The sequence below is a fragment of the Dasypus novemcinctus genome, chromosome 13 (assembly GCF_030445035.2).
Source record: "Dasypus novemcinctus isolate mDasNov1 chromosome 13, mDasNov1.1.hap2, whole genome shotgun sequence".
NCBI classification, from domain to species: Eukaryota; Metazoa; Chordata; class Mammalia; order Cingulata; family Dasypodidae; genus Dasypus; species Dasypus novemcinctus.
The window spans coordinates 37,114,570-37,178,698 of record NC_080685.1 but is presented as its reverse complement, the minus strand read 5'-3'; the positions used below and the strand labels follow the sequence as shown (position 1 = coordinate 37,178,698).

Sequence of the window (64,129 nt, the reverse complement as noted above, 5' to 3'; positions counted from 1 at the left end):
AGAGCAAGTAAGGAGCAGCAGGGATTTGATCCCAGGGCTACCTGGCTGCCAGCCTGGTAGAGCCAGTACAGTTCCAGACCCCGCATAAGTGGAATTGGAGAGGGAATGGAGGTGAGAAGAGAGTGGTTTCCTCTTCAGGGAACTAGAGATAATAATCCCTACTTCACTGAGTTGCTGTGAGGATTGCATGGAGCCGTATGTGGAAAGCACTTTGCATAGGACCTAGCACATAGCAAGTGCTCAAGAAATGGAAGTGTAAGAGGGGAGGAAGTGGGGTTTATGTGGACACTGACCTGGGACAGAGAGAAGATGCCCAGCAGCAACATGGCTCTCTTGAACATGGCCACTGATGGCCCCAGCAGCCCCGACCTCCACTCCCTGGAATAACTAAGCCAAATACCTACTAGATTGGAGAGGTGCCTCAATTGAGGGGCTAGCTTCCTTACAGCTGTGACTGACCATTGGTTACCATGAAGCTCCATTAGGAATCTTGAGGGGTCTCCTTAATCCACGGTGAGGCAGGTTTAGCTCCTTATCTCTGGACTGGCCTCCATTGACACCTCAACTTTTTTTTCTGTTATTTAGCATTTTGTCCTATTTGAAGCCACAGGTTCATCTCAGATGCAGCCTCTCTCCTGTCTCCTGGCAGGTAGGAAGAAGACCTCCTCTGCATGGCTTTCCCTTTTGGTGCCATCTCGTGCCCCCCATTCTCCATGGCCCTCTGCACTGGTGGTTCCCAACACCCTGTATGTGCAGGACCATTCCTGGGGCCTGGATCACTTTCCTTCCAGATCTGCACATGACTAGCTCCTCTATTTCCATTGGGTCTTTATTCGAATGTCACCTTCGGAGTGAGGCTTTCCTTAACCATTCCACCCACAGCCTGCACTCTATCCTTTTTTTTTTTTTCACCACCTGATACACACTATATTATTTATTTTATCTCCACCCATATAATGTACATTATACAAGGGCAGGGTTTTTGTTGGTTTTTATACATAGAGAATTCTGTCTGGCATGTTGTAAGTGTCAGGTAAATATTTATCAAATGAATGAATGAATGGCTATCACACTGCTCTCATGCTCCTGAATCCCCTGGCCTGGTCACATGGTGTCCAACCAGCCCAGGATCCCAGCAACCCAGCTTGTCAACCAGATCTGAGGGGGAACCTGGCTCATCTGTCGGCTTCCAGTGCTTCTTTATTAATTTCCACAAGGCACAAACCTGAGAAGCTCTGCTCGCTATAGCCAGACTTGGAAAGGCCGGGAGAGATGGTGTGTGTGTTCTGGGTACATGGAAGGTGCATCGAGGATAGGGGGTAAAGAATGGGAGAAGGACAGGTGGAAGGAGGAGCTAACTTGGGTTCAGTTACTCCTTGTCTTCAGCCTTGAAGTAGAAAATCACTGCGGAGGTGGAGAGAAAGTAGCCTTGGCCTTTGGTGGCCAATGGAGTGGAGAGTTGCGGAAGGAAGGCAAGGAGGAGTGGAAGGAGAAAGTAGGTTTCAGAGGCTCCCCTGAGTCTGGCTGAATGCTGGTGGAAAAAAAAAAAAAGGTTTCAGGTGCGTCTGAGTGTGAGTGATAATTCACGGAAGTAGGACTCTGGAGGTGGAGGGCAGGAGGAGATGGATGTGTGACTGTGCGGAGCCAAGCCCTCCTGTGAGTAGTGTTTACCAAGGATTGGGGATTATGGGTGCAGAGGAGAGAGGGGTGTGTTGGGGCAGCGTAAGCACCTGTGTGTCTGTACATGGCTCCGTGGAGAACATGTTCCATTCCTGCCTCTACTGAGGGAGGCTTTGAGAGCTTGGCCAATGGCACAAGGCGCAGGGGAGAGGGAAAGCACTGGATTAGCAGGCCCAGGGGAGAGAACAAGAAAGGGCCTGGGATTAAAACTGTTGACAAGAAGGCGAAAAGGTAAATTAGTAACTGTCTCCTCACAAAGAAATGCATTTTAGTCCCAGTGGCTGGGAAAATAGATTAGAAGAAATGCACTGTAACAGTTGCAACTAGAGAAATTTAGGTAAAACAAAGGAAAATGATCCTATTCAGGAGGAATGTCTTCAATAAAAAGACGAATCTCATCATCTGAAGATGGAAAAGGGACAGCTCTGCCTGGCAGGCTCATGCACACACCCATTTTTTCATTCATGTGTTTATTCATTCAACAACTACTGAGAGTCTACTCCATGCTAGGCCTTATGTGTGGATGTGGAGATTATTAGCAGATGCTCTCTTTGCTCCAAGAGTGCTGGTCCTGAAGGAGCCACAATATTTCAGAACCAATGATACGTGCCTCTGGAGAAATGCACATAGGGCTCTGTGGGAGCATCATTCACCAACCTCCTCAGCCCTGGATGACTCCTCGAGTGGTGGCTGGTGGTAGCAGGGGAGGTAAGGCCATGCATCACAGGGGTCCTCTCCCCTGCTCAGCCCAGGAAAAAGGAGCCCTCACTGGCTCTGTGGGGTGGGGGCTGGGTAAAGAGTCCTGAGTCAGGGTGAGAAGCCAGGATGGGGTGATACTCAGGGCAGAGCCACTCACTGGAAGGGGTCCTTCGAATACCTCCTTGCCATCACTGTTGACAAGACTTGGCTTTTGAACTATTTTTCCATTAGAGAAGTGTGGTTTAGTGTGGGACTGAATCCCAACGATGATGATGATGCTCGCTACCATTTTTCTGCTGGTCACTGTGCTAGGAACTCTACTTGTGTTTTGTATTTGTTCTTACATTATTTCACACACATTATTCACACCTCTTCAGGATGAAGCGTTGCCCTGGTGCTGGGGGATATGGAAGTTAGAAGGATAAATATAGTTCCTGCTTTCCTGGGAGGAGCTAGACAAGCAAACAGGCAATTCTAAATCAGTGTGATCCATGGCAGAACAAAGGGAGTCCAGGTGTTGTGAGGACCCCCGGGGGGGCACTTAACTCAGCCTCGTGGGGAGGGTCATCAATGCAGGTGCCTGGGGGATGGCAGAGTCTGAACCGAGGACTTAAGGATGATTAGAAGCAAGAGAAGGAGGGCAGTGGTTGGCGAAGATGAGGCTGGGGTGTCCTAGGCAGGGGCACAGCATGTGTATGGGCTGCAGGTAAGAATGTGTAGAATGCAAGGACTGTAGGTTGTGTGTTTGCGTAGAGGCCTGAGGCGGGGGTGCTGAGAAATGTGACTGAAAAGGAAAGTCAGGGCAAGATCCTCAAAGGGGCTTCAAAGTCAAGTCAACGGTTTTGGCCATTTCGTTGAGGGTGTGGGGGAGCCGTTGAAGGATTTTAAACAGGGTGTGGAGGGGTGAAAAGACACAAGTTGTGTTTTAGAATGCTTCTGGAGGCTGCAGGAGAGAATGGTTCAGAGTTGAGGGAAGACTGAGGCAGGCAGACTTTAGGAGACTACTGCAGTCAGTAGGCCAGGCTAATGGGAGAGTGGCCTGAATTAAGGCAGGGGCAGTGGGAATGGAAAGAAGGGAATGGGTTTTCCAAGTTGTTTAGAACTTTCTGATGGACCACAAGTGGAATGTGAAGAAAGGGGGTGAGGAAAGATTGCCTTCTAGCCTCAGCAACTGTGTAGCAATGAATTTGGCCTCCAAAGAGAGGACAGCCTTTGTTCCTGCTCCTGGGCGATTACCTCTAAGTCTTTTGGATTTTCCCCATGATTGAAGTGTCCTGGTGGGTCCAGGATCATACCCGATAGTTCATATGTGCTCATGAGATGACAGAAAGTGGCCAGCTATACCAGTAGTCTTAAGTGAGAAGCTGGCCACACCAGAAGGACGAACCATGAGATTAGGGGCTTGGGAATCTGAGTCATGTCCTGTAATGGAGGTGGGCAGGAGATTGGGTTCAACCAGATAGGTGTTGATTCCATAAACTGTGCCTACATAATGAAACCCCAAATAAACTCAGGTGAGTTTCCATGACTGGTAAAGACATTGCTGTGTTCAGAGAGTGATGTGTTCTGATTCCACGTTGAGAGGACACGGAAACTTGCATTTGAGACCCTCCCCACCTTGCCCTATGTGTCTGTCCTTTTGGCTTTTCTTGTTTGTCTCCTTTTATTATAATAAACTATAGTCATAAATATAGTGAATTCAGTGAGTTCTGTGAGTTATTCCAGCAAATTATTGAGCCTGAGGTGGTGGGAAACCCAAAATTTGTAGTCAGCGGATCAGATAGTGCCGGTGACCTGGGCCCATGAACTTGCCACTGGTTCCCGAGGGGCAGTCTTGTAAAGGATGATTCTTAACCTGTGGAGTCAGGCCTCACTTCTTAACTACTAGTTAAGAGTCAGAATTGAATTAAGTTACTGCACTACTTGCCGTTGGTGATGAAGTTTTGGCAGACTTGATAGAAACTAAGCAAATGGTGGTGTCTCACTGAGAGGTAACGCAGGAGAAGGAGCTTGGCAACACGTTAAAGTGTTCTCTTTCATTTTACATCAAGGAAAGTGAGGCTGGGAGCAGAAATAACTTGCTGAACCTCCCAGCTAGCAGCAGAACAGGAGTTTAAACTTATAACAACAGAAATTCAAACTATCTGCTCACCCTCTTACTCCTCTGGGGAGGTTCAGCCTGCAGCTCTAGTGAGCTGAGGTTTTCCTGAGGGTGGGGGCCATGGTGACAACTGAGGAAGGGAGAGGTCAGGCTTGGGGAAGAGGTGCAGGAAGTTTGGCTCTGCTGCAGCCACCCTCCCAAGGCAGAGAAAGTTCTGGCAGCCCCAGAAGGGAACTGCTGGAGAGTCCAAGACCCCAGCTGCTGGGTCCTACTCCCTGGGGTTTCTGTCCTCAGGTTTTCTGACCTTTTTGAACCCCCCTCAGAATGCCCAACTACTAGTTCTACCATAAAAACTGCCACAGCCACATGGAGCTGCATGTGCTTATCCATTATTCAGGGAGCCTTGTCACACCTTGGTAAAGCTTTAGTACAGGGGTTCTTAACAAGGGGTCTGGGAGCTTGAATTGAAATTTGAAAAAACATTATTCTTGGAGGAACATGTGTGTGGGTATGATATATTTATTAAGTAGTACACAGCACAATGTGGACTTAGTAAGGGGTCCGTGATTTTCACTTGACTGGCAAAGGGGTCGTGGTACAAAAAAAATTAAGAACCCCTGCTTTATTATTATTATATATCCTTCAGAGAGAAAAGAAAACTAAGACTTAGAGACTTTTAAGTCCCAGGGCTCTTAAGAGGAGAAAGCACACCTTATGTCTATTTAGTTTTCAGAACAGATAGTGCCTGGCACAGACGGAGCTCAGTCAAAGTTCATGGTTTTGAATTAGTTCTGCATGTCCTAGATTCCGATCTCAGGACTCCTGGCCATCCTCTGGCTGTTGAAAATATCCAAATTCATGGCCATAGTGTTGGCGTGGATTCCAGTGAGCACAGAACGGTCTAGGGTGCCCAGGTCTCATGCTCCATCTTCCCCCAACCCTTCCACATGAAGTCCCAATTCTTGGAACATTTCCTGTTCTCTAAGTGGGGGCTTCAGACTGCCAGCATTGGAATCACCTGGGATCGTTGTTAGAAATGCAGATTCCATAAGACCTATGAGACCCACAGACTGAGATCTGTGGTAATGGAGGTGGTAGGAGGTGGTGTCTTGAATCTTTGCATTTTCAACAGGCTTTCCCTATACTTCTCAGGCAGCACTGCCTTATGAGGTTCAGAGGGAAGTTTCTCCAACAAGAAACTTGAGGTCTAGGCCGGCCCTGGCAGGAGGCCTTCTCTGGGGAAGCGAGTGCCGCTGAATAGGAGTTGTCCCTACCCCCCACCCTGCAGTGTTTGGGGACTGTGGCTGTGTTGCCAGGGGAACCAGGCTGTGTAACTTCCTGGCTTAGGCGGTTTTCCCCTCCTTGGCCTTATCTCGGCATCCGCCACCCAGTACAGGGCCAGTGCTGGTCACGTAGGAGGGGAAGCTGGAGCCAAGGGCATGGAGGTGTGTCCAAGGCAACCGCTGGCCCAAGCACTTGGGCTAGAAGCTGCAGATTCCTTAATTTTTTCCTAAGTGCTGGGAGGATAAACGCCACATGGGGAGGAGGAAGCCGTGGCCAGCTAAAGGCTCTTCTCCATCATCCCTGGAGTGATTCAGCTCTTCTTTCATTCTTCCCCTGCGGCCCCCACCCGGAGGGGGGTTTCCTCACAGATATTGCTGTGCCCTTCTGCTCAGCTTCTGCCCTGTGCCCTTTCTTCCTTCCCTCCTGCCCCTGACCCAGTGCCTCAGGGGTGACCCCGACAGCCTCCAGCTGCACCCACCCTCACTGCCCCCTGCACCCCATCTCTAGTCCACCCCAACTCTTTTTTTCTGAAGGACTCCCTGCTCTCTGCCCCATTGTGGTCCTGTTGCTTGCTGTGTAGCACGAAGGCCTGACAGGGTTCAAAAATGCCAAAGAGGAAAAGAGTCTTTGACAAAGAGGGAAGGCAGCTGAGTTGAGTAAAATAATTCATGCATTTAAGTCTTTATTTATATTTTAAACAAAATAGTTTTAGGAAGAATTTAAGACAGTTTTGAGAGTTCAAGTATTTCAGGAAGCAGGGGGATGGGGAGATAGCCTAGCAAGCGTCCCTGCGAGTTAAAAGGATTGATGATCCGATTCCTAATTGTTTATAGTACATGGGGAACGTATCCCCAGCCCCTGGGAGAAAGAAAAGGGGAGAAAACAGCCAGGCACTGTGCAATTGATTTTCATGCCTGTCCTTATCTTCACAAACCCTCTCTTTAGGGCTGTTACCCCATCTCACAGATGAAGAAATGAAGCCCACAGGGTCAGGCAAGTTACCCAGGGCCTCTTGGCTGTAAGTGCTGAACCAGGGTTCAAACTCTGCTAGTCTGGCTCCAAAAGCAGTCACTGGTTTCCTTCTTCACCATGCTGCCCCCAGGGAACGCAGATCAGGAAGAGCTTCTTCCTGGCTCTCCAAGATGGACTTACTGGCTAGGAACTAGGCCTAGAGCAGGGATTCTTAACCCTTTTTGTTCCACGAACCCCTTTGCCAGCCAGGTGAAATGAATACTACTGTACTTTATTTATTGCATACATTCATAAGTGAAGGAAATGCTAGATTTCAGTTAGGGATGGGGAAAATAAAGATAATAAGTTGATTTTTTTCAATTCAAGCACACAGACCCCCTGAAATCTTTCCAGGGACCCCTTTGGACCCCTGGTTAAGAACCCCTGGCCTGGAGGAAATGGTCATTTATTGGGAACTGAATGAACACCCTGGAATTCCCTTCACTGGTGGTCAGTCGCCCCTCAAATGGTAGCAGAAGCTGTTCAGGGCAATGGGGACAAAGGTGCTGGGGCCCCTACTCTGGAGAACTCCCAGGAAGGGTGTGGAGAAGGAGCTCAGAGAAAACGTGAGAGAAATATACTGTCACTAACAAAGCGTTACAGGTGCTTAACTCAAGCTCTGCCACAGGAATGTGGACACCCCATCTCTTTCACCCATTCTAAGAAGCAAGGTGGCCCTGTTACCCCATCCCACCTCCGACCCTCTCTTCCACACCCCAGCTGCCATCCTCCACAGCTCTGATTCCTGTGCTCTGTGGAACAGTTTCCTAAGTGCATTTCTGAGGGGAGGGCGACAGCGTACTGGCCTCCATTCTCCGGCTTACACAGGAGTCATGCTCAAGTGAGCGGCAGACGTTGTCATTGTAACCAAATGGCCCCTCTGGGCCTTGTCTCCCAGGCTCCTTCCGCTTAAACGTGCTTATTCACCAGTGAGTCAGAATTCCTATCTCTCCTGGCCCAGCCAGTGTGGGGAGCACCACAAGGGCCAGAGGAGTGGGGGTCAGTGCCTGACTGACCAGGCACCCAGGAAGGCTCCAAGGCCCAGTGGGGATGCAGGGGAGACTCTGGGACTGAGTCCAGCCCAGGATTGCTGAACTCTCCCACCGGCGCCTTGGCTCCCGGGTCCTCTCCTGGCTCTGGGTTCCGGGCCTGGCTGGCAACCCAGGGCTTATTCCCAGACTTCTCCGGGAGTGGTGACTTGGTAGGAAGGGCCAGGCAGTGGAGGTGGGGTTAGAGGCTGGGCACGGGCTCAAGACCTGCCCTCTTCCTCAGGCATCTTTAGCCTCTGAAACCTTCCTCTCTGTGTCTTGGCTTGCTGGGCAGCGAGAACGGGTTGAAAGTGCACAGAGGAAGGAGAGTGAAATGAGGGCTTGGGGATCAAGGTAGAAGGAAGAAGACTTCAAAGATGCACAGTAGTAGAAATGAGAGGAGGAAAAGGAAGGGCATATGGAAGAAGGTGGAAAAGAACGGGGAGGTGAGAGTAAGGGCACCACAGCCCCATCCGATATGGCTTCGCTTTGGAGCCAAGTTTTTCAGAGAAGGAAAAGGTTGCCTCCCTACTTATCAGGGTGGAAATGGGTTTTGTGAGGTCAGAAGCTTACACGATGTTGGAGACCCCATTTAAGAATAACAATACAAAATTAGTAACACAAAATTAGCTACAAAAGTAATATTTATTAGAAAAATAAATCACAACATATTACAAATTTTAAAAACTGACAATACCAAAACAAAACACAGCACAACAAAATATAGAAGAGTAACATATTATTTGTATGAACCATCTGCCCAAAACAATTCTAAAATTGATTTTTAACCCTACCTTTTTTGACTGTGTATTCTTGCATTGCCTCTTCATATGATAATGATTTTATAATACTATTTTCTATAGAGAGAACAGAAAGATAATTCAGTTTTTCCTCTGGCATGGATTGAGCAAAAAAATTTTTTTAAGACTTATTTTTTATTATTTATTTCTCTCCCCTCCTCCCCCCTGTTGTCTGCTTTTTGTGTCCATTTCCTGCGTGTTCTTCTGTATCCACCTGCATTCTTGGTAGCACTTGGAATCTGTGTCTCTTTTTGTTGTGTCATCTTGCTGTGTCAGCTCTCCATGTGTGGCACCACTCCTGGGTGGGCTATGCTTTTACGCATGGGGCGGCTCAATGTGGGGCACACTCTTTGTGCGTGGGGCTCCCCTAAATGGGGGATACCCCTGTGTGGCACAGCATTCCTTGCGTGCGGCAGTGCCGTGTGTGGGCCAGCTCGCCACACAGGCCAGGAGGCCCTGGGTTTGAACCCTGGACATCCCATATGGTAGGCAGACGCTCTATCAGTTGAGCCACATTCACTTCCCATGAGCAAAACTTTTATTATTATTATTGATAGCTTAGAATACTTATTTCATTTCACAGCTTGTTATTGGTAAAACCATGTCAACTTTTATGATTTGTCAAACTTGAGAAAATCTGTACTCAATTTCTTTCTTGTATGAATTATGGGATTTCATGGCATTGTTCAGTAACTAATCTTAGTTGTTCTTTGAATTGATGGCATTCATTAACCAGTTTGTCACATGTCCTTTATTAAGGCAGTCTGTGTCAGTTAATATTTAAGCCAAATCAATAAGAAATTTAATATTTTCCAATGTATCCATATTACTCTCTTCTCATTAATTGGATTATCAAACAGTACAAATGCATATTTATTCTATTCAAAACTAATCTATTTTTTTCATTGAATTACTTTTTAGTATAATTTAAAATTTTTGTTACAATTTGCTTCTCAATGTCAAAATAACTTCTATTGATTTTATGGCTCACCTTTATTGCTTTTGTTTTATAATACATTAATTTTTTCATAACACATTAATCTCATTTTTCACTATTCTTTAAACATAAATTAATTTAAAAGTGACAAAAGAAGGTATCCTAATACATATCCAAATCAGAAGTCTGTTAGTACTCACATGCTTTATCAAACCTTCAAAGAGGCTTTCCAAATTTGTTTGTATTTGAAATTCTTTTCTCAGCACTTCAAAATACATTAGAGTCCTCATGTATCCGTTGTTCTTATGTTGTAAGATCTGGTGGGCCGAATAAGAGCCTCACCTGAAGGAAGGTCTACCTCCTAATCCCTAGAGCCCGTAAATATTTACCTTACAGGGTAAAAGAGATTTTGCAAATGTGATTAAATCGAGGACCTTGAGATAGAGAGCTTATCCTGTATTGGCTGAGTTGGTCCAATCTGATCACATGGTTCCTTAAAATTGAAGAACCTTCCCAAAGAAATGGATTTTTCCTAGAGCCTCCTGCAAGGAACCTGCTCTGCTGACACCTTGATTTTAGTCAGAGAGGCAGGATGGGTTGAGAATAACACACAGACTTTGAGTTTGGACAATTACCTCTCTGGGCCTCAGTTTCTTCTTTGGTTGAGGGATAATAACTAAATACTCCATAGAGACGGGGCTGTGCTGATTGGCTGAAAAGCTGGTGGAAAGCATCTGATCTACAGTGGGCTGGATACTCTGTATTCCTTTTCCTCTGGGCTGCCGGGAAGGGGGATTATGAGGCCATGGCTGGGAAAAGAAGGGTGTCAGGGACAGAAAAGCCCCTTCCCTCACTCCCAAGCCACCCCAGGACTGAGCTTCCCCTCTTTAGGTCTGACCCCGTATAGTAGCTGCTCTGCACTGCCTCCCCTTCCCCCGCCTTAGTCGACCTTTAATTCTTTGTCCTTGGGCTTGGGGCTTGGAAGGCACAATCTTGTCCGCTTGAGGAAGCCAAAGGAGATAAGGGCTGGGAAATTGGAGGAAGGAATGTGAAGCTCTCCGGATTAAGTCCTTTTAAAATCAGCAGGTGGTGGCCAAGTCCCCTTTCCTCCATTCTCCTAGGTCTTGTCCACAGCCCTGGAAGGTGCTAGCTCTGCAGCCAACCCTCCTTCAGCACAGAGTTTCTCTCAGGACGTGGTGACTGGTTTTGGTTCTCCGGCACTTGTGCTGAAGTTGAAGTGAGCTTCAGTGGATTGGGGGAGAGGTTGGGAGTGGGAAAGCAGCTCACAGAATCCCACAGCCACAGCATCATTTTGACCCAAGAGTTCAGGTGATATGCCCTAGAGGAAGAAGTATTTGCTTGGTAGGGTGGGAAGGCTTTGTAAGGCTTGGGGCAGGCAAACTGGTTTAATTTTACTCCTGTAGGTTGGAGGCAGAAAGGCCAAAACAAAATTGGGAAAACCATAAAACTCCTAAAAATCCCTTCCAGTACAGTAAATACAACAAGCTGGGAAGCTGGTTGAAAGGCAGCTTCTCTCAAGCCATTTCTGTAGATTTTGGTTTCATAGTTTAATATAGGGTTTACATTTTAATTTTTTAGAATTACCTTCATTCTGAAAGGAGGTCTGAAGCAACCATCTTAAGGAAATGATCCTGAGACTACAATCGCCATCGTCGTGGCTGGAAGTTCTTTCTTTGGCCTAACCAAAACTCCTCTGTTTTCCAATTTTCCTGAAAATTGTTTCCTCTCGTCCTGGTTGGGTCTCTGCAGACTTAAACTCTCATCAGGTTTGTCTTGGCATCTGATGGGCACTGGGGCAACGGTAACCACGGTAACGTCGGCGGGGTGTCTGAGGAAAACCTTGACCCTGAACCTGGAGAGGTCGCCGGAGTCAGGCCCACAGGGCCCATTCTAGGCTCTGTGGGATTTGTATCCAGACCCCAAAGCTCAGTCGTAGTTTTAAGAGCGGGGCGCGCCGGGGCGGGCCAGTGGATCAGAGCCCGGGTTCCAGCTCCAGCGCGGGCCGCAATGATTAACCGCAGGGGTTCGCGTTCCTGAAGCCAGCTGCTGGAGCGGCCGCCCGCCCGGCGGGGGCGGGGCCGCGAAACGCGGGCTCTTGGTTGCTGTGGTAACGCGTAAACACCCAAAGCTTTGGTGGCGGTGCGGGCGCCGGAGGAGGCGGAGGCGGGAAGACAGGGCGTGTGGTCGAGATGGTGAGGTCTGGGTGGCGGAGGAGAACCTCGAACAGGGGCCTCCTACGGCCTGAATTGGGTCTAGGGTCTGAGCAGGGAAGGCGCGCGGCCGAGGGAGGGCAGACGTTGGATCTAGGTCTGAGGGTCACGAAGGCCCAGGAGCCCGGAGGACACTCCTAGAAGAGGCAAGGGAAATCCTGAGGTGGGGAGGAGGGGGTTCAAAAGAGGAATTAGGGGTCGGGTGGTTGGGGATTGGAACTGAGGAGTGGCGCGGAGCTCCAGCTCAGGAGTTGGAGAGAAAGGCCCGCCCCAACCCTCTCTGTCACTCCCCTCCCTCCCAGGCTGGGGAATGTGGTGGGAAAAAACACTGGTGAGAGGCCAGATAGCGGAGGGTCACCCGATGCCCCCGAACCTCAGTTTTCTCTTCTATTAGCTGAGTCTTGAGTTACGAGGTAGATACTCACTAAACACTTGCCAGTGAATGATTGAATGAATTAATTGGGTACCAGCTTTGCAAGGCCAGGAAGAAGGATTGGGATTGAAGTAACAGGCAGGTCCCCGGTTCCATGGAATGGGAAGGGTGATTAGGTCCTGAGGGTGCAAAGGGCAGTAAGGCCTGGAAGGAGCTAGGGAGGGATGATGGGGAGAGGGGTGGAGAATCGCTATTGAAGACTTGGGTTAGCGTATAACTTCAGAGTTTCTGGGGCACACTATCTGGCAGAGGAAGCTACTTAGGTGTACTTCTGGACATACTTCAGGCCTTGAGGTTGCACTGCTTTCCTGGGACTCAGTCGTTCAAATTCAGAGTTCTTAAGTGGGGATTTCAGACATGCTAATTATGAAATAAGTCTCCAACAAAAAGTTGATCCCAGAGTTTGAGGACTCCCTGCAGTGTTGTCGTAGGGGTCCCCTTTGGCTTATGCATTTTATCTGAGTTAGCATCCTCACCTCCCCCAACTGCTGTCCAAGTGCACTGGTGTGTGGATGGTAGTGAGGGCCTAGCATGGGGCCTGGCACCTCAGGGCAGATAATACATTCTACCTCCTTTTTGTTTGTGTTTTAAAAGTGTTATATTCCTAAACCCTTGTTAATCAGCGCGTTCCTGCTGGGCTAGACTTGTGGGTTGCAGAGATTCCCCACCAGGGGCCATTCTGGACTGGGCTTGGGCTGGCTGAGCCCCACTGAAATCCCGCTGACAGGATTGGGCATGTGGGCACCTTTGAGAAGCAGTGGGTCAAGTTAGTGGTCTCTGCTCCTCTGGCAGGTCAGGGATGTGTGTGTGTGCATGCAAGTGTGCTGTTACTCACTAGTTTTTGAGAGTGTTTGGAAGAGAGGTTGTGTCAGGGAAGGCTCACAACTAGGCATACTTCCAGGACTCTTACAAAAACAGTGAGTGACAGCATCCTCCAGAAGGAGGTTGGGGACCTCAGGACTGACTAGGAGGTCATCTTAAGATGGCCTCCACGGATGACCGACCTAGTCCCAGGAAAGGAAAGAAGTGAATGTGAATGGATCCCTCGGGGTGAAAGGCACTGTGTCTGGTGCATGGGAATCCCTGCCTTCTAGGTAACCACAGCCCACAAAAAGAGAAGTCAAACCAGGCCAAGGGTGTGACCTGAAGTTGCCAGCCTGCAGTGGCCCTGGATGCAAAAGAGGAGCTAGACCCCAAGGTGGAGAGAGCGTCAAGGGAAAGACAAGTCTTTGTTCAGTTGACAGGTGGTGTAGTTATGTCAGGGAAACTTACAATCACCTATTCCAGCCCGGTTCTCCCTTTGTCTTGCTGGATTTGAGCAAAATATCCTTGATGCCTGGATCTATGATACTGTGTTTTTTTTAAGGGTTGAGCTTTTTTTCTGTTTTCAGAGTCAGAATATCAGGCCCACTGGCTTTTTGTTTTGTTTTTTTTAAATAAAAATAGTTTTATTATTTTTTTCTGGTCATAAAAATAATTACTTATTATAGAAAATATTTTAATTCGATTAACACCTGAAATTACATTAAACATTTTCATGAAAGTTCTTTCAGTACTGCATTCTGGGTGCATACCCTCCCTATGAACATTTTCTCAGGAACACTTCATGTGTTTTGTGTAGCCTGCTTTCTTTAAACCTTAATAGGTTATGGAGAGCATTCAGTATCAATGACTGTAAGTTGAAAGTCATCATCTGCTTGACCAGCTGAACTTTCTGCTACAGAGACCCCCACAGGGTCCCTATTTGTGGCTCAGTTCTTGTGCTCCTGGGATGGAATGGTTTATGACAAGAGAGTCAGCTGGGTCACCAAGATGAAAACATCAGAGCAGGGATGGCATCTTTATCTGTCCCCAGTCGCCGTCTTCCCTAATCCCTCTTGCCTTTGCAGCTATAACTCCCAGTTTTTACTTGCTTGTCTTCCTTCCCTGCAACAGCTGTCTCCCCCCAAGGCTCACTTCTCTCTATGCTCAGCTTCTTGGGGATATTTATTTGGTCATGCAAGAAATAAAACCAACCCTCTATCTCCAGAAAGAACCCCTTAGTTCCTGTTTCTGACCCAGAGGGTGCTAATGTTCCATTTCTGCTTGGTTCTTTTTTTCCCCCTGATTTGCCCAGTGATCCCCCAGCCCCCCCACCATCCTCCTTGTTACTCTTGGCAAAACTGGTTATTATTACCCTAGTGAAAAAGTCTGTGGCTTTAAAGTCAGCATTTCCCAAATAAGTTTTCTCAGCCACATAACTCTGGACTCAGCTCTTCCCTCTGCCCTGCCCAGTGTCCCTTTTCTGTGGTCATCTGCTTTCCTTTCGCTGTTCTGACTTCTAGGCTCAGGCAGGCGAGTATCTCTTGTTGTGACTTCCTCTTGACCTTGGCACCAAGGGCACGGGAAAGAGGAGCTGCAGTCCCAGTCCTGGAAGAACCTGCAGTCTGGTGGAACACAAGGGAAAACCCGTAGGAGCCCTTGAAAAGAAACAGGAAAACAAGTGCAAAACAATAATAAACCTTCCAGCTGTACTTCAGAGCTCTTTTACATACATTATTTTCCTCAGTGCAAACCAAGTACATGATTTGCAAAATGTGGAGTGGGGCAGTGACCTGGAGTTGGGCAGGTGGATTCACAAAAGGCCTCCATCTGCAGCCCCTGAGAGGTCATCTTGCTGAGTTTCACTCATTTCTTCTTCATTGAGTGCTTTCTGAGTTGCTACTAGGTGCTAGGCACTGTGCCTTTTCCCTTAACTCCACACAGAACTCACACTGTTTCTCACGCTCCATTGCCCTCCACCTTTTCAGTTATTCCCAAAGCTTAGCCTCAATCCCATCGACTGCAGTTTCTATTCATTTCCTTTTATTCTATTTTCGGTAGAAAGGGGGACAGTTGCTCACCACCCATCAAATAATAACCCTTGGGAGTCAGTTATTAGGCATTGTCAGGGCTGCTAAATTTATTTTTTACTAAGTCCAAGCTTTTCTGCTCTGCTGTGCTCTGCTCCCCCTCTAAGTCTTTTGCTGGCTGTGCCAGGCAATGGGGAAAGGGCACACACAGCAGTGCTGATGAAATGGACAGAGCCAGCTGGGGAATAATCGCCCAATTTACTGTGAAAACTTGTTACAGGTGGAACAGGTGCTGGAGTACCTGGTTGGGATAATAGATCACTAAGAGATGTTTCAAAACATTGCCCAGTGTTCAGTGACATGGAATGCATGGTTCATTTCCCTGACCACCTGTCCCCATGATGGCTGCTGATTTCTAGGCTTTGGGGACATCCAATATGTCTAGCCCACTCCCCTAAGATAGCTGAGCCTAAAGAACTGTGGGAGATGAATTCCCCCAAAGTGATTTTTGAGTCAGCTTTACAGCTGAAGTTGTCCAGTAGTCCTTGCAGAAACTACCTCTTAGAGATATACTTCTACTCTTGGAGCTGCACTGAAGTTGGACTGACCTTTGGGAATGGAGGTTGTATTTGTGAGGCTTCTTGGTTATTAGCAACAGAACCTGAAACTCCAATTTAAATAGAAGGGACTTTACTAAGAGGATTTTGGACTGCTCACAGACTATGGATCAAGGCTGGAAAACCAAGCTTGGAAAATGAGCAGGAACAAAGGAAGGCTCTTCAGCTGGAACCAAGGCCAAAATCACAGCCTACAATTGGCCTGGCAAGGACCCTTGATGCACAGCTGCACCACCAACACTACCAGCTGCCTGTACCTTGTCCTTGTTGCCCAGACACTGCAGACACCACGTATGGCTGCCTCTGCTGCAATTGCCAGAAAGGTTTTTTTTGTTCTTACCTTTTGCATCATTAGTTTCCTAATCATTGTCAGAGTTGGGTGACCTGATTGACTAAACTTAGGTCCCTTACTTAGGCTGGGAAGGCAAATATATAGTGTTTTTAGCTTCTGTGGTCATGGACGAACAAACCTAAGACTATACTGGATGGATAAGAAAATAACTAAGGTCTACAAAAGGGATCATGGGAGTAAAAGAGCCACAGAGTGAATATTATGATTGTAGCTGCTAATCATTCAAAACATCCACCCACTCATGTTTGTTGTGCACCAAGCACAGGCCAAGCAGTGGGCAAGGTGCTTTTCCATCCTTGAATAATCTGGTTCCACCGTAACCTTGTGAGATTGCGGAGACAGGAAGGTGACCAAATGGGAGTGAAATCTGTGAAGGGGGCTTGGAGCCCAGGCTGAGAAGTTTGGAGACAAAAAAGACATACACATTTCTTGGTAGGCAAGTCCAAATTGTCACAATTTGGGGAACAGGGACTGGGCAGAAAATGAGGCGAAGGCATTGCCTCTTGCCTGCCATCCTCTTTCCTTCTTGCCATGTGACTGACCGGGCCTTCCTCAGTGTCAGGGACTACAGAAATTCTCTTCCTTGCAGAGCTGGTGCCCCTACCCAAAGACCCCTCTGCTTCTGTGGGATGCCCTCCTCCTGCTGCTGCCCTTTGACCCCTGTGTTTTAGGGTTTACCCAGATGCTTTCCCCAAGTGGTTTCTCCACACCTCTGCCTACTCCCTCCCTCCTCCACCCCAGCAGGGGCTGGAGAAGTGTTTCCTCTGTCCAGTGTCCAGATGTCCTTCAGTACTGATGACCCAAAACTTTCTGCCTCTTCCTCCAGCCGTTAAGCACAACTGGTGTCCTGAGCTCCTCTTCTACCACTTCCAACAGGTCAAGGAACAGGACTCGCTATCGGACCAAAGCCATGAGCTCTGAGGTGGATGAGAGCCTCTTCGGAGCTATCAAGGTACCCCTCACCAAGTCCTCCAGGTAGCTGCCACCTGGAGGCAGTGGCCCAGACTAGTGTTGCACAGGATAAAGCTGGCACTGGGCAAGTCATGCCTTTCTCACAGGTAGCTCCCAAAGACAGAGGAAAGTTAAAGATCTGAGCTGCAGCGCTCTGGCATCTAGTGGGGTCTGGGTAGACAACAGCACCTGGCTTCCCCCACCCCTGAAAGCTTCACATCTTCACAGCCTTTAAAATCTGTTCTAGTGTCAAAAGGAAGGCTCGGCACAAAAGGGCAAATATTGCATGATCTCATTTATATGAAGAAAAGTGGAATATATAAATTCATAGAGACAAAAAGTTGATTACAGGATACCAGGGATGGGAAATGGGGAGTAAATGGAAAAAGTTTGGTAATGGATGGTGGTGATGGCAGCACAACAGTGTGAATGTAATTAACGGTGCTGAATTGTATACTTGAAAGTGGGTAAAAATGGGAAATGTTATGTTGTATATATGTACCGCCATATGTGTGTGTTTGTGTATAAGGGAGGCTCAACTGCAGGGAGCTCAATAGCTGCTGAGTGAGAACACCATGATAAAAAATATTGAGGGCCCCTGGACCAATCTTGCAGACACAAAGAATATATTTCCCCCTCCATCCAAGAATAACATCAAAGTAAAACACAAACTCATCCTCCTTTCCCAGTTGCTCAACTGAAATAATTACTTAGTTTTGGGGGAATTTGTAGATATTTATTTGCAAGTGTCACTCAAATTAAGAGGTTGGCAACTCCTTTAGTTTAGACAAGAGGAGCTAGGGAGTTATTTTAAATATTGTAATTTTGGTAGACATAAAGTTCAGAAGAAGAGAGGGAGGGAAAGAAAGAGAATGAGACAGTGAGAGAAGGGCAATGGGAGATTTCAGGAAGAGAGAAAAGAGAGAGAAGAAAGAAATTCCTGTGGTGGCATGAATATTTCTGACAGCTGGATGGGGTTGGGGGAGAGGAGAGGTGATATCTGTTCCTGCTCCTCACCATCTTTGTTACGAACTGAAAGGACTTTCCAGGAGTCTAGGGATATGCACCTTTCTCCATTTAGAAGACTCCCACTCTGCAGCAATTTTCTTGTTGATAAGGTGAAAAAAACACAAAGGAATGCAATTTCACTAACATTTGTTTGGTGTGCGTCAATAGGAAGTTTTCTAGTCAAAGCAAAGATAGATTTGGAAATGGCCAAGTTCTCCAGGAGTAGTCATCATGCTGGCTAGCAAAAGGGAGCAGTCAGCAAATTGCCTGTCCCTGGTCCAGTTTCTTGGACGTTCTTGCTGGGTGAGAGTCAAGGAAGACTCTCAGCTGGCAGCAGGGGGCAGGAGTACCCTGTGGCAGGAGTTGTGCCCGCTTGGAGGCACAGGCTGGGCACCAGGTGGCAGCAGCACTCAGGGGAACCATCTATACCAAGTGAGAGTCCTCCACTGAGGCCCCCCCTCCACGTTCAATTGGGATCACGGTTATGGTATTAGTGACAAATGGAATTTTTGCTGTGTTAAAAAAATTCCTGAAATAAGCCATTTCATAGTTAGCTAACTCCTTCCTTGTCAGAAAATTGGAAAAAATTATATATCTCTCTGTACTCTTCTTGTTGAATTCTAACTCACTTCCTCACTGCACAAGAATGTTAAGGGCAAGTCTTCATTAGGTCATTTAGCCATTTCTAGCTCCCTCAAGAAGGCTTTTGTGTGTGTGTGTGTGTGTGTGTGTGAATCAAAGTAAATTGATCGTTAGAAAGGATTACATTTGACTAATATCACAGGTGGGATTGGTCTGTAACAAATTACATTGCTTCAGACCCATGGGGGGTGGGGTGCTGGAGAGGGAATGAGTTCATCTTTCATAAATCATGGAAGGAGACCAGAAATTTATTTTTCCTTCCTAATGGTTTTAGGGTAGGGATAGATGCACTCTGGTGACCTTCAGCCCCCATTGCACCAGGACTGTCCATCCACACAACTTGTTAGACAGGCCTTGTTCTGAGTAGAGCTGGTCAGTCCAGGACACATCGACCAAGTTCAGGTGAAGAGCACCATGCTGCTTCCTCAGGCTTGGCTACCCCTGGTGCTTCTGCAGTTTGAACCCCAGCCAGCCTCCCCGGTCTACCGGATGGGGTAGAGGCCCCAGGACTGGGGAAGGGACTTGAAGTTAGCACTGACCAGCAGGAAGTGGGGCGGCCAACTTTTTAGTTGCCCTTCTCGACCTCACAGCCCCTGACACAGACCCACAGTGACAGCCCCATCGTGCTGCTCCGAGATAAGCATGCCATTCGGAAAACTCTCACTGCCCTGGGCCTGGACCGCAAGCCGGAGACCATCCAGCTCATCACCCGGGACATGGTCCGGGAGCTCATGTGAGTAGCAAGGCCAAGTTCCCTGGCCCTCCCTTCCTCAGACTGCCCTTCTGCTGAGCATCTTTGCAAGGAGCTGAGGAACCCGCCTAGTTTCATTCTGTTGGTCCAATCCCTACTCCTTGCCTATTTTTGTTTTCCATTTTTGTTTTCTGGTTCTCCTTCTTTCTTCTCCACCTTGGTCTCTCTTCTTCCTCCCTGCCTTATAACTATTATTGCTGTTGCCCTTTGATCCCACTTCTTTCTCTCCTCTTTCTTTTGGCTGGCTGCGGGACTTATGGGCCTGGTAGAGGGCAGGTGTGGCCTTGGGCCTCTCCCCAGGGGCCCCCATCAGTGCTCTTGGTAGAGGAGAATCATCCTGATGAGTCAAACCTTTGTACTGCTTTAAGCATCTGAAGCAAAGGGAAACTGACCAGATGCCTAATTAGCTTCCCAGCTTCTTCCCAGACTCTGAGGCCATAAGAGGAAATTCACGAGGACTCTTTGGGTTCCTTTGGGATTAGCTCAGCATGGCTTTCTGACCGGAGCTGCCCCACGGCTCAGACCCCCTCCTGTGGGGTTGAGGCCTAGCTCAGCAGTGAAATGAGCCAATGCTGACTGCTCAGTGGTTTAGCTCTTGCGCTAATATTGAACTCTCTGTAACTGTTCTCCCCTCTCTGGGTCCACTGGCTAGAAACTTGAATTCCCATGAAATGCTGCCTGTGTCAAGAGCCAGGGAGGCACAGCTAGGATATGGCTCTGGGAGCTGGGCTTGACCAGAGCCCTTGTTGATTGCCAGCTGGTCAGCTTCAGCATCATGTGGCCAGGCACTGTCAGCAGCCTTGCGGTCACCCCTGCGGCCTAAGGAAAGCTTTCTTCTTTGAGGGGTCTGGTATTGAAAATAAGTCTGCCATGAAGTTGCTGGTTATTTTTCAGGGCTGTCGAAAGTAGCATGAACTGCAGTCTCAGATTCAGTTCATTCCTGGTCATCCCAGATCCAAAGGCTATTTTGGGCCACACCATTCCATGAACCACAAGATCTTGGCTAAGCCCCAAATGCACTCAGTCATTCTGCTTGCCTCCTGGAATGGAATCGCCACCCCCCCCAACCACCACCCACACACATGCATGCACACGCACACGCGCGAGCTCAATTAGATGAAGCTTCACTTCCTGTCTCAAACTTTCTGCGTCTTATTGCCATAAACCTGTTAAATTGCCTCACCCAGAAGCAGCGTTATCCCCCCTCAAGTACTCCCTCCCCCATCTTTAATGTATGTCATTTGTTTGTAATCATTATAATTAGCTATTGGTTTGTTAAATGCATTGGGCAGCTACAAAGGAGAGGTCTGTAGACATGGCTCTGACTGTTGTTGATCAGGATTTTAATTAATATTTAGGGTTCAAAGCTTCTCTCTGGGCTGGATGGACAAGGATGTTTAGGTTTCTAGCTGCCATTCATTTCAACCTTGTCTGGCGTCCCTTGCCCTTTTTTGTCATCCTTGAGGAATAATCTATTTTTTAAAATATATTTTTAACTTTATTTTTAAAAGATACATAAATCACACAAAATGTTACATTAAAAAAATATAGGGGATTCCCATATACCCCCTGCCCCCACTTTTCCCACATCAACAACTTCTTTCATTAGTGTAGTACATTCATTGCAATTGATGAACACATTTTGGAGCACTGCTACAAAGCTTGGATTATAGTTTACATTGTAGTTTACACTCTCTTCCAGTTCGTTCAGTGGGTTATGGCAGGATATATAATGCCCTGCATCTGTTCCTGCATTGACATTCAGGACAACTCCAAGTCCTGAAAATGTGCCCATGTTACACCTCTTTTTCTCGCCTTCAGCAACTCCATGACCACTGACTCCACATCAATGATATAATTTCTTCCATTGCTAGAATCACAATAAGTCTATGGTAGAATACCAGTAAGTCTATTCTAGTGCATATTTTAATTCCCCAGTCCTGAGGACTTTGGGATGGTGATGCCCACTCCACCTCTAATTGAGAGGGGGCCTCAATCCCATATGACTGATGGATGGGACTCTCTTGCTTGCAGTGTAGACTCTCTCGGGTCCTTAGTACAGTGGTTTTCCATCCTTACCTCCTTGTTAACTGTCCTTGGTGAGTCCAATGAACTAGAGAATAGGTGTTGCAACTCTGCTGGGGTTCAGGGCACAGGTCGCACATGGATAGCCCAGAAATAATCTATTTTTAACATTCCATTCAACAGCTTTATTCTGTGCCACACGCTGTGCCAGAGACAGGCAACTGGAGTGGTTAAAGCAGTCCCTGTGCTGGAGGGGCTTGTAGTCTAGCAGAGGGAGCAGATGCCGCATGATTGGCTGTGTTTCAGGCAGTAAGAACCAAGTACAATGGCGGCTCAGAGGAGGAAGCTATTTAGTGGGTCTGATGGAGTGGGGTTGACACATGTATGTGAGGTGAAGGTCATGCACAGCTGCATAGAGGTGACATAAGCTGAATGTCATAGAAAAAGTACTGAACGTCTCTTTTTTTAACCTCTTGTGCTACCCCTGGTGGCTGGGGGACCCACAGTGTGGTTGGCAGTCTTTCCTGCCAATGGCTGAGACCATGCCAGAAGATTGGCAATGCTGAGGGGAGAGAAAGAGAAGCAGAGAAGCATGGTGCTGCGAGCTCACCTTCTCTTTCTCTCCCTAACTTTGTCCATTCTTTGTGTCAGTGTTCCCACAGAGGATCCCTCTGGGGAATCCCTCATCATCAGTTCTGAGGAGTTTGAGCGAATCAAGTGGGCATCCCACGTCCTGACCAGTGAAGAACTCCAGGCTAAGGAGCAGGCCTTGAAGATGGAGAAGGAATCCATCATGGTACATGGGTGGTGGAATAGAGATGTGCTGGGGAGAGGTCAGCTGGTTAGGGGAGCCTAAACAAGGAGTGAGCATGCACTTAGGGAAGGAATGTTGCAGGTTGATGACAGAGAGAAATATCTGAGATGTGGGAGCAACTGTTGGGCAAGGGGAGGGGTGAAGTTGAGCAGACGGTGCCATTTGCTGGGTTTCTATGGCATGATGGGCTAAGGCAGACTCATTTTGGGTCACCTGCAGTAGCCAGGCTAACGCCGGGGCATAGAGCACCGGGAATATTCCCTCACTGACCCAACCTGGTCTCCCCTAGGATGCAGTGACAATGCGCAAGAAGATCATGAAACAGAAGGAAATGGTGTGGAAGAACAACAAGAAGCTCAATGACCTGGAGGAGGAGGCCAAAGAGAGGGCACAGAACCTCCTGCAGAGAGCCAACAAGCTGCGGATGGAGCAGGAAGAGGAGCTCAAGGACATGAGCAAGGTGAGTACTTGGCATTTCTTTCCTCCCTCTGTGGACTCACTGCTCCTCACTCCTTCTTTCTGGATTCTTTCCTTCTCTTATTCTCACATTGCACAGCTTTGGCTCCATTTGGAGATGGGGCAAAATGGGGTGAGAAGTGAGGGGCTGGTGGATGAGACTTGTACCTGTCATGGTAGTTGCTGTGATCAGAGTGAGGACCAGTTTTGCCATTTGGAAGCTGGGTGACCATGAGCAAGTCACTTGCCTTATCTGAACCTCAGTTTCTTCATTTGAAAATGAGAATGGAAAACCTACTTAGAATTCTTGGTGGGATTAAATAAGCTAATCCAGGGGAGAGCTTTTGTGAACTGTGGGCTGATAAAAAAATATGGGGGTATTAATTTTTATCCAGGGTAATACTTTTATATTTTTATCCTGCTTATTCAATTCTGGCCACATATGGTGGTCCAGGCAATGGGATTCTTTTTGAAGTGCCCAAAGTGCTTCCTTTAGTCCAAAGCATAAAGAGGCTCATTTGAACTCAATTGAACTCGTTTGCATGTGGTTCATTTCCTGACCAAATGAAAAATGCTGACTCTCCAACCCCTTCATCTTCAAGTTCTGTCTATCAGATTTAAATCTTCTCTATCTATACTTTCATTTATTTTCCAAAGCTTTCACTTAGTTCTTATTGATAGGCCCATGGTTTTTTATCCCCTTTTGTGTCATGTTGGGCTCTTTTCCAGCCTAAAAATCTAGTGGCCTGGCCTCTGCAAAAATGCCTTTGCTTCCCCGAGGAGTAGAGCTGCGGTCTTAACTTGGGGTTCATGGATCCCTAACTAAGGGGAACCATGAACCTCTGAAGTTTTGTGGAAAATTTCTGTGTGTGTATATATACATAAGTGAATTTTGTTGGAGGAGAGGACCCATAGCTTTCATCAGATTCCCAAAGAGTGAGCCATGATCCACAAAAGACAGAGACCAAATGAATGCGCTGAATGATACTATTCTGGGCCTTTCCTCACATCGGTGCTAGCACCTGGTAGGACTCAGTAAATGTTTGAGTTGAACTGGGCTTCTGAGCAGCCATGTCCACCTCCAGCATACTCAGTTATATTCTGGGGAGCAGATATGGCTCAAGTGGTTGAGCACCCGCTTCCCACACTGGAGGTCCTGGGTTTGGTTCCTGGTGCCTCCTAAAAATAAAAAACAAACAACAAGCAAACAAATGAAAAAACCAACTCAGGAGAGCCAATGTGGTTCAGTGGTTGAGCGCTGGCTTCCCACATATGATGTACTGAGGTCCCAGGTTCAATTGCCAGCCCCAGTACCTCAAAAAAAAAAAAAAAAAAAAAGAAAAAAAGTATTCTGCTCCCATTTCTGCCCTCTTGAATTTCCATACTTCCACACAGCACCCATCCCTTGTCTTACCCCCAGATCTAGTGCCACAATTTCATCTCCATCCCCTAGATCATCCTCAATGCCAAGTGCCATGCCATCCGGGATGCCCAAATCCTGGAGAAGCAGCTGATCCAAAAAGAAATGGAAACAGAAGAGAAGCGATTGGATCAGATGATGGAAGTGGAACGGCAGAAATCCATTCAAAGGCAGGAGGAGCTGGACAGGAAGAGGAGGGAAGAAAGAATCCGGTAAGAGGCAGTTCTGGGAGCTCCCTCTCTAAATCATTTCCATGTATCTTTAGGTCCAGGTAGACAGGCAAAGAAGGATGAGCTGAGATGAGAAATGATCATTCCCACCATCTATTATGATCTCAAAGCCTTTATGAAGTGATTCATGAATCACAGACCTTGTGAAAGCTTGAAGGTTACTCTTCGGAGATGATTTCCCAGATCATAACAGGTGCTGCATGAATTGACCCCAGTGCGGCCTCATTTCTCATCACTTCCTGCCACCCACTGTTCTCGGTTCCCCATGCCCCCGACATGGTGGACCCTGTCACAAAAAGTTCATGACTTTTGCTGTTCCTGCTGCTTTGGTTACCCTTCTCTTTCATTTTCCCTCTGGAAAACACTTTCTCTTCCTTTATTCTGTAGCTTTGCTGTCAAGCCCCTGAGAAACCTCCCTCAGCTCATGAGGTTGCCCTGCCACATGGTGTTTATGCTCTTCACCTCTTCTTGCACTGTACTGCAACTCTGCCCATGTGCCTCCTGGCCCTCACTGGGGACAGGGCCTCATCATTTCTGTAGCTCCAGAGCCCAGCACAGTGTGTGGCCTGTAGTGGGTGCTAGAATGAATAAATTCAGTCCCCTCCATTTTGCCGGAAAGGACAAGTCTCAGGGAAGGTAAATTATAGAATCATAGTATTCTAGATTTAGAATACCACTATAACATGTAATGAATTACCTCTATAATTAGGTCCCATATCCCACTGAATGACATTTCTCTCTCCTCAGCTGTATGCTTGTTCTCATGTCCCATTCTTCCCTGTATTTCTAGCCAGATACCTGGTAGATTATACTAGGCTCTTTATAAAAGTTTATTTAGTGACTAAGTGACTTAGTCTAAACAGCTGTAGCGATGGGAAAATCTCTGTCTCACTAGGCAGCTCTAATGATTTGAAATGGACCTTATAGTGAGTCCAAATCTGCTTCCATGTAACTTTTACTCATTAGTCCTATGTATTTCCTCTGGAGTCCTGAGGCCATTCAGGTGCTGTATCTGAATGTAAATTTCATCCTCCTTTCCCTTGATTCCTATCCTAATCCATTCTCCTTTCTCCTATTTACTCATATATCATGGAATCCTAGCTTCTCTGGATACTTCCAGTTCATTGACATCCCCCAGCAACACTTAGGTAATACAGCAACACCATTTCTGGAACCTGGTTTGACTGCTTCTTACTGCCGGGCTGGGTTATTGCCTGAAGTATTGGGTGGAGAGATTTCCTTAGCCTCAGCCACTGTGCACCAGCAGTGGACAGTCTTATCATGTGTGATAAGATATAAAAGAGTTATCAGACAGGGGAGAAGGGATGAGAAGAATAGCTTAATTGGGTGATTGCAGAAGCCCTGGAGGGATTCGAATTCCTGAGCTGCTTAACTCTGTGAAGCTAGCAGGACTCCTACCATTACTCTGGGAAGACTTGGGAGGAGGTAGGATTTCTGTAGCTCTTTACATACTGGAAGGCAGAATATTTATCATCATGTGGGGTGCACTTCAGGGCACACACATGAAAAAAAGGAATTTCAATAAATACTGAGTCCCAGAACCAGGGGCTCAGAAGAGAGAGAGCCAAACCCCCCCGCCAGGATACTCCGAGGAAGGGCTTTGCTGGGTCTGTGCTTATCCCTGTTTAGGGGGTATTCATCAAATTGTTCTCACAAAGCATCCCACCTTAGGGGCTTATTTGGGTGGAGGTTGGACCCTTGGTTTCTAAGACACTGAGGCACTGTTTCCTCCCAGAGGAAGAAGGCACATTGTGGAACAGATGGAAAAGAACCAGGAGGAGCGATCTCTGCTTGCTGAGCAGCGGGAGCAGGAGAAGGAGCAGATGCTGGAATATATGGAACAGCTTCACGAGGAGGATCTAAGGGTAATAGGGCTGGACAAATAATGCTGAGTTCCACCAGCAATGATGACAAAGCCTTCCAGGATTTTGGGGTTCCAGGGTGTGGACCAATTTTGTTCCAGGCAAATACTTGTTCCACAACATAACCACCACCAACTTTTTATTGCCATGTTAAACACTTATTTGTCCATGGTGCCATGCTGGGGGATGAGCGGTGATTTAGAGAGGTACTGTCCCTGCCTCCCAGGGACTTGGAATTGAAGATTGACACATCAATGTGGATGTACACACAAAGGAAATATATGACTGCTTGCTTTCCATAAATAAATATAGGGATGCTTTATGGTCTTCCATCAATTATCTAGGGATCTTATAGATGAGCAGGAGCAGTGTCTTTGTTCCAGACTCCTTGCTGTTACTTAAGTAAAATTAGGTAGAATTCTGATGTTATTCTGTTGAGGAGCCAAAACTATTTTTCCCCTCTTAGCCTAAATAGAATTAGTAGGCATATCCAGTGCAAAAAAAAAACAACAACAAAAAACAGATTATATACCTGCTCAAATTAAATAGACTTAAGCCTCTTCTATTTGCCTTAGCTGTCCTGCTGCAATATACAAATGCTCCTAACATGGCAGTAATTTGGAGCACTTATTCTTTTTCCCCCCAAACTTTTTATTTTGAAATTTTTCATGTGCACACACAAAAAAGTTGAAAGAATTGTACCACACCCATAGGCCCTTCAACCTAGATTTAGCAATTAACAATTTGCTTTAGTTGATTGTGTCTTGTTAAACTATTTGCAAGTAAGTTACAGACATCTTGACACCTTACCATTAAATGCTTTAGCTAGCATCTCTGTAGAAAAAGGACATTCTCATACAAGTCAACAGTATCATCAATAAATAGAATCCAGGGAAACGGACTTTGGCCCAGTGGTTAGGGCGTCCGTCTACCATATGGGAGGTCCGCGGTTCAAACCCCGGGCCTCCTTGACCTGTGTGGAGCTGGCCATGCGCAGTGCTGATGCGCGCAAGGAGTGCCGTGCCACGCAAGGGTGTCCCCCGCGTGGGGCCCCCACGCGCAAGGAGTGCGCCCGTGAGGAAAGCCGCCCAGCGTGAAAAGAAAGTGCAGCCTGCCCAGGAATGGCACCGCCCACACTTCCCGTGCCGCAGACGACAACAGAAGCGGACAAAGAAACAAGACGCAGCAAATAGACACCGAGAACAGATAACCAGGGGAGGGGGGGAAATTAAATAAATAAATAAATCTTAAAAAAAAAAAAAAATAGAATCCAATGATTCTATAATATCATCTAATATTCATTCAGTCCACATTCAGATTTATCCAATTGTTCCAAGCATGTTTTTTAGCTGTTTTTTTTTTTTTTTTCCCAAATCAGGATCCAGCCAAGGGTCACACATTTTATTCGTTTGCCTCTTTAGTCTGTTTTGATCTAGAAGAATTTCCTCATTTGTTTTTATAACACTGATTTTTTTGAGACACCAGGTTAGTTGCCATGAAGAATATGCCATACTCTGCATTTGTCTCTTTCCTCATGTGCCATTTAACGTGTGGAACATGAATAGTTTTCTTTTTCTCCCCCCTCCCCATGTTTGTGGATGATTGCATTGTCATCAGTTTTTGGTGGTGGTGAGTGACAAGGTGGGGGATGCCCTGAGAGTCACACAGGTGGGCAGACTTGTAATTATGCATGCTTCTCTGAGCACCTGTGATGTATGGCATTGTACGATGGTTGCAGAAGAAGATCACTTGGTTAGTTAGGGAAGGAGGGGAGGCACATAGCCTTGTGAATTGCTTGAGAAGGGGACCAATAGGGCCAAAAGACAGAGAGGTTGGGCCAAGCTAATTGTTTCTGGGTTGGGTGAGAAAGGGAAAATGCCAGAAGTAGAGGCATGGGACAAATATTCAGGGAAGGGCATGAGAAACAAGACTGGAAAACCTGACTAGATTGCTGGAAGGAGGAATTGGTGGGCTCACTGAGACTTGGAGAAGGAAGTTCCAAATCTCCATGAGTCAGCACCATTATGTTGATGTTGTGCCATTGTCCTTTTGATGTCCTCCAAATAGGACTCCCTGAATCTCCTGGAGATATTATTAGGCAATTTTAAGATAGAAACCTGTTCTCTCCAGCTTTTGAATTGCCTTATCTCAACTAGTATGAGGTCAGCTTTTCTTCCCTCCCCACCTTGCTAGCAAGATGGAGAAGGGTGGAAGGAGTTTATCTGGGGTTTTTTTGGATGGACTTCAAGATGAGAAACAGGGGAGGTCCTTTGGCTTCTCGGAAATGAAATGGACCTAAACAATAAAATAAATAAATAGGCAAAGAAGTAGGTAAATAAACAGTGATCGGATTGATATGTGTTAGATTAGAGGTCAGCAGCTTCTTTTTTGAGGGTCAGTGGGAATAAACAATGCCTGGGGCACCAATGGCAAGCCTGAAACTGGTGGGAAGAAGTTAGGAGGGGTAAGAAGGAGAGTTGGAGAGGCAAAAGGGGGGGAAACAGAGTGAGCAAAAAGTAAGTTTCCTTGATCAATTAGTATGTCCAGCTGACACCCTGGCTAAGCCTTCACAAGATGGGTAGCATCCTAAGCCCTACATTTATTTTCATCTGATCCCAAATATCCACTAAAGGCTTTTTAGTGCCAAGGACAGAGCATGGGTTGCAAATGGGGTGAGAGATGGAATGCTGACGGTGATGACTGTGACTAATGCACCAGATTACCTTCTTGCCTACTTTTAGAGAGGAATTGCAAAGAGTTTTTTTCTTCTGCTTATCATATGCCGTTTATATTGGCCTTGCCTTCCCTGCCTCATGTAGTAATAGTTTATTGAATATTTGCTGTTTTCCTCACACTGAGCTACACGCAGTTGGGGAAGAGAGAAGTGCGATGCATGTCCTCCAGCCAGGACAGAGTGAACGCCTATGAAAAGAGCAGAGACCTGCAAGAGAGTATATAATCAAATTTCCAATTGGGTGGCACCATCTCAAGAGCAGAGGGAATCCAGAGTGGAGAGATGACTGGGAGTTAGAGGAATCATGTGAAATTTTCAGGGGAGGTTGGAACTTAAAGATAAACAGACAAGGTTTCAAAATTCTGGCTTTGGAATTTATTAGTTTGCCCTGAGCTAATTATGTAAATTCTGTGTCTCGCTTTCCTCACCTGTAGAAAACAGATAACAAGGCCTATCTTTCAGGGTTTTAGGTGTATTTAGGTATTAGAGACAGTATAATGCAAACTGCCCAGTGATTAGAAAATAAGCAATTAGGGCAATATTTATTATTTTAATGATCACTATTGAATGGAGAATAAAGTTTGGGTTTAAATAGGAGAAAGGAATTTAAGGCAGGAAGAAGGCAGTGTGAGTGAAGTCAGAGGGATAAGATTTAGCATATATGGGAGACACTGAGTACAATTTTAAGAACCTCAACTTCCTGAAAGTATAAAGTGGTTAACAGTGTCGGGTGCTGCCAAGAAGTCAAGTTGGATGGAGATCGGAAAGAGGCCAGTTAGCTAGAGAGGTCATTGATGACCCTTGAAAGAATGGCTAAACTGCAGGCAGTACATTTGTCTTTCTGCCTCCCTTTGAGTCTTTCTTTCCCCAAGGGCCATTATCCTTCTATCTTGTCTCCTTCTGCTCTAAGTATCTCTTCTTTTACTGTCAGGACATGGAACGAAGGCACCAGGACAAATTGAAGATGCAAGCTGAGATTAAACGTATCAATGATGAAAACCAGAAGCGGAAAGCAGAGATGCTGGCTCAGGAGAAGCTGGCAGACCAGATGGTGATGGAGTTCACTAAGAAGAAGATGGTAGGGACTTGGTTTCTCATGCTGTGGGACTTCTGCCGGGAATGGAAATATCTGTCACTGGGAGAGTCTGGCCTGAGAACTAAGGAAATTCCAACAGAAAGACAGTCATGTCTTCTTTCTAAAATTCACAACCTTAGTTCAGGGGCCTGGCTTCTTTTTCTCTTTATCTTGGCCAGTCCAATTGCTCATTAACAGAGGGTAGCCTAGAAAGGACACCCAAATTACTGTTTTACTATCCTCATTAACATTTTTGATTAGAAGATGAGATGAGGATCATGTACAGGCAGGGAAGACAATTAAAACTATTGGGGGAAGTGAAGTTTTTGTGGATTCCTCATGACCCGAATAATTATATTCTCAGTAATCATGAGTCAGCTGCCTGTGAATTTCCTATGAAAACTCATATTGGTCATCCTATCTTGGGTGCTAGACTCAGAAAATGAAGCTCTCTCCCATCCCCCACCTAGAACCTATAGGAACAAAACCCCGTGGAGCAGAGAGCAGGACTCACAAACAAGCACAGATGTATATATCTCACAAATGTGTACACTCATTCTGAGGCAAAATCCAGTGATGAAATGATTGGGTTCTATGGGAAATGGAAGGTAGAAGAAGATTGGATGGAGTGGACATGGATTTATGTAGAGAGGAGGAAGCACTCAAGGTGGCGGGAAAGTCATTAAACTCTCCATGTGTCAGTCTTGCCTCCCCTGCTAGTTTTGTTGTTCCATGATATCAGAAACCACTTCATGTGTCTCTGTGCTCCGCTATAGTAGTGAGTCTTAATGAAGCAAGATAAGGGTGTTTGAAAAGGAATATTTGACATACCTATTCATTCCAAATTCTAACCACAGAAAATAAAGCTCAACAATGCCTATATATTGGCTTTGGTTCTCATATTGGATGCCGAGAACAGAGGGGGCAGCTTGACACACAGCTGTGCACAACCAGGCAACTCACTGGGGGGCACAAAAGTCTGGGCAGGTAGAGTAAGGGGGGATGAAGTGTTCTTAGCAGCAAGATCACATTTCCACCCAACCTGTCCCATTGTCTATGACTGCCCAGGAATGGTAGTTGGGAAGGTGGGTTTGGGAAGCTTTTAAAAATGTGCCTGTTCTTTTAGAGAGGTGGTAAAGGGAGCTAGTTTTGATGTTTCACTTCCTAGGTATCTGCTGAATGCCATGTGACTGCCCAAAGCATGGTTGACTGTTTGCCTGGGAACTAATGAGATAACTTCTACCTGCTGTGCTTTACAAGACAGGAAGGGAGCCACAAGTGTTACTTCTAGAAACCTGGCCTAGTAGCCTTGCAATTTGGAAATTGTGTGCAATGTAGTGGAAGGAGCATGAAATCTGGGCTCAGGATAACTGTCTCAAACCCTGTTTGGCAGTTTCCTAGCTATGCAATCTTGGGCAAGACCTCGACCTTTATGAACATGAGTTTCCTCATCTGTATTACCTATCTTATGAGATGTTGTGAGGACCCTCTGAGATAATACTTGATGGAAACAGTGAAGTATTTTACAAATGCTAATTGTTTTTATGTTCTTGCATTTTTGCCTTAGCTTAAAAGGAGTCAGGAAGTGGTGGGGAACTATTCTCCATGGCCTTTTCTTCCCGGCAGGCACGGGAAGCAGAGTTTGAGGCTGAGCAGGAGAGAATCCGGAGGGAGAAAGAGAAGGAAATCACGCGCCTGAGGGCCATGCAGGAAAAGGTCCAGGACTACCAGGCAGAACAGGTACCTACTTAATCTCAGCTTCCCTTTGCCTCTCCCAGTCCCATAACGATTCGGTAGCTTGTAAAATGGCCTCCAGAGATGAGATATAGAAGAGAAGGTGCAAGTTATCTAGACTTCAGTAGTCTGAGAGCTACGGGGTGGGTCTACTCTCATTGTCTATGGCAGCAAGGATTGGGCAAAGCATTACGCACATAAGGTTGAAGAGAAAGCTTTTGGATACTACTTGAAGAACTTTCAACCTTAACTATTGAAATCTGCCACCAGAGGAAACTGTGGCATATCCATCACTAGAAATTTTTAAAACTAGATGCCATCACAGGGCAGCCTGGAGATTTTTGAGGTACAGGAAAAGAATTTGGATGAGTGAGGTTGAAGGACAAGGTGACCCCTCCGGGTATCTTCTGACCTAAAAGGACTATGACAGGATTCCATTTATTCTTTCCTAGAATAACTTACTGCCAGAGAAACTCATGGTGCTTCTCAAGGCAGAATATGTCAATCTGCAAGTAGGTGTCTTCCTAAAGCTAAGGTTCTTAACCAGGGGTCCATGAGCTTGAATTGAAATTAAAAAACACATTATTCTTGTAAGGATGTGTTGGTGCAGATACGATATAGTTATTAAATAATACACAGTATAGTGTGAACATAGTAAGGGGTCCATGGTTTTCACCTGACTGGTAAAGGGGTCCACGGAACAAAAAAGGTTAAGAACCCTTGTCCTAAAGGCAGCTGCTTAGTCCCTGAAGTTATTTTGTAGCCTTGCTAGTCACACCATCCTCTCCTTTCCCAGGATGCCTTGAGGGCCAAACGCAACCAGGAGGTTGCCGATAGGGAGTGGCGCAGAAAGGAAAAGGAAAACGCTCAGAAGAAGATGGAAACTGAGGCCAAGCTGCGAAAGAGTCGCCTGGAACAGGTGGCTTTCAAGGAGCACACTCTTGCTGTTCAGGTGCAACGGGACCGGGATGAGTTCGAGAGGATTCTTCGGTAGGAAGACTGGGGACCTTGGTTTCCTTTCTCTTACACTGCAGCAAGGATGGTCCATATTGGACAGAGAAGAACTTTCTTGCATGTTTACAGACAGATGCACATCCGTCTTGACTGTGCTTATTCTTCCTAGATGGATGGCTGAAATATTTCAGAGCCATTTGAGCTGAGAATTTTATGATTAGACTATTGGAAAATAGCAGCTGGAAGTGTTAAAGGAATTGGGAATTATTGGGATTATTTATCCTGGAGCAGTCCAAATATAAGAGAAGGTGTTGGTATAATATCCCCCTCATCTTCCCCCCCACCCCCATAATTTTGGAATGAAACTGCAATAGGAAACGTTTAGGAGAGACGAAGAGTACTTCAGACACTAAGAGTTGTGAGCAGGTCTTCAAAGGACGTCTTTGCCTTGCATTCAACAAATACATATTAAGCACAAAGGTTTAAGGCTCTGTGCTGGATGCTATGGGAGATATTAGAGATAAAGAAAGCACTGTCTTTGCCCATTTATGCAGGAAGGATGGTAAAGACTCATATATGGATGGGCCTCACCTGCATTTATCCATCTCTCCTTCCTTGCCAGCTTCAGCCTTTCGTTTCTGTTTTTTCTTGGCTCAATAATATTTCCAGCACACAAGTGGAAGCTAAGTGTTCCCATCCCTCACTGGTCCCCACTCCCTCCTGCCCCCACAAGGTAGCTGGGAAACTAGTCAGTGGCCATAGCTGCCATTGGTTTTCCCCTCTGCTCTACCTTCTACCAGCCAGATCTGCCATTACCAAAGCTGGTTCTTGGGATGCTCTGCTGGCCTTAACTCTTTTGACCTTACTGGGAACCACTCCCTTCTTGCTTTGGTTCAGACTCTATAAGGTCCGAATTTTTCAAAAGGAAACAAACCGAACAAAATCTAAATGAGGAGAAGGATTGCAAAAGTACTTAAATTATGCTTCAGACAAAGATTGGCTGGTCTGGCCCAGCTCTCTTGGTCTACACACTCTAGTTCCTCCTTCTTGGCACTGCCTCAGTTTTTTTGTTTTTTTTTTTTAAGATTTATTTTATTTATTTCTCCTCCACCACTGTTCCCCCCGTTGTCTGTTCTCTGTGTCCATTCGATGGGTGTTCTTCTGTGTCTGCTTGTATTCTCATTAAGTGGCTCTAGGAACTGATCCTGGGACCTTCTGGAGTGAGAGAAAGGCGATTACTCTCTCGTGCCACCTCAACTTCCTGTTCTGCTATGTCTTCTAATTTTCTCTCCTCTGTGTCTCTTGTGTCATCTTGCTGTGCCAGCTCTCTGCATCTGCTGGCACTCCTGCACCAGGGTGGTATTCCTGCATGGGCCAGCTTGCTGAGGGGTCCAGCTTGCCCTCACCAGGAGGCCCTGGGCATCAAACCCTGGACCTCCTATATGGTAGACAGGAGCCCAATTGGTTAAGCCACATCTGTTTCCCTGCCTCAGTTTTAGTTGCTTGACAGACCAGGCTACCCAGTCCGCTAGCCAGAGACAGAGCAGAGCTGTAGGAATAGCCGTCCTTGCCAGAACTGGATTCCTGATCTTGTTGACCCTTAGCCTATTCCCACAGGGTCCCTTGGCTGTCACTTTTCCTTCCCTGAAGGGTCATGGTATAGTTTCCAGACACTTGGTAAAGAAGGCAACTTCCTTAATGGCCCTGAAGATTCTGCCCCTGGACTCTGGGCTATTTTTCAGATCTCTCCCCTCCTTTCCCAAGCATCTACATCCTTGGACATCTGTCGGTGTTGCCTTATTAGGCACTAACAAATATCGATGAAGTGGAATTAAAGTCCTGCTTCCACCACTGACCCATCTGTCTCTTCTTTGTTTTGTTCGTTGGAAGCATACACATTACCAAGTTATTAAACACAGACCAGCCCTTTGGAGAAATTCAACTTCACATGTTGTTCTAAGTTAGCATCTAGATGTAATGTATCCAGGGCCACGTAACCACCGCGGTGGGTGTCTTCCCTCCAGAAGCATCTGTCACAGCCAGCAATCCAGCTTTTCCTACTTCAAAAGCATGTCCTGCTGTATAGCCTATATATGGACTTCCTGCTTCTGAAAAGAAGCCCATTGACTAAGAAGAGATAGCCAACCTGTCCTACCCAGTTGTTCTTAGAAATGCCTGGGAGCTTAAAAAATTCCCATGCCCAGGCTCCACCTCCACCTATTCTGATTTAATTGGTCTGGTGTGAGTATTCTGATATGATTAGCGTACTCAGTATTGTAATATGATTCTAATATGCATCCAGGCTCCATGGTCACTGTCCTGATCCCGTAGGATGACCAGGCTTCTTCCTCATTCAGAATTACAACCACGTGCCACTCCAATGGCTCTCTAGTGACACACACAGGTCTCTCATTGCCCTCTTTACCCCTCTACCAAGAAGAATGTGAAATAGAAAACTGGTCTACTTATAGGAAAAAGACAAGGAGGAGAGTCTTCATGCTATCCTGGATGTGGCTGAGGAGAGAAGATTTGGAGTCTGACTACAGTGGGACAGGGAAGCCCTCTTCTGAGAAACTGGGAAGGTTCTATAGAGGATGTGGAATGTTAGGAGATGGTTGAATGATGGAAAAAAAGTAGCTGGGTGTTCAGAGGACATCCCCTGTAGGAGGTTCTTGGAAGATGGCTAGAGGGAAACGATTAATCAATCAGTGTGTTCAGTAATGTTGTTGGGGTATAAATGACCCCAGGAGCGAAGGGCAGGTGAGAGATCCCTGCCTAAGATGATTTTACATTTGGCTCCGTTTTTCATTACTTTAGGAAGGGAATTAGATATTAACTCAAGATGGCCCATGACTATTTCCTCTGTGATGTCAGGTCCAGCTTCTTCCCTCTTCCAGCAATCAAGGAGAGCTAGTATTGCAGATTTTATCTCTTTTCAAATTTATATCTTTGCTGGTTTTGTTAATGTTTTTGTTTTTGTTAGTGGGGAAAGGAAGGAAGGAAGGAAGGAAAGGAGGGAAGGAGGGAGGAAGGAAGGAAGCCCAGAGTAAATCTTAGAACAGTTGGAGAGGAGTTGTGTGTTGCTACAAGAGAGGAGAGTAGAAACAGTGGCTCCTAGTGGGTGAAATCCCAGGTGCAGAACCAACTACGCAATTGACCAGGCCTAGAGCAAAATGGAAATGGGAGGGAGGAAGACTTGTTTAAAAAGTATTGAGAATTTCAAACTGGTGACCACAGAGCATTAAACCAAGCCCTGGGCACAGGGGCCTTGTGACTGTGCACCCACCCATGAAGCCAGCAGTGGCTGAGTGCGAGGGGGCGCGCCCGTGGTGACAGCTGAGAAGGGCGCGCAGTTGTGGGACGAATCTCTGAGCCATAGCAGAGGAGGGCAGGCGCACAGTGGGCTGTGGTCTCTGGAGCATGTCCAGTGGAGGAGCCCACCAAGGAGGAGGCTCCCCCTGCCTTCCCCCCACACAGCCAGCTCAGTCTAGCCCTTTCGCGTTCCTGTGTCCTTCCCACAGGGCCCAGAGAGAGCAGATTGAGAAGGAGAAGCAGGAGGAGGAGAAAAGGGCCAGCGGGCGCTTACAGCACGCCAACGAGCTCCGGCGCCAGGTGCGCGAGAATCAGCAGAAGGAGGTGCAGGACCGGATCGCTGTCTTTGAGGAAGGCCGGCGCCTCAAAGAGGAGGCCCAGAAGCGGCGTGAGCGCATCGATGACATCAAGAAGAAAAAGTTGGAAGAGCTGAGGTGCGCTGGAACCCCTTCCTCCTCCTGCTTCTCTCCGCTTCTCTCCCCTTCTCCGAGGCTGGCAAGTGTGGCTGGAAGGGACGGTGACCAAGGTGCTCAGGGAGGAGGGCCAGGGCTCACCGGGGGTTGTTGCCTGCTGAGGGACTCCCGCAGAAAGTTCTGAGATGGGGTCTCCCGGCCTTCCTGACTTTCTGGGAGCCTCTTGGTGGGCTGCTGGGGCCTTGATGTGAATGTGTTTTGGGGGGTGGACTGTGGGAGCAGCACTCCTTCCTGGTCCGACACCAGCTCTCATACCTGCCCTGTGTTTTGCCTGCAGAGCCACCGGCCTTCCTGAGAAGTACTGCATTGAAGCAGAGCGCAAAGCTAACATCCTGCCGGCCACCTCTGTGAAATGAGGGGGAGCCTCTGAGCCCTTGGGGATGCCTTTGGGGGACAGATTCTGCCCAGTCTCTGGGTGTCTATGTTTGCTGCTAACCTAGTCATCTCATAGTTACGTATTAAATCTATTATACTTCTCTAAGGAACAGTGCAGCTTTCTCGCGGGCGCAAGTCCCCTACTGGCTACTGATGTAGAGCAAAACCCGGAATGGGAGACCTGGGCAGGGGCAGCGTGATGCTCAGGGGCCGGGAGTGGTGCTGGGGCACCCTTCTGGGAGGAGGCACGTCCATGATCATCCCCCGTAAGCCTGGTGTTCCTTTGCATGGTGTCTCCTGGCATTTCAGTGATCCCTCGGGATGCTGTCATCATGTCCACTTCCAGCACTGTCTCTGCCCCCACCCTGTTCAGAGGCATTTCAGGCCACTAGGGCAGTGAGTAGATTTGCTCTCAGGGAAGGGCTGGGGCAAGGGCTGGGCTGGGTGGAGCTGGGGAGGAAGGTACCAGGGCTGGACCCAGACAGGCCTCTTATTCAGACCTCGTCTCTGCAGAGGGTGAGGTTTGAACCTATGGAGGGCGTATGCCTCCTGTCCCAGGCCTCTTCTGCTAGAGCCCTTTCAACTCCAGGCCACACCACAACATAGACAGCCACCTCATCCCTTGATCAGGGCATGCCCAAGGTCCATTCACCTCGCCCAAACCCAGCTTTCCCCTCACCCCCAACACATATCATTCAAATAGCTGGGTTCTCCTCTGTCTACCTTGTTCCAGTAAGTGTGGCTCTCCGAAGCTATTTTTATTTGTTTAGCTTTCTTCACTTTGCCCCGGACTATTCTATTCTTTATTCATTCTTTCACTCATTCAAATATTTATTAAGTGTCTTCCATGTGCCCAGTACTTTCTAGGCACTTAGTGAATACAGAAGACCGGGCTCCTCTCTCAAGGAAGCTTCTCATTTGTGCCAACCTGCCCCTGCTTTCTTCAGCTGCTCCCGTCCAAACTACTTGTACCTTCAGCTTAGAACCCTGACTATCCAGCTACCAGGGATGAAGCCACCTCCCAGCTTTTGTGTCTTGCAGGGAAAGGGTTTCCATCCAGCTGTCATCACTACACTCTCTCCCTTTCCCAAACCCTCTCCACCCACCGACTTGGTGTTCCATTTCTCAAATGCAGAGCCTGGTTTTGTCTCTCTAGATGGGTCCTACAGAGACCAAGGACAGCTGCTGGGTGTGTGCTGAGTATTTACATTGCCAAGTTACTAGGGCCTCAGGCAAGAGTCCTCTTTTCATAGGGCCCAGAAGAGTCGGCAAGCTGCTTCCTGAGCTTCCTCCTCCTGTGTGCAGCCGTGGCTTCTCCAGGCACCTCTCTGCCTTCCCCACCAGTGAAGCCCGCTGTCCTGCCCAAGACGGGTGGGTGGCTCCTCCAGTTGCATGGGGAGGAGGCTGTCTCACCTTCCCTGGTCAGTATCCCTAACTGCCACCCACCTGACCTCCTGCTCCCTAGGGTCTCAGTACTCACCTCCTGGAAGACCTAGCACCCCGGCTGGGATGAGGGACAAGACTCAGCAGTGCCGCTGAGGAGCCTGGCCCCTGCCGCAGCTGGCACACTGGCTGAGCATGGTTCCTCCTGCAGGGACCAAGGAGTGAGCCTTTACTTACTTCAGGGGCCGCTGTTTTCCAGGAAAGCTGGAAAGAGCCTTGGTCACCTGGAGTTTATCCAGTTCCGTATCAAAACCCTTCATTTTTCCTTGACCTGGAGTGCAGGAAAAAGGGGGTTCCATGACCACTCTTGATTTCTGAGCCTACAGAGAGAAAAATGGGCTAAATTCATAGGTTGAAAGCAAAGCTAACATTTGGTCAGAAATGCTGCTGGTGCAAATGTGTTGGTGGGGCCTGGCAGATCCCAAGGCCAAAAGTAAGACCGTCTAACAGGCTTGGACATGGCTATGTGAATAGATGTCTGGCTCGGCAGAGGGAGTGTACAGCCACGTCTGAGCGGGTGAAAATGGTCTGGGAGCAAATCCCAGAGTTCTGTCCGCAGTGTTGCTGTGCCTGTCCTGTTCATTGCCCTCCACCCACACCCTGTGGATTTTCCATTTCCAAATTGGTCCATGATACTCCCCTCCATCCCACTCATCACAGGAGAAATGTGGAGGAGGGTTTGATTTCTGTCCCCAGGATTCCTGAGACGTCCTGGTTAGGCTTCCATGGGTTCCACGACTGGCCTGACTCATCTGCAGGGACCCCGTTCCTAGAAATGGGGCCCTCCTGAGAGCTGGGCAGGCAGCTGGAGTCTGAAGCTAGCTCGATTAGCTGGGCATCTTTTATCCCTCCACTCCTTTTAGGAAGGGAAGTGGGGATAATTACAGGGAAATGTTCCCTGGCTTTAAGTGGGGCTGGTGGGTTCAGAATATATGGAGTGGGGGTGGGGCTTGGTGACAAAGAAGAGAGAAAATCCATATTCCTTTTTTCTTTTTTAAAAAAGATTTATTGTTTTGTTTCTCTCTCCCCTTCCCTGCCTCCCCCGGCCCCCCCCCCCCCCCCCCCCCCGCCATTGTCTGCTCTCTGTGTCCATTTGCTGCATGTTCTTGTGTCTGCTTGTATTCTAATCAGCGGCACTGGGAATCTGTGTCTCTTTTTGTTGTGTCATCTTGCTGTGCCAGCTCTCCGTATGTGCGGCGCCATTCCTGGGCAGGCTGCACTTTCTTTTGCGCTGGGCGGCTCTCCTTACAGGGCGCACTCCTTGCCCGTGGGGCTCCCCTATGTGGGGGACACCCCTGTGTGGCACGGCACTCCTTGCACACAGCAGCACTGTGCATGGGCCAGCTCCACACGGGTCAAGGAGGCCCGGGGTTTGAACCTTGGACATCCCATGTGGTAGATGGACGCCCCATCCATTGGGCCAAATCTGCTTCCCTCCATATTCTTTTGAGGACTTTAATGGGTCCCTGGGCTGAGGAATAATCAGCCTCAGTCCTGCTGCTAGACGTGGACTTTGGGTGGGCAGCACTTTCTGCAAGGATGACTCATGCTCAGAGGTGGAAAAGAGCTCTGAATCCCCCTTCCAAGCCACTGAATCAATTCAGGAGTGGCTGGGAGGCTACAAAGGAACAGAGCTGTACTGGGGAAATCTGAAAATATGTAAGAAGTACTATTTGATGCATAAAGATCTTAGAAGCCTGCAAAAAAATAGTGTCTAAGCTATTACTTTGCTGTGTGGTAACCTGATTTCTTTACATCTAAACATGATTTTATGTATAAAGGAACATATTAGCCCTGAGGACTTCCCAGTCCTCTTTCTTCTGTCCCTTTGGTCTTTCAGTCCTGCAATGTCAGACTGGTCTGGTCACTGGAAAAGCCAGTGGTTGACTCCACCCTGGAGCACTGAATCAGATCTGCAGCCAGCTGCCTCTCAGGCATGTGTCCCCCAGGCTCCTGGCTCCATTGCCTACCTGCCCACATGTGCCTACTGTCCTGCTGCCCACGCCACACTGCTATGACTTGGAGGCAGTCTCAGAGCCTCTGCACCTGCTGCAGAAGCAGCCTCAGTTGGGCATGACTCAGCAGCCTGTCTTGGTGGCCAAGCCAGGCTGACCCTGACTCAATGGGGTTTTGGGATGTCCTCTACCACTCTTGAAAGCCTCAGTCTCCCATCTGTGACTCGGGCCACAGCAGGCATTAATTGGGCTCAGTAAAAACACTTTGATTAAGCTTGGATGAAAGGGGCTTAGAGAGTTCAAAGCCAGGCAAGGCCTTTGGGGTGAGGAAGGGTGGCAGCTGTTTAGGTGGCTGTGGAAGGGAGACGCTGGCGTCTCAGACAAGAAGGCTGGGTGAGGAGGGCATAAGGGTTCGGGAACTGAGAGTTAAGTTTTCCCACTCTCGTCACGCCCAACTACTCTGTCTGCAAAGAGTGGGAGCCCTGGTGGGGGTTGGGTGAGTAGTCTCCTCCCCACTCTAAGGTGCTGTCCATGGGAACCTGCCTCCTCTTCTTTCCTCTCCCTGCCATACTCTGAGGGATAGCCCAGGAAACCATGCCAGGGTGACCTGGAGGATCTCATTTCAAACAACACAGATATCTTGGGCTTCAGAAAAGGCCACATTGTTTTTGGCTTGCCTGGGTTTAAGTAGCTCAGACTCTGTCCTCAGCTCCCATAGCTCATAGCCTTCCCAGATGTGATCTTTTCTTCCTGTCCCCTTGGGAGAGGGGATAGCTACACATCATGCCCTTTGTTGACTTCAAGTCTGCGACAGGGATAGGGGTGAGATTTTGGGTGATTTTTCTCTGGAGACTCCAGGAAAGGGGAGTCAGGAGGGTGTGTAGGAGCAGAAGGCAGGAAGAAACTGCCCAGAACTGATGAACTTTCCCACATGCTCCTGGGGAAACATTACCCCTGGGCTAGTGGGGTAAGCACCAAATCCTGGAATCTCAAGGCTAGAAGGGACCTCAGAGAACCTTGGGTGCTTGTATCTCCTTTACAAACTCTGGCCAAATGGTTGGACAGCCTGAGCTTGCATACTCCAAGAGACAAGGAGCTCATTACCTCTTAAGGCAATCCAAACCATCCCAGGGCAGTTTAACTTAATATTGAGCCACCATGTATCTCTTGTCCAGGCTGTTTTTTACAGGCCTTTTTATATCTTCTACCCTAGATGCTGTGCAGGTTGACTTTGTGTTTGGATATGCCTGCAGTTCTGGAAACACGGAGCTCTTCCCAGCATTGCAGGGAGAGGCTGCTGGAGGGAGGAAGCTGAGAGGAAGTGGGCAGACTTCCACTTTATCCCGTGGGGTGGGCCTCTTGCTCTCCTGCCAGTTAACACTTCCGCTGGCCTGGCCAGCCCTGGCAGAGCTGCCTTGCTTCTGAGCCCCACCCACTCCGGCGCCACCTTCCCCTCTCCTTCCCTATCCCAGTGTCCAGGCAACAGGAAACAAACATGGAGAGCAGAGTGAGGGCTGGTCAAGGCGAGCTTAATGGGGAAGACTGAACCATGACACATACCCGACTTAGCTCTGGCATCTGCCAGCTCCCATACAGCTTCCTTGGGCAACTGCCAGGAAGGAAAGGAAAGCCTGGAGTCACCATGGGACCAAGGGGACCTCAGTTCCCACTGTGGATATGTGACAGGAGAACCCAGATAGTGGAATCAAAGGTAAATTTTATTTCTACAAACTGAAAAGCCAAAGTCCCATATGGATTAATTCAACACATATTCTCTTTACACAGGAACATACAAATGGTTCAGGGTAATCAATCTTAGCTACCAAATCCATCTTGAGATCCTAGCTAGGATCCTGGTGCGGTCCTCTGCTGGTGCAGGTAGAAGGAACGTTCCCGACTTCACTCTTCTCCATCTGTCTCTGGCAGGACCCTGGTTTATTTCCCTAAAACTGGACTATTCTCCCAGCCACCTCTCTCCACCCCCAATCCTCCCCTGGCATAATCTTAGTTATCTATCAGATCTCTGTTTAAAGCATCACTTCCAGGAGGTGAGGGGCCTTGCCATGTATCTCCATAGCTTACCACGCTGTGGGTAACTGCCTGTCTTATAGAGTGTGAGATGTGTGTAATCATCTTGCGCTCTATAAGGGCCTAGAATGAGTCCTATTCATCACAGTTTCCCCAGGGCCTAGCACGAGGGCCAGCCCAAAGCAGACCCGGTTGGGTTTGTGGGGTCTGTAGCATGGATGAAGGCTGACCTGCCAGATATGGTTGATCTTGGTGAGGTGAAGATATCTTTTACCTCTAGGGTCTTCTAATTCTTCCTGAAGTTTGTCATCAAGAATTATTTATTTATTTATTTATTTATTTATTTATTTATTTATTTCTCTCCCCTCCCCCTCACCCCGCCCCGGTTGTCTGTTCTCTGTGTCTATTTGCTGTGTCTTCTTTGTCCGCTTCTGTTGTTGTCAGCGGCATGGGGATCTGTGTTTCTTTTTGTTGCGTCATCTTGTTGTGTCAGCTCTCTGTGTGTGTGGCACTATTCTTGGTCAGGCTGCACTTTCTTTCGCACTGGGCAGCTCTCCTTACGGGGCGCACTCCTTGCGTGTGGGGCTCCCCTACGCGGGGGCACCCCTGCATGGCAAGGCACTCCTTGCGTGCATCAGCACTGTGCGTAGGCCAGCTGCACACAGGTCAAGGAGGCCCGGGGTTTGAACCACAGACCTCCCATGTGGTAGACAGATGCCCTAACCACTGAGCCAAGTCTGCTTCCCATGTCATCAAGAATTTACACATTCGTTTTAAGCCAACTTCTCCTTCTTCCTCTGGTTCCCTTGATAACATATCAATTGGCAGTCATTCAAGCACCCGAGGTTCTCTGAAGCCTCATCGATCCTACTGGCCCCCCTCAGAAGGAAGGCACCCTAGGTTATGTCCCTCTCTCCCACCCAGTGTGACCTGTTGCTGACTTGGATTCATAAGAGCAAGCAGCACCAAATTAGTCCCCAGAACTACCTTACCCACCACTGTATCAGCAAAGCACATAGCAAAGGGGAGTCCAGGAAAGGGGAGTCAGGAGACTGTGTGGGAGTAGGAGGCAGGAAAGACTACCCAGGGCTCAGGAGCTTTTCCACATGCCCCTGGGGAAAGACTCTCTGTCCCTGAGCTATGGGATGAGCACCAAATCTTAGAATCTCAAGGCCAGAGGGACCTATCTACACCTAGGTCTAATCCTTCCTTGCCAGACTTCAGTGTTCTCCCGTCAGGAAGAAGCACTCCTCATATCCCCCTTCCCATCTAACCATGGCCTAACCCGACAGTCTTTCAACCCCGGACTTCCTCTGCAAGCGGGGTGGAAAGACAGCAGCTGCAGCCGCTCCTTGGCCCTTTGTGTTTGCTTCCATGGTACCTCTGTTTGCTCTCTTTCAGAATAAGTATGAAGTTGTCTGTCCCCCTGGTCATTCATGATTCCTGCTCCTAAATGCTTTCCTCAGAGGTTTCACCGTAGGGTAAATCCCTGGGCTGCTGCTCACCTTCCTCAGTGTTGGGGGGACTCTAGTCAAATGGTTGGACAACCTGAGCTTGCATACCCTAAGATACAAGGAGCTTACTACCTCATAAACCAATTTAAACCATCTCAGAGTAGCCTTGGGAGAGGGCGCTGAGGATCTACTGATTGTGTGGGGAGGGGGTTTGGAAAGGGCCAAGCGGCATCCTGGAGCCCTGGAGGGAGAGACAGGGAACTAGGACCTGACTTCATGGAGGATGGTGGGGGACCCTGGACAGGTTAGGGCAGGGCTGAGGGGGCTTGTGTGGAGTTGCTGTAAAGGGTACTTTGGAGGAAGAGTAGGGAAGGCCAAGGCCTCTACCTATTATACTTCAGGGTTGGGAAGCAGACATGGTTCAACTGATAGAGTGTCCGTCTACCATACGGAGGGTCCAGGGTTCGGGTCCAGGGTTCAGGTCCGGGGCTCGATCCCCAGGGCCTCCTGATCCATGTGGTGAGCTGGCCTATGCGCAGTGCTGCCACGTGCAAGAAGTGCCGTGACACACAGGGGCGTCCCTGAGTAGAGGTGCCCCACGCGCAAGGTGTGTATCCCGCAAAGAGAACCGTGAAGATGACGCAACAAAAAGAGACACAGATTCCCAGGCCACCAGATAATGCAAGCAGATGCAGAAGAACATACAGCGAATGGATACAGAGAGCAGACATGGGGAGGAGGGGGAGAGAAAAAATAAATCTAAAAAAAAAATATTTGGGGTTGAGGCTGCACCTCATCTCAGAAGTAGCTTCTGGGCTTCTCTGGGTCCTTGTCCACCTCTTCTCTCCTGTTCTATGTCTCTGTACATTTCTTTCTAGGTCTCTATCTTTGATTTTCTGTCTTAGAATAGTAGCAAATACCACCCAAACTGGAGGTGTGCTTAAAAGAGGGGCCACTCTCCCCTGGAGAGCTACAGATTTCTCAGGAACAGCAACAGGGTCCTTCTGGAAACCTGTGTGTTGGGCCAGTCCTACTCCATCACCTGGCTCCTCTGCCTCCACTGTTTCTCTCTCAACCTCTGGTTGGACCATTTGGATATCGTGGATGTTTCTCTCTGTCCTAGTTCTATCTCAGCCCCTTTACAAATCAGTACCTTTCCCAATCTCTTTTTCTCCCTGGGGGAACAGAGGATACCCCAGTTGACTCCTGGATCTATCAGAACCTTTATGGGACCTGAAAAGGAAAAGGGTGAGGAACTAGGGTGGAGACTGGGTGGGGAAAAGGGCAGGTAGGAGTCAGGGTAGGGAACCACCCAGGAGTGAGGCCCCTTGCCCTGCTGAGGATAGAAGCCAGAGAGACACAGGGGCTGTGGGCCTGTCTCCCAGGGAGGGACAGTGGGCTGATACCCCAGCACCCTCACCCCATCACAGCCCTCCAAAAATCCCTGCAGGGCTCGGGGCACAGGGCCAAAAGTTTTCCTTTATAGGTTCCAAATTGCAAGGAGGTGGCAATTAGTCCTCAGTGGGTCACGGGTGAGTGACAATGATGCTCTACTTCTTTGGACCTTGAGGGATCCAATGTGGAGCCCTCTGAAGTTCTTCTCCAAGCATCCAGGCTTTCCACCTCCCCCAGTGCCTACCTCCAAGACTCCAAAACCAGACCCCCTGCCCCAGGAGCTCTCCCTCTGATGGACCCCATTTTCTAGTTCAGTTTGGAGTCAGAGCCCCCACTCATTGCTTGCATCCTCTCCTCCAAAGACTTTCACAGCATTAGACCAGGTGACGAGCTCAGGTTGTTGGGAAGAATTTTGGAAGCTTGATATGTTATGGGATTAAGTTGCTTCATACTCCCCAGATGGATTCAGGTATATTTAGACCCCTCTCTCAAATCTTGGGGCCCCAATCAAGATGTGCTGTTGGTATTCTTCAAGAGTTAAGGGATGAAAAATGTTAGCCAAACATAAATTTAGCAGATAAAGAAGCCTGAGGTCTTTCTAGATCATAAATAAACCTTATCTTTATTCCATTAACTCCCCTGCCCTTATATCTTAAACCGATGTTCAAATTCAAAGCACGGTCTATTCTAACCTGAATCCCCAAACTCCAGTTATAACCCCAGTTGTAACCCCAATCCTAAATCAATTTTAACCCATCTTCAATTTAGTCCTAACTCTATTCCCCAGCATAACCATAACACATATCCCAGCCATAACTCTAGTCTGTCTAGCTATAATTCTAACTCTAATCTTAACCTTAATTCCAATTCCAACCTCAACTCTAACCTCAATCTTATTCATAATTCCAACAAACCTCAACCTTAACCTCGGCTCCAGCCTTCACTCTAACTCTAACATAAGCTCAAATCTTGAACCCAATTAAACCCCAACCCTACATATCAGTTTAATAGAAACACAACATTTACTCCTTTATTTGCAGTCTCATTCTTCCTAGTCACTTCTCCTCTCCTCCATCCATCACTGTCCTTTTTTCACTGATGGGGCTAGCAACCTCAAAGGTCACCAAGCCCTTTCCTTGGACCACTCTGGACTGAGAGTCGGGGTGTCTGGCTCCACCTAACTCTGTCAGCTCAGGGCCCAGCAGCATCACTGGGGTTGAATCCCCAAGTTTCTCCAGGTCTCTGTTTCCTCACCTGTAAAATGGGGATAATGATCCCTGCTTTCTAGATTGTAGGACAACTCCAGAAACATCACAACAAATAAGTAAATAAGGGTATTCACAGAGCGCCATGTTACTGTTGGGAGTGCGGTGGAGGGGTTTGGAACACAGAGATGCATGGACTCCTTGTGCTTCCCTATTGTTCTGTCTTAGTTTTCCTGGAGGTATGGGCCCTGGCACCCAAGGCTCTTCCCTCCTTTCCCTTTGTGTGCTGCATGGCAGGTGAGGGGCATGAGGGGGACCCTTGGCTCCTTTGAAGGGGTTGAGCTGTTGATAGGGACCACTCCTGACTGGACCCCACCATCATGCCTGGGGCAGTCTGGGAGCCCAGGGAGGCACCGGTTCTGTTCTGGGACCCCCTGGACCACCCAGCAAGGACTGGTCCTCCAGGACCTCTCTAGACCTGCTTCAACCCAACCAGAACCGGGATCGTTGTCACCCCTTGCCCAGACTAGGTGATGAGGGTCTTTGGCCTCCCTTCCTGTGCACAGAAACAAGGATATCCAGTGATTCCTACAAGAAATACACAGAGGGGCTTAGCCCTCCTGAACAGAGCCACACCAGCCCCCTGGCCCTCCACACACACAGCCCAGGGAGTGTGGACACACGCTCACACAGACACACTGCTCCCCCAGCCCTCCTGGCACTGATCTCGCAAACGTTGCCTCACACATGGCAGTTCCCTCACCCCCTCACATACCCTGGTCCTTCTCCTCTCAGGCCTCATGAAACTGGTTTTAGTCCCATTTTGAGGAGGGGACTAGATCCCCTAGAACACCTCCTGGCTCCCAGGCAGCCCCTACACTTGGGGGTGACCTGGAGTCAGAATGGGTGTGGGGGGACTCAGTCCCAGAAGGGACGATCTTGGGAAGACCCTGTTTCCACACACACCCGAGCTCTCTCTCTTTGAGCCCAAGAGGACTGTCTCCCTTTGAAGGACCTCAGGCCTGGGGGGCGGGCTGGGCATTCCAGGGTCCCTTTCAGCTGCACAGGCTTCCCTCCAGCCCCAGGGTCCCAGGAATGGGAGAAGAGGCCCCTTCCCTGGTGCCTTTTCCCACAGACCTCAACCCACGGATGTCCCTGTTTTGTTTTGGGGCCTCCCTAAAGGTTCGGGGATGCTCCTGGGGTGGAGATTTGGAATGCTGGAGACTGCCAGGGGAGGGTGTGTCGGATGGTGTGTCCTGGGGTCAGTGTTAACCCTTCAAGGCCTGGCCTCCCTGCCTCCCCAAGCCTGGCTTCTCCTTCCTCAACAAATGAGTGGTGAGGGGAGCTCCATAGACGCTGTAAAATGGGGCGACTGTTGTCACCCACAGGATGGGGCCAGGAGGAAGTATTGGTTTAACAGGTGCCTAATTACAAGTCCCGCTGGTCGTCATGCACCACTCTGGGGAGAGGGAAAAGCTTGTGTGAGGGCTGGGTAATGCCTGGGTAGGCCACCCCGTCACCCCGCTAATTAGGGTTCCTGGGACTCCTCCCCAAGGCGGGGTTCAGGCCCCCTCCCTCCTATAGAAATAACTCCAGCTGCTCCTCAGCCAGGCACTCACTGCACCTTCCTGCCACCCCGGGCGGTGTCTGGGCCCTCAGCTCCCCCTCCCTCCACCCGCCCCCCCCACACCCACCACCACTGGCTCCCACGACCACCGGCCCCAGGGATACCCAGCCCAGGAGGAGGAAACACCAGGCCTAGAGACATGGGAGTTCACGGAGCGGTCCACCTTCTACTCATGTGCCTGAGCCCAGGTAGGCGGCCGGGCAGTGGGCAGGGATGCCCAGCATGGGGTTAGATGGGATGGAGGGGCAGTGAGGAGCTGTCACTCCAGTTTGGATCACTGCTGAGGGGCCCTCTCCCCTGGAGAACCTGTGCCTGAAGGTTTGGGTATGTGTGAGTGGGTGTGGAGGACTTTGAATGGATACTCATTGTGCCTGTGAGCTCTGTGGGGGCTCACGTACCTGTGCAGGTGTCCTGTGTGCACACACCTGAGAATGGGAGGATAGGGCTTGCCTGGAGTTACCTGTAGGAACTGGAGGTGGGTAGGAGAGAGCAGGTGAGCAACACAGCTGGGTGGAGGCTGAGGAGTCTAGGAAGGATTGGTTTCACTGGACAGTCTGTGAGCGGGGCCCTCCTCCTCCCAGGCCAGAGCCAAGGGGCCGGAGAGTTGCTTGCCCTGGTAGGGTGAGGGATCAGGGAAGCTGTAAGTCTGAGTGGCTTGGTTCTGTCACAGACAGTGAGGGCTCTGGCTGGAGACCTCTGCTCTGGGACCCTGTGCTGTGACAGAACCAGGTTGTGCCCCCCTCCCCCAGAAGAGGAGGGTGGGGATGACACCTTCCAGAGCCCCTCAGCCCATTGGGACACTCCTGGAAGGCAGGGCTCAGGTTTGGATATTGTGGCTGCCTGCTCAGCGTGGGGCAAGTTCCCAAAAAGGGCCATTTTGTGTAAGTCCCACTGGAAATGGCTTCTGAGTCCCTCCTGGGGTCTGGACTGGATGTGAGGGGAAGAGTATGGGAGGGAGGGAGCATTTTCAGCCTCTGTGTGTGTGTGTATGTGTGTGTGTGTGCGCGCGTGCGCATGTGAGATTGACTCTCTGGCAGGATGCCTACAACACCCTCTCTGTTTGGGATTCTGGCTGTCACAGCCCACTTAGGAAGCCCTGGCTGTGCTGTGGGGACTTGGACATCTCCTGGTATGGCATGTGTCTGTGGGTGTGTGAGGACAGACTCAGTGCTGGGTGCATTTATGCAACAATACCCTCTTGCAGGAGCTACCTTTTTCTCCCTTCCATTCCCTCCCCCTACACACCCCCAGGGGTTAGGAGCTCTTGAAGCAGCTTAACAATTCAGAAAGCATGTACAGGCTGAGAGTGCACAGTACTATTGAGGTGACAGCCCTCCTGTGCAGTCCCTGGTGCCGGGGTTGGGGCGGCAATTTGCCCCACTGTCCTCTTCCTTGGAGAGCTTGTTGTGACCTCCCCAGTCCCTGTCTTCATCCAGCTCTCTCTTCCACCCCAGCCTTCTCCTCTCTCTCCAGCTTCTTTATTCTGTACATTCTTTGGAAGTATTTCCTCAGTGCCAAGCAAGAGGAATCAAGGTGAGACACCAGAAACAATGTCCTAGGGAGAGTGAGGGGGAGGGAAAAGCCTGGGGCCTTTGGGAGGGGACTGAGAAAGCTTCCAAGGAGACTGAAAGCTGGGGTGAGGCTCCCTGGCCGGGGACAATTGATTGAAGACACGCAGCCTGGTGCAGGGTGGAGGCACCTTTCTTCCACCTCCTGCCCCTCCTCCCCAACCCCCTTTCCCTGAATTGTACCCTCCTGCCATGGTGTGGGGAAAGAAAGTCCTCTTGTTCAGAGTTGCTTCCTGCAACCCTTCCCTGGGTGGAGACTGCTCTCCCGCTGCTTCTGGCTCATCCCTGGCTTGCCCTGTGCTGCCCCAGTATCTGGCAGACGGCATCATGATCCTTATCTCAGGAATGAGTGCATGTTCTCTTGGCCTGGGGCTGGACAAGGCATCACCAGGTCCCGTTAGTGCCCCACAGCTTGTCAACCTGCGCCAGATCACCCTGGAGCCTAGTGGGGTGAGGGCATGACTGACTGGCGCAACTGGGATCCAAGGGGCAAGCCCGGTGATCCTTGGTGTTGAAGGGGCTCCTGCTGGCCTCTCTAGAGCCAGGCCAGGCCAAGCCTGCCAGGCGGGGCTTCCACAGGTATGTCTGGTTTTGAATGAACATACACAGGGGATGACATGAGTTTGCATTGGGCATGTCCTTTGGATCTGTGTTTGCGTGTAGACATTTGTCTGGACCTGAAGTGCCTGTGTGTGCAGGAAGGTGGGTCTGTGTAGATAAGTCCCTGCATGGTGAAGGCTTGTAAGAGTGTGTCCGGGTGCTGATTTGTTTGGCTACAGCAGTGTGTAACTGTGTGTGGGAGCAGCTCTCAGCGTGGATGTGGTCTCAGGAGAGAGCCAGAGCAGGAAAAAGCAGTGAGCTGTGATACTCGGGGCTGGGACCAGAGGACTTGACAGTTAACCAGGAGTGCGGGAGAGTAAGCCCGCAGGGCAAGGGGCCTGGGGGTGGTGTGGGGCTGCCCTGTGGGGGGAGGGTTTCAGGACTCGGAGGGGAAGCCCAGGTGCTGAGGGTGGGGCCACAGGCACACGCCCTCCTTAGTCTCTGTTTTTAGGTTCAACCGGTTGGGGCTAGTGCTTGCCTGGGGCTTTGGGGTAGGGAGAGAGAAGCTCAGTGCTAAGCTTCCAGATCCTGGCTCCTCACCCAAGGGGCCGCCCGCTGGTCCACCAAGGAGGCACACCAAGGCTGTCGCCACCCAGGGGATGTGTGGCAATACTGGGCTGCTGGGAAGCTCCTGACTCAGAGTGAGGGCTGGACAGCAGCCCAATAGGAGTGAGCACATGCGGGTGGCTGCACCTGAGCCACACAATCTCACAAGGGGAAGGACACACAGTCTACATTGCCATGCATAGTCACGCAAGGTTCACACGTCCCACACATACTTGTGGCCAGTCCCAGGTCTGCACCGTTGCTCACTAACCCACAGAAACACACCCACACTGTGCCTCAGGTCACAGCTATCTGCTGCAATGCCTAGGCATGTGCTATCACTCAGACCACTTGCACAGACATAGGCACACACGTCTCACACAATCACATGCTATCACATCCAGGCATACGACACAGACATGCACTGTCCTGCACAGATGCACACACATGGTCACATACACTGGTACACAGACACACCAAGTCTTCTGCTCTGCAGGCTGCAAACAGACCCCAGAGGACACTGTTGTCCAAACTCCTGCCTCCAGACAGGAACACCTCACTCAGCCCAGTCAGAGGCTGCTTGTAATCAGCCAGCCTCTTCCACCAGGCAACCTACATCACCATGTGCTCCCTAAGCTTTCAGGCACAGTCGCAGACACATGATTATCTGTATCGTCACAAACTGCAATACACAGTGCATCAAAGCCACTGGACTTTTTCTCCTATCCCCCGTAGCTTTAAAGTATCAGTCTGTAAAACCCCAAGCCAGACACACTTGGTCTTCTGGGAATCAAAGGACTCCCTTTACCAAAAGGAGGGAATGTATTGGAATGGTAAATGATTTTACTAATCACTTTGAATGCTTGAGGATCCATTCTATCCTGGGACATAGAAACAAGAAACAGAGTTTGACTGAAGTAAGCTGGCATACCAACAATCCTTTGTTGTGGTGAGAAAATCCCCCAACTCAGACCACAAGGAGCAAAGGGCCCCAGATAACACCAATAAAGCCTGCTGCTCACCAGATGGCTACAATCCTACCTCCCCATCCTTGTTGCTAATAAATGAACTGAGCCACAGGGATTCCCTGCCCACTTCAAGCACTCCTTACCCAAAGAATCTCGTAACCTATGCAGCTCACAGAATACATGTACTAACCATAAATCATGGCCCTTTATCTCTTCCCTTTCCCCTGCTACCTCTTTGTCTCAAACAGCCATATAAGCTACTCCCCTGTTCACACTACCTTGGAAATAAATAAGACACCTACCTGGTCATGCACATGCATACCCCTAGATACACATAGTAGCCACAGTATTCAAAAGCATGCAATGCACATGTGTGTACATATTCATACACGCATAAATAAAATCTCATAAACATATAAGCATGCACAACAGCTACATACACACAAACAGGATTTAGATGCACTTTTTTTTTCTTTTCTTGAAGTTTTTACTTTGAGACATGATGGAAAATTTTACAGGTACACGTGGAAAAATAAGATGTGACCACAATCAATTGAAGACAGAGAGCTTGAATACTTGTCAGCTAATGTAGAAGCTGAAGTACTGGCAGTGTGACATGTTATAGGGCTGAGAGAAATGGGTACTAATGTTCCTCTTTCTTCCTCACTCTCTCCTTCAACAGATAGATGCACTCTTGCACAAGTATAGTATATATGTGTACACAAGCATGCACAAACACTAGCACAGGACTATGCATGCGTACACAAGAGCACACAAGTATGCACAGATATGCAGATACCAATTTATGCACACACATAGCACACACACACTCAGAGCGACCCCTCTTCCTTATGTAACCCTCACTGAGCCCTGTGCTGCAACTGACAAAGAAAGGTGGGAGGGAGGGGCTGGAGCTGACCACCCAAGCCCCGGGTGTGCCCCCTCACCCCACCTGCCCTCCCTTCCCTCAGCACTACTGTCAGCTGTGCGGATCAACGGGGATGGCCAGGAGATCTTGTACCTGGCGGAAGGTGATAATGTGAGGCTGGGCTGCCCCTACATCCTGGACCCAGAGGACTATGGTCCCAATGGGCTGGACATCGAGTGGATGCAGGTCAACTCAGACCCTGCCCATCCTGAGAACGTGGTGAGTGCTGGACCCAAGGTTCCCCTTTCTCTACACTCCACAGTGTTTTCCTGTTGGGTGGCAACACCCTGGAGGAGAGGGAGGGCAGATAAGGCAACCGAGACCATGACCTTCTCCCTGGGGCAGTAGGGATGAGAAGAGAACTCTGCAGTCACAATCAAGTCCCCTCTTCCCTCCTCAGACCAAAGGGAAGAAGCCCAATGGTCCTTGCCCTCAACAAGTTCCCAGCCTAACTTTATACTTTCCAAAGTACTTGATCTCACCTGATCTCCACACATTCTGTAAGAGGTCAGTGGCTCGGGCATCATCACTCCCATTTTCCAGGTGAGAAAACAGACTCAGAGCAGTTCAGTGAATTGCCCAGGGCAGCCACCCACCCAGCCCTCCTTGCTCTGCCTGCCTCACCACCTGTTTTCCTCTCTTCTTCCCAGTTCCTTACTTACCAGGACAAGAGGATCAACCATGGCAACTTCCCCCATCTGCAGCAGAGGGTGCGCTTTGCAGCCTCGGACCCCAGCCAGTTTGATGCCTCCATCAACCTCATGAACCTGCAGGTATCTGACACAGCCACCTACGAGTGTCGGGTCAAGAAGACCACCATGGCCAGCCGGAAAGTCATTGTCACAGTCCAAGGTATGGCCAGACTCCTCTGGGCAGCCTTTCCCTGACTTCAGAGCCAAGGCCAGCTTGGCCGCCCTTGGCCTGGCTCTGCCTTTTGGCTGGGTGCTGGCTCACAGCTGCCTGCTTCCCCACAGCGCGGCCTGCGGTGCCCATGTGCTGGACCGAGGGCTCCACGACACGCGGTAACGACATGGTACTGAAGTGTTTTGCCAATGGGGGCTCCCTGCCCCTCTCCTACAAGTGGGCCAAGATCAGCGGGCACACCCACCCCTACCGGGCTGGGTCCTACCACTCCCAGCACAGCTTCCACTCTGAACTCTCCTACCAGGAGTCTTTTCACAGCTCCATGAACCAAGGTGAGGGGGACACTGATTTGGGGAGAATGGGTATGAAAAGAAGAAAGATCAGGGACGCTGGGACCTGCTGGGGCTTCCTGGGCCATCTGCAGCATCAAGTCAAACCTGGAACTCTGTGGGAAACCCATTCTCTGGGCCTTTTCCCAGCAGTTGTTAATGAGGGAAGGAGGCAGCAAAAGTGGGGAGTTGGTCAGAAGCAGTTGGTGAATGTGGAAGGAGCACAGTCTAAGGCAGAGCTGGGTCACTGGCTGACTTCAAGACTCAGGAAAATTGCTTAACCTCTCTGGTTTTCTTTTTTCGTGCATGAAAAGGTAATAATAAGATCTACCTTCCACAGACATGTGAGGATTAAAAGGGATGAGGCATGTAAAACCCTGGCACACAGAGAAACTGCATATTACTCAGAATCAAACAAAGATTATCAGAGATGGAAGGGGCCTTTGAGCTTCTCTGGTCTAACCATATCCTCACTGTACAAATGAGGAGACCAAGGCTGAGAAAGACCTAATTTCCCTAAGGCCACAGAGTGAATTAATGATGTCTCTGTCTTGGTAGTTCTGGGTGGGGGCCGGAACAGGGCTGGGGGCTGGGGTGGGGGCTTTCCTTGCCTCTCTGCCTCAGAAGGGAGGCGACTCACCTGGAGAATGGAGTGGACCTGCTTGTGTGTGTGTGTGTATGTGTGTGTGTGCATCTTCCCTCCCCCTAGACTGGGTGTCCCACCCCCAACCCATGGCTGGGTAGGAGCTCTGGGACCAGGCCCCTCAGTCTCACCACAGCCCTCCAATGCTCCTTCAGCTTCAGGCCTGAGCAACGGAGACCTGGTGTTGAAGGACATCTCCCACGAGGATGACGGGCTGTATCAGTGCACAGTGGCCAATCACGTGGGCTACAGCATGTGCGTGGTGGAGGTGAAGGTCTCAGGTGGGTGCAGGGGAGTCAGTGGCTGGGAGGGTTGGATTGGGGGCACCTGACAATCATCCCACTGCCATTGGTCCATAGGCCTCAGCCCAGAGCAGGTGGGAAGCCCTGGGAGAAGCATGCAATCCTTTCCCCATAGCCTCTGTACTGAATGTCCCAGGGCCCGGAGACCCCCTGCCCAGCTGGGTCAGGCAGGTGCCAGGAGCCGCAAAGCTCAACCAGCTTCCGCCTCTCTCCACAGACTCCAGGCGTGTGGGCATGATCATCGGTGCCGTGCTGGGCTCCCTGCTCCTGCTGGGCTGCCTGATGGTGGGCATCTGGGGGCTCATCTGCTGCTGCTGCGGGGGCGCCGGGGCTGGTGGCGCCCGTGATCCCTTCTGCTACCGTACCGGCGGCGGGGTCAGCGGCGGGGCCGGCGGAGGGGCCTGCGACATGGCTAGTGAGATCAGGTAAAACCTGATGCATGTGCATGCTGCCGGGCGCAGGGGACCGGCGGCCTGCCCCTCCCCACCTCTGCCTGCCACCAGCAGGCTGGAAAATCCCACCCCAACCCTGCCCGTCGTCGCCACTGAGTGCTGGGACCGCACGCAGCATGTCAACCTGCCCCTGGCCGCATGGCTTTTCTGTCTCTCGCCCTTCCCATCCCTGCTCCTCCTTTTCCCTCCTGTCTAGGCACTTCTCTGACTGCAACTCTGTCTTGTCTAGACTGTAAGCTCCTGGAGGGCAGGGCCTGTTTTGTTGTTATTGTTTTGTTTTTTCCTTGTTTCCCCTTTACCCGGCCGGTGAGAACTATGGACATGCTTATTTAAGAGTTAACAGTGCCAATAACATATTAGAAACAAACTAGAAATAGAAATAGAACACATCTAGCAGTGCTAATAACTGCATTGCCTGGAGATTCTGGAAAGGATGGAGAAGACTGAGGAACAGGAGGTGAGAAGAAAGGGCAAGGTCAGGGTTAGTTAAGGAAAGAAGGAAAGGGAAAGCAGCTCCTTCTGTTGGAGGCGGTGGTTCTGCGAATACACAGGGACTGGGGGGCGCCTGGACGGGGCTGCCTGCCCTGGGCGGTCGGGACAGAGGTGGCCGAGCTGCGTCTGGAGGCTTGGGGTTGATGGCCTCCGGGGACCGCGGCGGGGTCGCCAGGCGCAGAAGGGGCATAGAGAAGCGTACGTCGAGGCCGAGGGTGACAGAGAGGGGAGGGCCAGGTGGAGGGAGGCGCCGGAGACGAGAAGTTGCCGAGGGTCCCCGGCTCTGCCCAGGCCGTGCCCACGCCGCGCCGCGGAGGAGCGCGCTCACCCGCCCGCCTGTTGTCTCCCACAGAGAGGACGCCGTGGCGCCCGGGTGCAAGGCCAGCGGGCGCGGCAGCCGCGTCACCCACCTCCTGGGGTACCCGACGCAGAACGTGAGCCGCTTCCTGCGCAGCAAGTACGCGCCTCCGCCCTGCGGCGGCCCCGAGGACGTGGCCCTGGCGCCCAGCACCGCCGCCGCCGCCTGCGAAGCGGGCCCCTCCCCGGTCTACGTCAAGGTCAAGAGCGCGGAGCCGGCCGACTGCACCCAGGGGCCGCTGCGGGTCAAGGACGGGCTCTTGGTGTGAGCGCGTTCGCCGCGCCGCGCGGGGCAGTGCCGCGGCTGGGAGGAGGGTGCGGGGTTCTCTGTCCGCAGCTGGGGACACATTCGGGCTGGCGCGGGTCTAGCCCGCCCCAAGCTGCCCATCGGCTCGGCCCGGAGGCATTTCCTGGCCTAGAGAGGCAGAGCCCTCTCCCCTAAAAGGGGAGGGAGTGGGCGACGGCCGAGAGGGGCGGCCCAGAATCCTTTCCGCCCCCGGGTTCCCGAGGCTCCGGGCTTGGGAGGGTGGGAGATGGAAGCCGAATCAGTGTCTGAGAGCGGCCGAGGACGGAGGTCCGGAGGTCCGGTGTCCCCAGCCAAGGCCGAGGGCCCCGGGGGCCGGATGGGTGGGGGTCTGGAACGAATTGTGAGCTCTGAGCTCCCAGGCAGCACTGTTAGCACAATAAAGGAACTGTAAGACTGGAGACCGTGGTGGCTGAGGTTCCAAGGAGGGGCAGCCGTGGGGTGGGGGCAGAGGGCTCTGCTCAGGGATGGGGGAGGTTGCTAGGGTTGCCTGCCTTCCCCATCCATGCACCACTCCTTGCCTTCCCTCCTTAGATGAGTAACTGGATGGGACCCTCTAATTATTCCACAAGCTGGGCTTTAATTCAGAATCCTGGTTTTCTCTTTCATTCGAGAAGATCAGAAGAGCAAAAAGAGGGAGCCGACAGGATGATGGCTCTGAATGTCCCCTGACCATTCTCAGCATCGTCCTTCCTCCAACCTTCATCTCCGGAAATTAACTTCTTTCTCTCTCCCAGATGGATGCCCTCCTTCTCAGCAGCTAGGAAGCAGTCATACTCTTTGGGGGCAGAAAGACATTTAAGGTCCTCTAACAACAGCTCTTCTTTTGATGGGAAAGGGATTGGCATTTAATCGTACCAGAAGCTTTCAGATATTTTGTCTTATTTAATCTTTACATCAAGCACACAATGGGAAATGTGTCTGCTCTAGGGGTTGGAGGCCTGAAAAACACAGCACTTCAGGGTCTCTGTTCTACTTGCACCTGCCTGTTGAGAGCCCTGCCTCTTCCTTCTCTATGTGTCTTTTTTCTCTGTAGATGCTGGCCTCCTCCCCCTCCTCCTCTCCCTTCTTCTACCCCTCCCTCTTCTCTTCCCCTCCCCCTCCCCTTCCTCTCCTCCTCCCCTTTCCTGTCCCCCTTCTCCTCCCCCTCCCCTTCCTCCTTCTCTTTTCTTCTCCTTAGTACTGGGGATTGAGCCTGGGGCCTCCTGTATGGGAAACAGGCACTCAACCACTGAGCTACATCCAGTCCTGGCTGGTTTTCGTAAAAATTTTAAAAATTTCTGTTGAAGTACCAGGGCTGGGAATTGAACCTGTGGACCTCATAAGTAGGAAGCCCATGCTCAACCACTGAGCCACATCAGCTCCCCTTTTTTGTTGTTTGTTTTTGGTTTTAGGAAGCACTGGGAACCAAACCCAGGACCTCCCATGTGGGAAGCAAGTGCTCAACCACTTAAGCCATATCTGCTCCCTGGTCTTAATTCTTCTTGCTCCTCTCCTGGGATCACATTAGTTATGGGGTGTGGATGGGCCTCAGTGTAGCTGGGTTCCAAGTTTCCTAACTGAGGAAGCCTTGAAACCCTGCTTGGTTATGCATAATGAGGAAGTCCTTTGGTTGGCTTGGCCATGCAAATGGTGATTGCATTGCCAGCTCTGCCTTGTTAGAGCTTGGGAAGAGAAAGGAGAGTTGGTGGACAGAGGGAGCTAGGGAAAACTTGTCTTGGGGGATGGGGAGTTGGGAGGGGACCCTTTTATCTTATGTGGTTTTCTGGGGTGGTATTGAGTACATGGGTTGAGAGGATTAAACAGTGGAGGGGAGCAGAGAACTCCAGGAACCATCCATGCCTTCATTGATTTGTGCAGATTTGTGAGTTGTTCACAGATTGAGAGCTAGCCTTCAGCACACTTTTGCCCTAATGCAGGAGACTGAATAAGATGACACTGGAAGGGTCCTATCAGTGGGAGGTTCCTCCAGCTCGGTCTTCTGCAAGGTGGGGGGTGGGGGAGAGGAGACAGAGGCAGCCAGCTGACTGTACAAGTTGTGTCAAATGACATTATCTTCCCCATTCCAGGAACCAGAGAGCCATGCTCAGACTTAGTCTTCATTTGAGGGGTAAGGACAGAGTCTCTGGCAAGAAAAGCTCATTACAAAGCAGCAAGAGAGATTTCAGAGACGCTGGAAATAATTTCTTGTTAGGGTGACTCAACAGGGAAACCAGGGGAGTTCCTATATCCAAGGCTGGGATCATAGTCATCATTATTGCTCTCACCACCCCAGGGTGGTGAAGGCGGGAAGCTCTGTCCTAATGATTTTGTTCAGGGACATCTTGGTCTTTTTTTGTACATTTCTCCTGCACAAAACCTTGTCCAATGTTGAAGGAGAACACCTGTAGTGATAAATGTTTAAGAGCTGGCTTTCCGTGAGTGAGAGGGGGAGCCCTAATTTGTAGCCTTTGCTGATTTCTGGGATGTAAATACTTCCATCAGGTTGATTTCAAAGCTACGGACATGTCTCTATTGAGCTGGGAGAATTACACAGCAGCACACCATTGTATGATATTCCTGCAATACAGGCATAATAGACAGAAATAACCGCAAGAGCTTAGAAAACAGTAAACTGTAGTAAAATAACTAGGAAGTGAGGAGTTTTGGGTGTTTATCACCTTTGTATTTAATGTCGTATATTTCATTATAAGGTAATAAGATTTGCTCTTTAGTAATGGCTGTTTTTAACACCTGGTTTGCAATATTAGGTAGGCCATGTCACTAGGCAAACAGATGTCTGTGCACAGAAGGGCTACTTCGAGAGGGAATCAAAAGTATGATCCTGATTTTTCATTATTTTCCATAGAGATACAAGCATCACAAAGTCATATGTCTCTATTCCACTTTCTAGTTATGCCATTTGCATCTCTTCCCAGGTTTGCTTGAAGGTGATTTCTAGTTCCTCGGGTCACCAAAAAATTATTTAGATAATTTGTATCTCTTTGGTTCTAGGCCACTCTTTTGCTAGCCATCAGAAACTTAATTTTATATCTGTAGAATTTCCCTGAACTCCCAGGGTCCCCAACCCCAAGAGATTCTGCTGAGTCCCACTGCCTCAGTGCATTCTCTGATCCTCTTTCCCCACTTAAGGAAGTCATCTCACAGTCATCATCCCTGAAGACCCTAAGTCTCAAAACCCTAAGTGGCGTGGAGTCACAGTGAGTTTTCTTTTATGTACTCCGATTAGAGTCATTATTAGCATGCACGCTGTCTATTACATTTCAGTTACTCTGGGTCTAGGAAGCCAGTGGGGACTTAGCAGGGGAGGGTGTAATTCTTCTTCCTCATTGGAAGCAAGGGAATTACCCAGTCCCTGTCCTCCCAGAGTTATAGAACGACCTGACTCCTATGGGTTTATGCTGAGGCTGCCTACAGATAGGTTTAAAACTTTAACCCAGTGCCCAGAAGCTTGCTGGAACATGGAGCCTCCTCTTCATTAGTCCCCCCATTTGGTGGGAGTCTGGGAAACCTCCGCTCTGGAGTTTACATTCTTCATCCATCTGGGACATCTGAAGTAATAATTTCATCTCTCCCTGGTGTATGGAAACAAAACCAATTCCATTCAGTTCTTTGTACTTAGATTATGAGGAATGGGCTGAAAGGAAGGGTATAGGCAAGGGACCACCAGGCAAAGTGGCTGCTTTGGGAGATCTGGATGAGCTTGGGAGTGGTCCCTGTGCCTGTGGGGGCTGGCCGTGTAGATGAGATGGCCTTTCACCACCCCTGTGCCCATTGCCCCCCCGCAGGCTTCTAGGATGCATTTTAGAAAGACAGGCAGGATGAACACTCAGCACTGGGGTGGAGAGTGAAGTCCTTGACAGAGGCAGGACACTGAGTGGGAAATTGGGGCAAAGTTGCTGAGCTCATTTTTGTAGAGACTGAGTTTGAGGTTACAGTGGACCCCTGCATGGGCATTCTCAGGGAGGAATGGTGGGAGGAAGCAAAGTTGCAATAAATATTTGTGCGTTAGCCTTGTTCACATATGCAAAGGAAAACAATCTCAGGTTTGGAGTTGTGCGGATCTGGGTTCTTAGTTGTTTAATAAACTCCCAGAGCCTCAGTTTCTTCATGTGTAAAATGGGAGTAGTAAATAGGGCTATTTCAGCTGAAGGGCCGCCTATCACAGAGTTCATTACATAGTAGGGGCTCAGCAAATGGTTCTCCCCAAACCCCGGCTTTCCCAGTATGTAATTTTATCTCCCACAAGAGGGTGTTCCTGGAGGCACAGATCTAACCACACAGAGAGGGGGATGGAGAGAGAAGAAAGCCTGGGATTGGACTTGGGGGAGGAGGCAAGGAGTCCAGGAAGCAGCAGGTAGAGAAGTAGAACCAGGACTTGCCTCTGAGTTCTGGAATCCATGTGCAATTACTGAGGACACCCCTTATTAGTAGTAGTGATACTAACAATAACAGGAAGCTCCTGAAACACAAGCTCAGCAGGGCCCCAGAGTCAGGCTTGGGGTCAGGCTGCCAGAATCCTCAGGGCGCCTCCTGGGACCAGATGAAATTCCCACCCTTGGGCGTCTACCTGTTCTTGGCTGCTGCCGTGCTGGCCACATCTCCTGCCCGCTGTGGTGCCCTCTAGCACTGACTTTGACAGTCTCTCCCAGGTGGACGTCTCCAGTAATCCCAAAGTGGAGGAGGGACACTCCCAGTGGAGGGCACATGGATTTTTTTTAGCATTTTGGGAGAGTCAACTCAGTCTTAAAGCTGGCCTCCTTCAGCCCACTACAGACCCATTTCTGCCTGTCTCTGGCCTGGGAAGTGACCATCTTGTCCTATCAGTCCCCACAGACGCCCCTTCTGGCTCCTTCCCTCCCCCTTCTCCACCTGCCTGGATGCCAGGGCCACCCTGAGGCCCCTCCCTGCCGTGACTCACCTGAGTCCCTGCCAGAGCTCTCCAAATGCTGGGATTCAGGCTCCAAATCCCTGCCACATCTCATCACAGTTTCTCTGCCAGGCCCCTTTCCTTCTCCCCATCTCTCGGTGGCCTCTCTCTTGGCCTGCATCCTTTCTCCAAGAAGGCAGACTGGCCACACCCTCTTCCACTATTCCAATCTCTATCTTGCTCCCAGACAAGGGGAAAATGTTGACTTCACTATCTTTCTGAGGCCTGCTACCCTCCCTCCCCTATCAGACTTGGCTCCCCTTGAGATCTGGACTTTGTCTCCCCTTTTAGATTGGGAACTCTCTGCAGATAGGGGTGATGTCTTCTCCTTTCTCAGCATCTATTCCCTTTAAGAGCCTAGACTCTCTCCCTCAGCTGACTTTCCCTACAGTTACCATGATGGATAAAATTTGTACTAGAGACTCTTCATCAACTCCCCCCGCCCCTCCCCAGTTTTGGGATGTTGGCCATAACCAATGTCTGTGATTATTTCATGGAAATGTGATGGAAAAGGCACACATATTCCCTCAAATCCTTCTCAAAGGTGTGTATGTGTGTACATGTGTAAAAATTGCCCTCTATGAGACGGGGCATAGCCCAGGAGCAAAGTCAGGCAGGGCTCAGGACTCAGTCTGCCTGGCCCTCTGGGCCTCACAGGCAATGGGCCTTGTCAGCCTGGCTCTGTGGGGCAGGCCCTAGCGCCCCTGTTCCTTGGGTAAATAGGCTCTTTGGAAAGCTCTGTCTTGTGCAGCATACAAGCCTCTTATTCCTAGTACTTGAAGGACTTGAGGAAGTGTCACGTCTGTGATCACTGCCTTTGAAAAATTGTGCAACAGGTCCTTGGTGGCAGCCTAACCTGCTATTATAACCTTGTTCCTGGGGGAAGTCAGATTCCTTCCCTTCAATGAATATCAGCCTCTCCAGGAATGCAGCACTCAGTCTGAGAAAGTGAGGCCTGCGGATGATAATAATTTCCCACCCACCCCCATCAATCTATGCCAGCAGCACCCCAATTATGCTCCCAGTCCAGAATGCCCTTCTATGTCCTACACTCACTTATCTGCTTAGATGTTTAACAGATCTCTGAACTTTAGCATGCACTAATCACTGCCCTGGTTTTCCCCTAAATCTACCCCACCCACTGCCTCACCCTTCTCATTTCATGGCAATGCTGTCCTTTCTCCATTCCTTTCATTCTCTCCCCGCCCCCATCCAATATGTCAGGAAATCCTTCAGAATAGATCCAGAATATAACAGTTCTCGCCTTCTCCACTGTTATCTCCCAGCACTGAGCCACCATCATTTCTTTCCTGAGTTACAGCAATAACGTCCCAACTTATCTCCCAGCTTCCTCCCTTGCCCGCCTGCAGTTTATTCTCCACAGAGTAGCCAGAGTGAAAGTGAAATCATTCTTGATGGCTTCCCCTTTGACTGAGAGCCAAAGTCAAGGTCCTTACACTGGTCCTCCAGGCTGTATGGTCACCTCTCTGACCCAGTCCACCTCTCTTCTTGCCACGGCTCTTTCTACTTGAGACATACTGCTTCCCAATGATTTCTTGAACACCTTGGGCTCTTTGCCCTGGTGTTTTCTTGGCCCAGAATAGCTCTCCTCCAGACTTCTCAATAGCTAGATAGATCCCTTACCTCCTTCGAGTTTTGCTCATCTTTTTTTTTTTTTTAATATTTATTATTATTATTATTATTATTTTTTAATTACATTAAAAAAAATATATGAGGTCCCATTCAACCCCACCGCCCCCGCCCCCCACTCCCCCCACAGCAACACTCTCTCCCATCATCGTGATACATCCATTGCACCTGGTAAGTTCATCTCTGAGCATCACTGCACCCCACAGTCAATGGTTCACATCATAGCCCAGACTCTCTCACGTTCCATCCAGTGGGCCCTGGGGGGATCTACAGTGTCCCGTAATTGTCCGTGAAGCACTATCCAGGACAACTCCACGTCCCGAAAACGCCTCCACATCTCATCTCTTCCTCCCGTTCCCCACACCCAGCAGCCCCCATGGCTACCGTTCCCACACCCATTCCACATTTTCTCTGTGGACATTGGATTGGTTGTGTCCATTGCACACCTATGTCAAGTGAGGGCTTAGATTCCACATGGGTACTGGATGCACTCTTCCCGCTTCTAGTTGTAGACACTCTAGGCTCCATGTTGTGGTGGTTGACCTTCTTCAACTCCATGTTAGCTGAGTGGAGTAAGTCCAATAAGTCAAAGTGTAGGAGCTGAAGTCTGTTGAGGCTCTGGGCCTGGGTGTCATATTATCAGTCCAGAGATTCAAATCCCCTACATATATCTTAAACCCAGCACCAGCTACAATTCCAATAAAGTAGCATGCAAGTCTTGTGAAAAGAGATCCCCTCTGAGTCCATTTCCATCACGCAGAAACACCAGCTCCAAAGAAGGGCCATCTGTCATGGCAGTGAACCCCTTCTGCCATGACCATAGAACCCGTGGGTCTCTTTATCCCTCAAAAGAACCAATACCTGGGGTTGTATCTACCTTATCTGTCTCTTAGACTCTGTTCAGTTGTACATAGGGGTATTCCTTCTGACAACCTCCAGACTCTTTTTTAGAGACTCACAGCCTTATAATCTCATTTCTCCTTTCCATTTCCCCCTTACATTAGGTCAAACCGCTTCCCGAAGTCATGTTATTATATGTAGATAGGTATATTCTGCTGTTCCGTATTGAATCTTTAATTCAAGGTCATTTTCTAGTTGCTTCTTCAGCTGGTATGTGGTAGTGATCCCTCGGTGCCAGGGAGGCTCATCCCCGGGTGTCGTGTCCCACGCTGGGGGGAATGCATCACGAGTTTTGCTCATCTTGCTTCCTTTCAGTGAGGTCTACTATGGCCACTGTTGTGGGTTGAG

General features: G+C 49.3%; 2 protein-coding genes and 1 long non-coding RNA gene across 5 annotated transcripts; 2 read left to right on the top strand and 1 right to left on the bottom strand.

The window, feature by feature from the left end:
• Window positions 1-11,669: 11,669 nt before the first annotated feature.
• CFAP45 (cilia and flagella associated protein 45) lies at window positions 11,670-36,947 on the top strand. 3 transcript variants are annotated; one of them, XM_004448445.3, is made up of 13 exons: window positions 11,695-11,753; window positions 15,755-15,975; window positions 16,831-16,956; window positions 19,196-19,338; window positions 22,033-22,177; window positions 22,485-22,655; window positions 24,105-24,283; window positions 26,058-26,187; window positions 29,850-29,996; window positions 31,620-31,733; window positions 32,524-32,717; window positions 36,203-36,427; window positions 36,744-36,947. In XM_004448445.3, the coding sequence occupies exons 2-13, from the start codon at window positions 15,790-15,792 to the stop codon at window positions 36,820-36,822; spliced, it is 1,839 nt and encodes a 612-aa protein (XP_004448502.1). In that variant the 5' UTR covers window positions 11,695-11,753; window positions 15,755-15,789; the 3' UTR covers window positions 36,823-36,947. The 3 variants fall into 3 exon arrangements, with proteins under 3 accessions (XP_004448504.1, XP_004448503.1, XP_004448502.1); XM_004448447.2 differs by lacking the exon at window positions 15,755-15,975 and having other exon boundaries at window positions 11,670-11,753; window positions 16,881-16,956; XM_004448446.3 differs by lacking the exon at window positions 15,755-15,975 and having other exon boundaries at window positions 11,683-11,753.
• On the bottom strand, window positions 23,625-24,148 carry LOC131280901 (uncharacterized). Its single transcript, XR_009188574.1, has 2 exons — window positions 24,066-24,148; window positions 23,625-23,830 (listed from the first exon to the last, which is right to left on the bottom strand). It is a non-coding gene; the product is annotated as an uncharacterized lncRNA (long non-coding RNA).
• A 12,896-nt stretch (window positions 36,948-49,843) lies between the features above and the next one.
• On the top strand, window positions 49,844-56,695 carry VSIG8 (V-set and immunoglobulin domain containing 8). Its single transcript, XM_023588040.2, has 7 exons — window positions 49,844-49,961; window positions 52,602-52,777; window positions 53,209-53,410; window positions 53,533-53,754; window positions 54,550-54,675; window positions 54,914-55,121; window positions 55,993-56,695. Exons 1-7 carry the CDS (start codon window positions 49,844-49,846, stop codon window positions 56,264-56,266), a joined length of 1,326 nt encoding a protein of 441 aa, XP_023443808.2. The 3' UTR covers window positions 56,267-56,695.
• Window positions 56,696-64,129: the final 7,434 nt, after the last annotated feature.

Bases quoted from the DNA above. Each gene is read 5' to 3' on its own strand.
- VSIG8 (XM_023588040.2), top strand. From the start codon at position 49,844: ATGATCCTTATCTCAGGAATGAGTGCATGTTCTCTTGGCCTGGGGCTG. The intron at 53,411-53,532 runs GTATGGCCAGAC...GCTTCCCCACAG, and splicing joins AGTCATTGTCACAGTCCAAG to CGCGGCCTGCGGTGCCCATG. The intron at 55,122-55,992 runs GTAAAACCTGAT...TGTCTCCCACAG, and splicing joins GACATGGCTAGTGAGATCAG to AGAGGACGCCGTGGCGCCCG.
- CFAP45 (XM_004448445.3), top strand. From the start codon at position 15,790: ATGAGCAGGAACAAAGGAAGGCTCTTCAGCTGGAACCAAGGCCAAAAT. The intron at 24,284-26,057 runs GTAAGAGGCAGT...GTTTCCTCCCAG, and splicing joins AGGAGGGAAGAAAGAATCCG to AGGAAGAAGGCACATTGTGG. The intron at 26,188-29,849 runs GTAATAGGGCTG...TTTTACTGTCAG, and splicing joins TTCACGAGGAGGATCTAAGG to GACATGGAACGAAGGCACCA.